Genomic DNA, 72,089 nt, shown 5'->3' on the forward strand with positions numbered 1-72,089 from the left:
GGATCGAACCCATGATATCATGATTACATATCAAGGTATAACGCAATAATCTACCAACTGAGCTTCACGAAACGCAAACCAGAGGGCAAATAAAAGAGTAAAAAACATTAATATGAAAACGACCTTTGCCGATAGGGGCGCAATTGTAGTATACGCTCTGATGGGTCGTATTTCAGGGATTTGGACAAACGACCTATACGAGCGTATTGGTTGGAGGACAGGTTGCAACTTTTATAAAGAATATGTCTTTGGATTTTAGTAAAAGATTGCATCAAATGACCCCTTAATTTGTTTGATTTTTAATTATTCTTAAAAATAATTAACTAAACAACTACCAAAAGACTCCAGAAGACACTTTCCGAACTTCAGAAGCAGTGAAATGTCTTTATAAGGAAAGCAGCGGCAGAAAGATTCCACAGGACAATGTCATTCAGGTTTGTTACAACGTGACGGTTTATTTGCTACTTGGTTGTACTAATAACAGCACACATTGCTTTCTCTCTGGCATTTGACTAACATAGTTATCATATTTAAGAGAATGGTATTGAAGCCAATCCCTTTTGTGTTTTCACATAACATCACAACGAATTCCCACGTGTTTACACGAACAATATCAGAAGTAGACTTATTTTGTATTTATTTAGCTTTCATCAGGATGTAACATGGACCATATTTTGGTGAAGTGAGGATAGTGATAAGAACAGACAGAAACGGATAGACAGAAAATTCCAGAGTTTCTCTGGAGCCGGCCCAAGTGGGTGGCATTGGGTGAACCAGAGCTGTGTACGGAGGAGCACCCCTGTATCTCGGGCCGCTCCTATCTCAGAAACCAAAACAATGTCACAATGCAGATTACTATTATTAAGTGGCATGACATTGTTGTGGAGGTAGAACTATGCGGGTGGATATGCCCTGCTTGGGTGGATCAGCAAGCTTCAACCGAAAGAGAGGGGCCACATCCAGAACATGTCTGATGTCAAAATCAGACTTCACCGGACAGGTTTGAGCTTTAGATAATAGCTGAAACTGGTTTGAATCGTTTGATCGGAGAAGAGGAGGAGGTTTGAAATAACAACTCATTTCCACCAGTCATGGGAACGATTGCTCAATATAAACATTCCTGCAGTAACATCAGTGTAAAGTAATGCAGTAAGGCAAGTAGATAATGTAAGAGCAAGTATATTATATTACATTACATTACAATATATTATATTATATTATATGCTAAGAAACACCTGTGTCTGTCTATTTATCTATCTATCTATTATAGAATTGTAATATATAATATATTTAATACACACACACACACACACACGTTTGTTTTGGTGGAAAGTGGGGACGTCCCATAGGTGTAATGGTTTTTATATGTACAAACTGTATATTCTATGGCCCTACACCAACACTACACCTAACCCTATCCCTCACAGGAAACTTTGTGCATTTTTACTTTCTCAAAAAAAAAAAAAAAAAAAACTAATTCTGTATGATTTATAAGCGTTTTTAAAAATGGGGACATGGGTTATGTCCTCATAAGTCACTCTCTCCTTGTAATACCTGTGTCATACCCATGTCATTATACAGAGTTGTGTCCTGATATGACACAAAAACAAGAGCACACACACACACACACACACACACACACAAATGTGTGTGTGTGTGTGTGTGTGTGTGTAGGGTTGTGTTTATGTTTACAATTAAATGACATCATGTTCAGGAGACAAATATTCAGGCACATTTTAGTTTGGGGACCAGTTGAAACTATTATCCATTACCTATGACCTTTGCCTAAGTAAACTTCTGTTTATTAACAGTTAATTAACAGTTAATAAGTATAGGTATATTGTAGGATTAAGGAATCTAAAATAGGGTCATTAAAATGTGCTTTATACGCAGTGATAAACAGCCAATAATATAATATGCATGCTAATAAGCAACTAGTGAGAATTGGTCCCTAAACTAGTGTTACCAAATATACATACCACATTTTAACAGGCCTGTAACAAACACTCGCTACTGCTATTCACGTAATCCATACACTTACTGAGACATTTCTATGTAGAAATAGCTAAAGAGGTCTGGTTATGCCTGAGAGCTTTCTTAAGACAGGTGATTGATGACCTACGTGGCAGTCGCTTCCTGAAGGAAAAGTATTGTAAACAAATTATTCACAGCAGGTTGAGGATTGTGTGTGTAAACCATAAAATGGTTCGGATGCTATTTATGTCAAAGTGAGTAGTTTTAAGCGATCCTGTTTTCATGACTCACTGATTAGACCGTCTCTTAAGGTTAAATCACGTCATCTTTCCTGGAGAAGCGTACCTGTATTCCTCAGACAACAGACCACCTCCGGTTCAGGCGGTTTGCTGAAGTCAACTGAAGTTGAATGGAAGAAGGATAGGGGCGCTTGAGATCACTATCTCCTGTTGCAATGTTAAACTTCTATGTTGAGCGGACCCGCATGTTTTACACAAGAATCCTTCTCTTGATTTATCAGCTGGCACGGCTTGTGAACACAGCAAGTGTTCAGGCTGGAGAATAACTGCAGTCCTTGTTAATTAAACAATGGACAGCTTTTAGGAAGTAGTTCTCAGAGGAGTGCTGTGATTTTGAGAGAATGATGATGAAAACTTTTACTGGAGTCCAATGGAAGACAAACTTTAGAGTCACAGCATAACACACATCTATGACTTTTTAAACACAAAAATTGGGAGTTAAGCTAATGATAGGTCATATTAGAAACATGTATGAGCTTCCAACACTCAAATTTGTAACTATTTTAAGTTTTGGTAAAAGAATGAGTAGAAGGCATGCCAATAAATGATAGCATAGGTTACACTATTTTTCTTGAATATTACATTTCACTCAGACCTATATTCGTTAAGCCAGTCATTTTTAAGTAAAAGTAAAGGTCAGTCTCTTAAAAAGTATGCTAGGTCTGTTTAACCAGATAAGGCAAATATGCATTTCACAAGTTCACCTTAAGATAAGTGAGATTAGTGTAAGATAAAGGTAAATTTGACATTTGGCTTTCTGTTCATGATGGAAGGCACAAGCTCATCCGTCCCTGCACTTCTTAATGTATGAAAAAAAATGGTTAAGATGAAGTGGGGATGATTACAATTTTTTTTTTTAATTAGAGTGGCCAGAATAGGCTCAGGCAACACAAACACATGCACCTTTGAAAAAAACAAATATTTTATTACACAGAATACAAAAACTGTACAATACTTAAAAATCACCATAATAATAATAAGAATATTATTCACAATAATCTGAGAAATTTCCCAAAGTCCAAGTGAGTGTCCCGGTCATCACAGTGCTGGTCTCCATACACTCAGTCCGTGTAAGTTGTACACATAAGGCCGGTATGGATAGGATTTGTAGACTGTCGCTAAAAGTGAAGCTCTAAAAATGTCCTCCTCTGTTGCAGCCATAGCGGTGGCGTCTGATTTCTGAAAGTAGTCCTTGCTGTGCTCTGTCGTTAACTGCCTCCGTTTGGTTTTATATCTCCTGTTCTGGAACCAGATTTTGACCTGAGTCTCCGTCAGGTGCAGCGCGCTGGCGAGGTGCGCGCGCTCGGGCGCGCTCAGGTACCGCTGACGGCTGAACTTCTTCTCGAGCTCCAGCACCTGCAGGTGCGTGAACGCGGCGCGCGAGCGCTTCTTTTTTCCTGCGGACGACAGTGCTTTATCCTCAGAGCTCCGATAGACCGAGATATCCTCTGCATCTGTGAAAGTAAGTACACGGTGAGATTAGGATTCTAAACACATTTTCTCCCAGGAAAACTGGTCTCAGAAACACGCCTTCAATGTCAGGTGTAGGCTACTTTTAACTAACTTCATTAGCTTTACATAAACTATCTACCTACATAGTTTGTCTTGCAAAGTATACAACTGCCTAATCTTAACCAACGAACTAACCTAGAAATGCACACCGAAGTAGTCTTCAAAGTGCAGTACCTGTTCGTCCGTCTGTGCCGTCGTCTCTGTCGCGCTCAGATTTGCAGGAGTCATCTTTTTGATCTTCTTTTAAGGATAAAATGTCCTCTATGAAAAACGACGTCAGCTGTTTGTTTGAAGCCGCCATTTACGTTGTTAAATTCCTGCTAAAGGTAAGGATAGAGCGTCTTGTTCCTCCAGGTAGTAGGTAATCGGCACTTTCACTCTCCAGCTCAGCTGCAGGACTTTAAATAGCGCGAGAGCTTTTGTCTCTTCTGCTATTGGAGGAGCGTCCTGCGCTGCGTCATCGGTCCAGACTCGCTGATGGCTAAAACAGACGCGTCTTCATGGACCATCAGTTCTTTATACATTTACTGCTGTGTGTAAAACTTTACTATTTTTAATGTTTTTGAAAGAAGTTTCTTCTGCTCATCAAGCCTGCATTTATTTGATCAAAAATACAGAAAAAAATGTAATATTGTGAAATATTATTACAACTTAAAATAATAGTTTTCTATTTGAATATACTTAAAAACAGAATTTATTCCTGTGATGCAAAGCTGAATTTTCAGCATCATTTCTCCAGCCTTCAGTGTCACATGCAACATCCAGTCGATCACATGATCATTTAGAAATCATTCTAATATTCTGATTTATTATGAGTGTTGGAAACAGTTCTGCTGTCTAATATATTTGATCAATAAAGGGTTAAAAAGAACTGCATTTATATAAAAAAAAAAATCTAATAATATATATTCTTTACTTTCACTTTTTATCAATTTAACACATCCTTGCTGAATAAAAGTATTGATTTTATTAAAAAAAGAAAAAAAAAATACTGACCCCAAATTACTGACCAGTAGTGTATATTGTTATTACAAAATATTTATATTTTAAAAACATAGCTTCTTCTTCTTTTTTTTTTTATATTCATCAAAGTATCCTAAAAAAGTATCACATGTTCTGAACAAATATTAAGCAGCAGAACTGTTTCCAACTTTGATAATGATTCATCATATTAGAATGATTTCTAAAGGATCATGTGATAATGATCCTAAAAAAAGAAAAGTAATAATTAGTTTGAAATTATATATACTACAAAACATTTACCAAAATCAATCTCTTACATTTTTGTTTTGTAATTCATTGCTATTTTCATTTTAAATATATTGAAAGATGTATATTTGAAGAAGAAAATATCAGTTTAAAATATACCTGTTGAAAGAGATACATGTGCAGTCGTTTACACAGAGCTTTTTATTACTGCTACACAGAGCCGCTCTGCCTCTTATTCTCAGTCAGTTGAGAATTTAGAGAGATTTATTGTGTAACAAGAGATCAGTATTAGTCTCCTATCATCCCTGGATGTCAAGCTGGGGTAGGCCCTGTGGTCCAGGGCACAGGGGTATGTGTTCATAACCAAGAGGAGGATCCTCAGTCGGCCGGGGTCAGAGTGGGTGGCCTCCTCCCCGTGGAGCTAATGACTTCAACAGATCTGGTCCCGGCTCCTTCTCCTGACCCACACGTTGTTGCATGGCTGTATGTTTGTTGTGCCCCTGTGCTTCTGTGTGACCCCACAGTCCTGGGCAGATGGGAGAGAAGGATAGACACACACACACACACACACACACACACAGACAGAGAGATGTAGTTAAGGAGGAGGTATGTTGAGGTATAGAGAATGGGACGGGGAAAGAGGACACACTGGCCCCAGGAGACCAGGGAGTTTGCTTGGAATAACACAAAAAAGTATTGTCCACCGGCATGACCTCCCACCAACATATCTATCTATCTATCTATCTATCTATCTATCTATCTATCTATCTATCTATCTATCTATCTATCTATCTATCTATCTATCTATCTATCTAGCGTATACTATTTATTATATCTGTTTGTGCTGTGATCGTAAAGTATACACTAAAACAGTGAAATATTAAAATATCAGAATGCTCCCTCTCAGATTTAGCAGTAAGCCTTGCCAAACAGGTCCCCTTTTTCCAAAAAGTTTTTTATTTATTTTTTAATATAGCTATGTTTCAAGAAAACATGTTACTAGGAGCTTTATATATGTAGCCTCCAATCTACAATAGCATTACAACCCACTTTTACGTTTTTGTTAATATTTGAATTTATATTTTATATATATATATATATATTGTGTGTGTGTGTTTATTCGTTTTCTGTTTATTTCAGTATTAAGGTTTACTTTTAGTTTAAGTTGTTTAGGTATATCATGTAAAACTAAATGAAAATGGAAAAAGTTGTTGGAAATAAAACAAATAAACAAATATTTATCATATAGAAATTCAGTTTATATATATATATATATATATATATATATATATATATATATATATATATATATATATATATATATATATATATATAACTTTTTTTAAAATATTGCGAAATATAACTTATTTCACTTAACATTCAGTTCATTTGAGTAAAAATGTTTTTATGGTTATAGTTTGAGTTAACTGCGATAAGCCCTATGAAGGTGCTCTTGAACGTTTTATTTCACAAAAGGAAAAGGGCTTAAGGATTTTTGAAGGCTTACCTAATTTGAGCTGTTGTCATGTAAACTTTGTATTTGAGATGTTTTTCATGATAGCGCTCTCCTTGAATAATCTGACTGTCTGTTTCCCCTCTCTCTCCTACACACACACACACACACACACACACACACAGTGAGTAGACTACCTGCATTGCTCATCCCTATTTTCTATACTTCTTTGATCAAGTCTTTTTCCTGTTTTGTATATCTTTCGATGTCTATCTTAATTGCACAAACACATATTCAGTTCCTTATTTACACTGCGAGACTCAGAGACTCTGTCATGCTTTGGCCGTACAAAACAAGCAGTAGTAATTGGATGAGCATTGCTTGTGGCTTGTGTAATGCAACTCCCGCTTTCTCTCCTGACCTCTTGTCCCTACACTAACACAATGTGGAAGACATGAGTTGCACCGTTTGCTTGTTTTGGGCCAGATGTGGGCTTGTTAGAATCTGACCCCGTCGACAGGAAGACATATGTCATTCTTTCTGTCATGAGAGCTGGACGGCTCACTGTCATTGGGTGCCATCAGAGTTTTGGATCATTTTACATTACAGTGAAAAGGTTATCTAATACCATGCTGTTCAAAAACTAGGGTTGGTTAGATTTTGAAGGAAGTGTCTTACACTCACCAATGCAGCATTTATTTAATTAAAAATATAGTAAAAGTGTTTAAAAAATGTATTAAAATCTGAAATCTGAAACAAATGTTATATATTTGTTTCTAGTGATTTACTCCAGTCTTCAGTGTCACATGATCCTTCAGAAATCACCTTTATTTATATAGCGCTTGAATGTCTTCACCTTTACTTGATCATTTTTAAAATGCCCTTATCATGCCATTTCATCAGCTCATTGCCTTTCATGCAGTGTGTAACGTAGCTGTATATGGATGTAAACGATCTGTAAAGTTGCACGATAAATAAAGTTATTAGGTGCGTCCCAGATCACGTACTTATGTACTATTCTAAGATGTTTTTTAGTATGAATTGTGTGAGCAATGCTGATTGTTAATTTGATTCCAGTTGTGTCTCCTTAGTTCCTCGTTATCCTGTGTTTAAAAGCCCCAGTCCATTCTCAGTGTTTGTCGGGTCTACTTGTTTTGGTCAGGTCTGCTTTGTTTGATTATGATTAATTCCTGTTATTCCTTGGATTAATGACTATTCATGTTTTTCTCTCATCCCTCGCTCCTCGCCGTCACAGATCGTGACAAAAGAATGATGAATAATAGTGTAGGTGTATATTATCCTTGTCATATTTCATTCATGTCATATTTCAGTAATCATATAAACAGTAATTATAGGATTTATTAAGCTTAATTTCGTAACCCTACACTGGGTTATTTGATCACTATCCAAAACATCTTTTCCCCCATTTGGACAATTTAACAATATAAACTATACCTGAAAATGAAGTCAGATAAAATAAAACAAATACAATATAATTAATAAATAAAATAAAATGAAATAATCTGGATTTAAATAAGCAAATCCTTCACATTTCATAATTCAATCATTATTGCAGTCATTAATACGTTTCTGGAATGTTTGGGACTCATTGTTTTTAACCCTAACTGATGCAGTGTGCAGATTTTTATTTCTCAAACAACCATGTCCATATTCCAGGATGGCAATATCAAGATTCATCAGGCTCAGTGTGCAATATTTTTTGCATTAATGCATACATTTTTCCTTTGAACACATTAAGTGTTCCAGTGGCTCAGTAGTAGAGCATTGTGTTAGCAGCGTTAAAAGGTCATGGATTCAATTTCTAGGGAACATACATACTGATATAGCCTGTATGGAAAGCCTTTGGATAAAAGCATCTGCTAAATGCATTATAATACAATAATAATAATTTGGCCAAGATCTTGTATTGACAATAGGAGAGACGAACCACTCTTTAAAGTCACCTATATCATCCTATAGACTTTCAATAGGGTTAAACTCAGGACTCTGTGGTGGCCAATTCATACATGAAAATTATTCCCCATGCTCACTGAACCACTATATCACAATCCTGGTCCAATGAATCTTGACATTGTCATCCTGGAATATGGACATGGGTACGTCTTTCAACACGGTTGCTCAAGAAATAAAAAGCAGCACATCAACTAAGGTTAAAAGAATTGTTGCAAAACAAACAACATGTCAGAAACATATTAACCACTGCAATAATCAGCCAATTAGACTCTTCAAATGGCCACTCTCAGTGTATATAGTTCAGTATATAGTGCAGTGGTGCCCTCTTGTGACTTGAAATCCTCTTTTCCTTATGCATTCCACATGTCATATTTCCACATGTTGCTTTAAACAGAGCCTCCTGTTTACAGTTATGTTAAAAGTTAGAATACTGTTTCCTAGAGTGCTGTTTTGTGTCTGTATACTGTAGTGGTTTGATCCAATGATGTGACAGATCATATATGACAATATCCACTCAGTGCCTGCTGTCTGTGTTTTGAAAGTGTATCATGGTAACTGTAGAAGTCAAGTTTAAAAATATGACCTCAGCTGCAGATGATCATCTGTAGCTGAGACGAGCATGTCTTCACTAATGCCTGCCTTCAGGTTAGATGTCAGTTTTGTCTGAGGTCGTTTGTTTTGGCTGGCACTCACAAATGAAGTGAGGTAAACCTGTCAGCCAGAGAAAAGAGCTTACACTTGCAGCTCTGTAGTTCTTTGTGTAGATCAGTCATCAAAGTCTTAAAGGTAACGTGTGGGATTCTTAAATGTTCAAAAATAAAGGATTCCATTGTAGTTTGTTATGTAGAGACTGTAACTGTAATGTGTACACCGTATGTAGAAAAACGGACTCCGTCAGGGTTACGGAAGCTTCCTAAATAGAGAGAACTGCCAGAAATAAATGAGAATTGTAAGATATAATATCAGAACTGTGAGATAAAAACGTCCAGTTGCTAGAAGAAAAGTCACAGTTTTGTGAGATGAAAAGTCACACTGTACTGTTTTAAAATGTATTTTATAAAAACGATGACAATGATCAGTTCGTTGCATCCATTCTTTGAGAGTTAGTGTAAGTGGATCTGTCAAACAGCAGGGGGAGCCACAGGACTGCACTTTAAATCATCATTTATCACACTTTCCTGGAGGGGCAATAGTTTGGAAGCAAGTTTTCACACAGTGCTATAGTTTATATTGTTTAAATTGAGTGATTACATCATGATCATTAATAATCACTTGTTTTAAGCAAACCCTTTCCTTGCATTTTTTCTTTTTTAATTAAAATGGGTCACACAGCTTGTCTTTTTATAGTCAGATCTTCTTTGTTGAGTGTATCGACCCATGAGTCATAGCAACCTGAGAGAATACTTGTCTTGTAATGTGGTTCAGTCTCAGACTGATGTTTTTGCATGTGACATGACTGGTTGGGGCAGAAAAGCTGGCAGTTGAGACACAGATAAAGCCCAGAGACAGACAGCAGGGTGAAAGCTTGAGTGACAGAACCTCCTCGTTCCTGCCGGGGTGATCCCTGAACAAACAGCCAGAGCTTCGCTTCAGGCAACTACCTGTTCTGTTTGCCACGTACAAACCAGTGTAGCTGGGATTTTAAACCAAACACGATAATTATGATGAATGTATTGAGCCTAGTGATTTTTTTTTTTAGCCTGATGGATGGATGGAAGAATTTAAGATATGTTACTCCTTCACAAATTCTTTTACCATAATGTTCTAACAAGAGCTAACAGGAATGCAATGCTATAGAATACAAAAGTATTCAGTTAGCTATTTAGTCAGACAGGATTGGAATTACAATTGTTTTTCAGTTGCATTGTGCTATATAGATAACAGTATTTGTATATTTGATCCTAAAATTCTGGTTATGAAGAGATCTAATGGCAGATATACTGTATGCACAACTTAATATTAATTTATTCATAGTAATGTCAAATTAAAAGTTTCACATTAAAGTACATTTTAAATCATTGTCTAATATCAATCAATCAAGCAATAAGCAATCAAGCTGCATGCAGAGCATTGTTCCTATACTATCCAGATCAGTTCAAATTCACTGGGGCTAATTTTAATGTGTTTGGCGGTGAGATGATGAAATGGCAAATGGCAATCAGTTGCACAACATTTGTCCTAAATAAGCAGAGCAGAGGAAATGCATTTTTGACATTGAGGCTGTTAAAATGCAGTTTTGCCGGTATTCCACTCAGTTGGAGTGTGTCCTGCCAGGGGATATGAGTGTGTTTATATGTGGAGGCAGTTGAGTGACGTCTGTTAAGTGTGGACAGATGTGTAGTGTAAGCATTGTTAGGGAGCATGGGAGTCTTTTCTATAGACGTCTAGTATTTATACAGACAAAATGTCCAAAACATCTCTTTGGATGTAGTAAAAGCAGAGTCAGTGTCCTTAAGGACGTCGTTTGCCTCAGGAAAATGCTGAAGGCTCGCATTTCAAGTCTCTTTAAATGCTGCCACTCTCCCTGTCTTGTTTTAAAGTTTTGGTGTGCTCCGACAAGTTCCAGCAGTATAGGTTGTTTTTCTCATTCCTATTGTTAGTGATTTAACATTTTGATTCAGTTCTGCTTTGGTTGAAGTTCATCGATGCCGTTTGTGAACTCCAGTGATGACCCCATCAGAGCAAAAATTAAGAAACCTGTTCTGCAGAGCTATCAAATGTCTTCGATCAATTTATATTTTTATTCCTAATTTTGTGTTTTGGCCCTGCAGGATTAGTGTAGGTTACAGAATTATAGAGATACATTACGGCTTTTTGACCAACTTAAACAGTTCCGTCCAGTGACTCCTCTTGCGGTTTCACCATTTCATAAATAATTAGCCGGAATGAAGTCGGCTTGACCTTTAACCCTTCGTCCAGTTCCACTTCCTTCAGAACTGTGGAGCAAGTTTCTGTGAGTGTCTTCCAGAGTGACAAGCCTGAAGTGGAGATCATGGCCTGCTGTGTCTTAACCCTGTCTGTTTTTGTCGCTTACTCGCTGAGTAAGTCTCTTCCTGCAATACTTCTGACACAACACATCATCTCTCATTCATTTGCATGCATCATACTTGTACACAGCCTCACACATTCCCATATTAATGGTCAGTACATTCGCACAGTATATCCACATAGAGACCCTGACAAGCACCCACCCACACACACACACACACACACACACACACACGGCTTATCTGATCTCTTGAAGTGGCCGTAGTCTCCACTCTGTCTGCATGCTGCTAAATACTGCTCTTAGCTACGTATATCAGTCTGCTAAATACTGCTCCGAGCCACATACTCTTCCCTTATCTGAACTCAGCGCTGACGAGCCTCTTGAGTGTGTTCCAGCTCTGTCTTGGTTATCCACAGTCTTAAACAGGAAATAAATTGCCCATTAAGATAGGACTGAAGTCACTCTCCCTCACCAGTTTCAGTGAAACATTTCTGATTGCTCATAATAGTCTGTTCATTAATGCCCTCTATTAATGTTTAATTGTTTTTCAGAAATGGCTGATAAGAGTGAAAGCCATTTTGAAAGTGTTTAAATAAATACCATACAGTACAATAAATACTATATATATATATATATATATATATATATATATATATATATATATATATATATATATATATATATATATATATATATCATTATTGTGTTTTATAGTTGTGCTGGTTGAGTTGTAGAAGCATCTACTAAAGTTAGCAGAATGAAATTCTGAACGAAATGACATGATGCGATTTTCCAATGTTGAAGCCGAGTAGTAAAGGTTCTCCTGGAGGGCTGGTTTCTCAGATCTAGTATCATAGCTCGCTCGCAGTAAGATTTGATCTGAATCGTTTTCTTGACAGATCGAGAGAGCAGACTGAACGAGTGCCGGTTTGTCTGCGGATCTGTTTACTCTCAGCGCTGCATCCTCGCTCTTATCACTCTCCTCAACTCCTTTATCTGTTTGGCTAATGTGAGTGTAATGACAAGCTCATTGGAAAGCGGTAAGATCGGGAGATAAAGGAATTGGTTCAGTTTACGATATTACAGTCTTTGTTTGATCGATTGGATTTATCTTAGATCTTAAAATAAATTCGCGTTGAAGCTCTTTATTCGTGATTTAAATTCGTGACACATCTTTATGCCACTGTCTCTCAAGGGACAAACATGTAAAACGGTATAAATCACTTATTTAGGAAGCTATTGTTTGTATCTGTATTTTATTTATTTATTTATTTATTATTATATAACCTAAAAACAAACGAAAAATTGAAATAGGAGATAATAATATTGTGTTATAATAAAATAATATTATTTTTTCCCCAAGCGGCCTAAAACGTTTCATATGGTAAAATCTAAATGAAATTTATTTTTCTTTCTTTCTTTCTTTCTTTCTTGTTATCAGCAGGGCCGTGCACAGACCTTTTGAGGGGCATGTGCTGAAACTGAAAAAGGGCACCCCCCTCCCTTTTTTTATATCAAGATTATTTAGTAAGCCTGCATAACAGGAAGAAATGGTCACATCTTCATGACAAATTCATTAACACAAAATAATAGTCTCAAAAGCTTTAGATTTATTCACGATTAATAACAACCATAATAATAATAGTAGATAATTAGATAATATAGATAAACAGGGTTTTAAGGGCTTCTTTAAACCTAATTACAACAGCTCTTGTGTACTCCCTCTTTTTTTAAATTGCATTTATAGCGAAAAAAAATACTTGACTCATACATAAACATGTTAAACAAATAATACAAATTAGCTTATAACACCAAACAGAAACCAAAATCTTTTTTTATTGAACTTTATGCACTTTTTTATGAACTTTGCAAAGAAAAAAAAAAAAAAAAAAAAAATATATATATATATATATATATATATATATATATATATTCTATTTTTTAGCTATTCTGTTTGGTTTTATAAGCTAATTTGTATTATTTGGTTTACATGATTATGAATGACATTGAGAAGAGGGGAAGGTGAGCAATGAGTCAAGTATTTTTGACAAACTTTTTTGAAATATAATTTAATTATGTCCAACTCAATTCCAGATTATAAGAAACTATAGCCATACCGTAACTATAACATATCCAACATGTATCCGCCTACCATGTTTTACTACATTTTATACATGTGAGGACAAACGGAGAGTATACCAAAACATGATTAGCCTAAATGTTAATAAATTAAGTGTATCAGCAATCATAAATCAAAGAAGAAATTTCTTAGAAATATATTTTATAAATGTTATCTAGGTGACGAGGATCACTCGTCGCTTTGTGTAAGTTCCAGTACGAAACAGCGCGGGGGCGCACCTGTTATGATTTTCCGATGGTAAAAACAAATTATATGTTGTTGTATTACTTATCAATATATAGTTTTTGACCAGCGAATGTGTGCAAATGTGAATTTTTTTTTGTCCGTTATTGAAACGGCGACGGTGCCTGCCGCTGCCGGCATCACATTACACTTTAATCTACAGGTTACAAACTAGTTTTTGTAGCTATATAGACGGAGCGCTCGGTTTTTCCTGTGGTAAAATGCATTTGGCCAAAATCGCATTTTATAAAAGATTAAATGCTACTGTATGCACAGGCCATTTAAGTGTTGGCTATGTATTGGCTATGACTAGATGGCAAATGCTAGCCCCCTCTCTCAGGCGACACCCCACATGTCTCAGTCAGTCAGTCAGACATCAAATAAATAAAATATGAGCCTTTATAGACATAGTGTTTAGTAGTACTTATTCAAACAACAAGATATTTATTTACCCTTCGCAAAACTTTGTTCAGCTCAGCTGTTGTCTACAGTGCGGCTGATGTGGAACTTCAGTTGATTCAATGAATATAGAGGGGGCGGAGTTATCAGCTTACTGACAGCTTGAGGATCGAATAAGATTTACACAAGCTCGTTTTAAGAACTTTCATTTGCTAAATATTTTTAAAACAGACAGACAGATGTAAAGGGTGACCAATAGCATTGATAAAAATTTTTTAAAAAACACCACCAAAAAAAGGGCACTTCGGAGTGTAAGGGCAAAAAGGGCATGTGCTCTGCACAGGTTGAGCCCTACCTGTGCACGTGCCTGGTTATCAATATTATAAAATATTTAATATGACCGAATCAACACTGGGTTATGCCAACGAAACTAAATTTAAAGATCGAATCAGAAGAAAACTAAACGCAATGAACATTTTTACTTTCTCCAATGAACCACGCGATTTAATATAAACTATAACTGCAAGAGTTAATATGTCTGCAACCTAAACGAGCTGACAGACCAATTCTTTTAAAATTGTCTTCTTTTAAAAATAACAATAAAATTATAGCTAATAATAATAATAATAATGATAATAATAATCATAAAATCATACTCCAAGTTAGTCCACATACATTGGGCTAAATAAATAAATAAATAAATACATAGCCTATACATACATATAAATACATATATACATTTGAAAACGTAGCTTTATTAATAATATACTTATTATTTTAATATTTTAATTTTAAATAGCCTACTGCCAAACAGTTTGTAGTATATATTATCGTTCAAAATGTTATGTTCACTGCACTTTTTACAACTCTTTGAGGAAGGAAAGTCATACACAAAAATGCAATAGTAAAAAAAAAAAAAAAAATGAGGCTGTTGTAAAATGGGATCTAAATATATATCAAATAGTGTGATATTTTAACTCTTAGACACCGGCATTCTAACTGATATGTAAAATATATGTTATGTGTCGGGGATCCGCAACACATCTCACAATAAAAGCCGTATTTTGCATAATTTAGCTTTCTTGAAAAAATCTCTAAATAGCAGCATGACAAAATCTCATTCAAGCTAAACGTTATTAAATACTTAGTCTTTATTTGGTGTTTGTTGGGTAAACCAGCGATATAAAAACAAAAATAGCTATATATAAAATCAGACAATTTATAGCATATGACAGCATGTTTTCCTCAACGTTTTTCACCAGTGCCATTCGATGAAATAGTCTTAATCCCAAATCTTCTCTTCCAGGACTCAAGGCAGGTCTCACCAAGTCCTGATCCCATCCACTCCTCCCGTCGCCAAATTCATATCCACAAAGTGGTTGGGTATTTGACTTGTGTTGGCAAACGGTGGTACAGAAGTGAAGTTACAGTGGTATGGGTTATTTCCATAGCTGTTGTAATAGTTATTGTAGGGATATGACACGGTGACGTTGTACGGAGCTGCGTGACAGGGCTTGCCGTCCCGCACCAGCACGGGCACCGCCACCCTCCGTGGACCGGCCAGCTCCAGACTTCTGTCCTGCCGCTGTCTCTTACACTTGTACCTCCGGTTCTGGAACCAGATTTTGACCTGTGTCGAGGTGAGCTTCAGCACGTGAGCCAGGTGGTCTCGCTCGGGTGCTGACAGGTACCTCTGCTGCTTGAAGCGTCTCTCCAGCTCAAACACCTGAGTCTGAGTGAAGAGCACGCGAGGTTTCCTGCGCAGCCTCTGCTTCGGCTTCTCCACGGCTCTTTCTTCTTTTCTATCAGTATAACCCGAATCGTCAAATTGACACATGCCTATTTGGGTGAAATAAATAAATAAACACAATAAGTATAAAATGCATACTTAAATGCGTTATAAAGCATTGATTAGTATTAGGGGATCAGTAGCCTATACAAAAACATTCCAAATTCTATTATTTTGGTTGTTAATAATACTATAGTAGCCTACTACTACAAATACAATGACATCTATTACTACTACTGGGCTGCTAACATCTAATTAAATGACTAATAACGCTTTTATTGTTTTAGAAACTTTAAAAGATCGAATATGTAATCAAATATATATATATATATATATATATATATATATATATATATATATATATATATATATATATATATATATATATATATATATATGCAAGTGTTTGTGGCGACTGTGTACAATACATATAGCCTATATTGTGTACACCGTCGCCATAAACACTTGCATGCTCATAATGACGTGATGACAGCAAAATTTGTGTCTGTTATATTACATAATATAGAACTGATTTGGGCTTAGAGCCAATGATAATATTACAGGCCTGTTGTATTATATTTATTGGCAGTGAACATCCCTCATATCAAGAACCACTGATGGTTATTGTTTATACTCTTTAGAGGAGTGAGAGAGTGAGAGATGTTTCTGAGATCAGTGTATTTATTTCTACAGAAAAAAGTTGGTTGTGGAACTTGAAAATATTCTTGAACGGTAGGCTATAAAAAACTGTTTTGGTTGTAACAAAAACACTTGGATTGTTTAATTTCCCTTCACCTTGCATTGATTGAAAAGCAGTATTAACTGTAAATGCCCTACTTGTTTCTTCGCTCGGGTCCATCTCCTCCTCCGTTGGAGATCCGCAGGAGCTTCTGACGATGTCGCAGTGGTCTGGATCCAGGGCCCCGGGGGTCACGCTGTGTGTGTCGGGGCTGTAGAGGAGCTCCAGGCTCCGGCTCAGTGTGCTGTGCATGCACTGAAGCTGAAGCGACTGCAGCGGGACAGTGTCCTGCTCAACACCCATCAATCCACTGGGGTGCAGAGCATGCTGCTGCTCCAGTTTGAGGATGTCCTTTACCGAAAACGGAGTGGAGGTCACAGGACTCGGAAGCATCGCGACAGATTTGCGTGCGTGCTTGAATGAAGGTGGAAGAAAGGTTCTTCGTTTCACCTGGGTCAAATTCAAAGCAACATCAGTTGACTTCGTGAAGTTCCCACAGACGTAAACTGTAGTGAATTCTCCCTTTGGGGTGTTTGGCTATATATGTGAATCTCCACGAGATGAAGAGTGTCCTCTATCTTCCTCTTTCTGCTGCTGGCTGAAGGTGCGGAGAGAAGCGCTCTTATCTAATGGAGAGCCTCCTTATCTCAGATGGACTCCTCCCATTTTGTGCCTCCCATCATCACCTGTCCCAGCTCACCACAGTGCTAGTCTGTTAATAAAAGTCTCCAAATCAGGATCGTTGTGACTGAAATACCATTCACGCAGATTCAAGTTGAGTGGTTTGATGATCAGTTTTGAATGTGTATAAGTGCACACTATTTTGTCACGTTGGCCTAAAGTACGCTACTTCAGGTTATAACACTAACAGCTTTTAATAAATAAATAATTAAATAAATAAATAAAAATAAAAATATGATTTCATATCACTACGTTAGGTTACAAAAACGAAATAAATTTATTAAGGGCTGTTTCAAGTGTAAATAAACGTTAATTGTGCAATCGTGCAAGTGTTTCAGTTCATCTGGGATATTAAAGCATTAAGATGGTTTGGCTTGTGTTAGCTTGACCATAAGATATGTAAAAACATTACTTTTGGATTTTATAGTTGTTATGTTAGCCATTGATGTTAGTGTTAAATCGATGTTAGTGGGCTACATCTCTAAATATAAATGTGCTTCATGTGTTAACATCTAAATGTATTAGTTATTTAACATTAAAGAATCAATCGTAGCCTAATATATGTAATTACACAGCAACCCTAAGGGTAACACCAGGTAGAAATAATTATTTAACGTAACAATTGCATTAACTAATAGGCCCAATATTTTTCTAACGCTAAGACCTTCTTTTAGAAATTTAGCATTAATAATGGACCTATTATGAAATTTTAATTTTCGTGACTGGAAGCATTTAACATATATTCATAACACTCACTTTATGCAACTAATCAGCTCTGAATAAATCTAAATATCACAAAAAAGAACCACTGGGAAATTCGCTTTTTTAAACCCTAAAAAATGATGATATTAATTAAATTAGCATATAGTAAGTGTTCATGCTAATTTTCATTAGCTTTCAAGAATAAATTGTAATAATGTGTTTATTAATCAATGAAAATAAGAATAATTACATCTTATTATATCTGCATTAATCTGTTGTGTGCAAGCTAATACAGCCTATCTGAATAAATATTTACTCAGTTATTTAATATTGCGCAAACAGTGCTTTTAATGTGACTTTCTCGAATCTTCGCTAATATTAGCTGGGATGTGCGCCAGTCTGCAGGAAACCCTCCGTTCATCCTCGTGAAATCAGGGTTGAATTGCTCTGGTTCTTCGGGGATGCAGAGTGGATGTCCGAGAAGGTGACATCCAACAGGCCTATTAGTGTACACAGGCCACAACAAACAGTAACCCTACACCTGATGTAGTCTCTGGCGCCAGGCTGCAATGCTTGAGTGAGGTTGAGACGCCGCGCGACCACCGGATGACACTTCACCTGCCTGCATGACAGAAACCACACCACTGACTCGCCTTTAGTCATCTAATTCAGCAATATACAAACTATAGCTATATATTTGTGTATAGTTGTGCATGTCGTGTTTTATTTTAATTATTTATTTTACTTATTTGTGGTTTTATTTTAAATTGATTTGAACAGTCGCCTTAGGTCATCAGAATCGATCAGAATTTTGTCCGTCACAAAATACTACTACTACTACTACTAATAATAAATAAATAAATAAATAAAATAATAAAAAAACATGTTATTTTCAAATGAAGTGAAATGTTCGTAATGTTACAAGTGACTGAAGAGAATCTAAAGTTATGAAAATCTCATCACGTCGTTGTAATAACTGGCTCCCCAGTGATAGTGTAGACAAATTATTTTTTGTTATGTTCAAAATTTTCGATGCAGCTGATGTTTACTCCATGCATATGTGACAAAGATGTAAACTTTAGCATAGGCTATAGTTTAAAAGAATAAACATGTACTGAGTATAATGTCTTCAGACAGTTGCAAGCTATTTGCAATTAAACATAAATTTATTATAGGTTTAATTTATATTAAATCCAGATACTTGAACGTAAGAGTGATTTTTTTTATCCACTTAAGAGAGACTTACATATACATATTTAATATTTAAATGAAGTATGGTTAAAGTGAATTACCACGGAATGAACTCATAAGCATAAACCAAACTACACTGTTTTAATGTAACTTCTATTGGAACTTATTTAATTTAATTATGTGTAATTACACATGGACTACTACAGTTCAAATTAATCAAGTACTTCAAATGTGCTTTAGTATGTTAGTCAACACATTTGAGTTAACAATGTCAACGTTGTTTAAAATGTACTTTCGACTACAACTTTTATTTCATTGTTACAATAGTATATGAAGATACAGACTTTTTATAAATATTTTTTTGGGAAAAACAACAAATGCACTTTCAATTTAATTAAGTGCACTTCTATTTTACCAGAAACTGCCTTTGTGTTAACAAACATGTCACACAAAATTAAAATATAAATTTAGAGGAGTGTGGGGCATGTTTGTCACACAACGAAGTTGTGACAAGGGCTAAATATCAGTATTAAATTAAACTCCTCTTCATATATATATATATATATATATATATATATATATATAGCCTATATATATATTTTTTTTATTTATTATTTTTTATCAAAAAACATAATTTCTTATTTTCACATTTTACGGCTGCTATTTAATTTCACTACTTATCTGTTTATTTTTCTGGAAATCATTTCACAATAGCAAAAAAAATAAAAAAATAAAATAAAAAAAAGTGACAACTTAAACCAGTTTCCCTATACTTATCGACTCTTTTTGGATTTGGGCCATATCTACGAATAATGATGTTTTCATGTTGTACATAGTTTATTATTATTATTATTATTATTATTATTATTATTATTATTATTATTATTATTATTATTATGTTGACCTGTTTCTGTTTGTGGTACACACGCGTGCTTTGGTCAGAGTGAACTTTTACTGAAGGCAAACGCAATCACTCTGTTTTTCTTGTCGGCTGCGAGAATTGTATCTAGTCTAAATATAGTTTAAAATTAATTTAATATTCTTATTGTTCATATTTTTGACAATTGTGGATTGTGTGCTTTTTATAGATTTTAATTGTAGCCTATGCTTTCGATTGTTTTCGATATTATATTTGAAATAACAATAGGCCCTATTTTAGAGCATGCAATTCAAGGCCTTTAGACAGAAGTGAGAAGAAAAAGGCATTGTTACGCTTTTACCTGGGACAGGCTGTATATTCTCTGTGTGTAACCAGTAGGAGCACGAGCTTTGATCCCGTCCCTCACTGATGAGGTAATCACTATATAATTGCGCATCTGTGGAAGGCAGAGTGTTCACGAGTTCTCCAGGCAGCATTCACAAAACTCAACGAATCCTTTGGCCTCTGAGCGAAGCTTATGGGCTCCATCTCGCTGCCAATGACGGCAGTGTAACGTAAGACGGTAGTTAAGTAATAACCGTAATTAATCATACTGTAAAAAAGAGCGCTGATGGCTGCTGAAAGGAAACACTCGCCTTCGAGCCTTTCCTTTAAACAGAACTCCATCAAAACGTTACTCGAGATCCAGTAACCATAACCTCATACAGTGACGGATTCTGATTGACAGAGAGTCCTGGATGAAGAGGTTTACACCGGACACGGAAACTCTAAGTGTTAAGCGGACTATATATATATATATATATATATATATATATATATATATATATATATATATATATATATATATATATATATATAATGTATATATATATATATATATATACACACACACATATATATATATATATATATATATATATATATATATATATATATATATATATATATATATATATATATATATATATATATATATATAATGTTTCAGTTGGATGTTTGTCTAACATCCTTTAAATTTTCAGTGAACAATTAAAAGTAACGTTACCATACTGGTAGAACAATTCTGATATTCTAATATTCCAATAGCATTCTGAGAACATTCAGAAAAACGTTTTCATAACTCTATAGCATTAGCTTAATGTTATTAGAACATATCGTGTTAGCTGTCAGCGTAGAATTTTGATATTTGTGTTCTAATAACATAATATATTGCCAGAATGCACTACCAGTATTGAATTTGGTTTCCTTGGATGAAAAGAAAATGTTATATAGTTCATATGGCAATTATTATTATTATTTTATTTTTATGGAAAACCTGAAGTAATCCATATTGCTGTCATGTCGTCATTCTTTCCACTAGATGTCCCTGTAAGTCTAATTATAAAAATTAGCACAGATCACTGATGCTTGAAAATGTCTTTAATTTAATCGCCCAGCCTTCAGTTCAAATACGTTTGACCGGATAAAAAAAAAAAAAAAAAAAAAAACATAAAACAAATAATTTAATAAATAAATATATAAAAGATAATTATTAAATGGGATCTACTATATTTGATAGCCCCAAAGCCATATAGGTTACTGTACCTGTGAAAAATATACATAACATTTAATTTTACAATATTTCTTAGGGATACTTATAGGTAAATGATACTGTAGAGGCTTTACTGCCCTAGAGATACAACTGACAGGTGTCACGTCTCTAGTCACGTGATTACACTCAGTGGAAAGACCTAGTGAACACTGCCGCCTGCTGGAGAGGAAAATCATATTTCATAATATTACTGTTTTACTGTATTTTTTTTTTCAGTTAGATGCATAAAAGACTCTTCCAAGCCAAGGAATCTTACCAACATCAAACCTTTGTGTATTTTTGAGTGAAACAGGATATTCAGTGAGAGAAAATGCATCAGGACTGTATTTTATTCATTTATTTGTGTCATTTTAACAGATATTTTAGGGGTTGAAACAAAATTAAAGTATGGAAGCATATGGGTAGCATTATTCAATTTGGGATGTAATATGCAAAATGACAATGCAATATGTAAAATGGCAATGCATTTCTGTATTTACATTTACATTTTCCAATACATATTACATCCCAAATTGAATAATGCTACCCATATGCTTCCATACCAAATTAGACACAACTTTAAACAAAACTATATGTTTTTCTTGTTTGTTTTTTTTTCACATTGTCACAGATTCTGTTGATTGACCCTAACTTGTACTGAGCGATTTTCTAGTTTAAAAACTATAAAAAGATTGGATCATCATACACTGCATATTTTGAGGGATTATTTTACAATTGGTTAGCACTTTATAATGTTTTATGTTTTCAGTAAATTCAAAGTTGTCTGTAAATAAAACCTCCTAACCTATACACGAGAACTGAACACATTTCCACTGTTCATGCAGGATATACTCAGCACTCAGTGCCATTCAGCTTGCTGGTGTTGTAGCGGTCTTAATTTAGTGCTGTAAGTGCCACAAGCACAGATTAAGTGCCGCACTGTCATGAGTTTAGGCCTAGATACTTGTCAGAGTTACAGAAAGTATAACGTGTCAAAAAAGGCAATTGAGAAGATAAGGAGAAGGCTTGAGAAATCCTCTCTCCAGTTTCAGGGAGATGCCAGTGATTTGACAGATAACCAAACATTATCTCTCATTACGGTTCTTGTCTGTCTCCCCTGTGGCTGACTCCTCAGTGCATCATTTCCATTACAATATATGTGCAGACCGACTGTTAATCATGCTGTTGCAACATTAATCTCATCAAAAAAAGAAAGTCAGGTTTGGAACAACATGATGGTGACTAAATGATGACTGAATTTGCAATTTTGGGTGAATTAAAGGTTCCCTTCATTCAGTATGAAAAGGTATGACACTTTTCATTACCTCAACTGTTTCTCCTAAACAGCAATAGGATTAAACGGGGAGAAAATCGCGAGTTTCGCTTACGTCTCCCAGTTCTCAGATTATTCTGATAAGAGACTGATCCCAGTAATCTCTTGTCTCCTCTATGGTTTCAGAAGAGATCTCAACAATGGCTCAGACTTGCCAAGTCTGTAATTAAAAATCATTTCAGTGTGAACTTAAACATTTCTTCTAAGAACAAATGATTTGACCTACAGTGTGCCATCCGCATTCATTTATTCATTTACATTTAAAAGGATACATTATAAATAAAAGCTCCTTATTGGCACTGATGGATTGTCAAAGAAGCTTTAACATCCAAAGAACCTTTCCATCCCACAAAAGGCTCTTTATAGAGAAGACATTTTCTTAAGATTATTAAAATGCTGGATCTTTTAGGAACTGATCACTGAAAGGTTCTTTGAGGAAACCAAAAATTGTTCTTCTATTGCATCGATGTGAAAACAACACATCTTTAATTTACCCCAAAATGAAAATTCTGTCATCACGCTCATCCCCATGTTAGTCTGAACCTATATCCCTTTCTTTCTTCGGTGACGAGTGACAGCATTTCCATTTTAATGTGAACTATACTAAGCCATTTAGAAAGATGTTCATATCAAGATCTTCTCAACTTACTAAAGTCAATTTTTTTTTAGCATTTTAGCATGGAAGCGTGCAAATACAAAAAGAGTACAGTTACAGAGCTGTGCTACAAATGTGTTACAACACAACCTAGCAAAAAAAAAAAAAAAAAAAATGCCACCATAAGGTTGCTCTGTTCTGCAGGAGCATTCTTGACTGAGGTTAGTAAGGGACAGCTTGTTGTCCAGTGTGACACCAAGGTTTTTGGCTTTCTGTGTGGGTGAGATGGTTGAGTTGTCTATTGAAATGACAAGGTGTTGGCAAGGGTTGTTATTGGCTGGAATAAACAAGTGCTTTTTATTTGTTTGTTTTTTTGTAAATTCAGGTTATGGCTGTTCATCCAGGCAGAGATTTGCCATGCATACAGTGATTTCTGATAGTTGTCAAAAGAAAAGAGAGGATTGAGCATAACCGCAATAAGAATGATAGAAAGAAACCATGATGATGCAGTCAGTGACACTGCTTTAACTGTTTCTGCAGCACGAGTGAAGACACTGACCTCACAATGTAAGCTGTCATAAGAACAGAAATAAGGTGCTTGCTATTGTTCTGGTGTTAAACAGAATTGTTTGTGAAGACACGGATCACAGCTTGTGTGTGTATGTTGTTTCGGGGTTGGGTCGGTCACTGGAGAGAGCTTCACATGGCCTCTCCAATATGTAAAACTACAGGAGCCGTCGCTTTAGATTTGGGAAGCTGAGGACCAAGAGCTTTTGTTTAGACAGTTTAGCCACAAATGGCGGGATGGCAATGATGGTCCAATTAGGAGCTGAGACTGCACCCTGGACTGGATCCCTGTGTTATTTTTTTACTGCTGCCCTCTCTGCCCTCTTCCTTTTTCCTCTTTATAAATCACTGCTTGTGCTTTTGCCAATCCTAGCCTTACATAGCAACCCACTTCCCCGAGCTACATGGGACATGAGATGATGTAGACATACAGTGCTGAAATAGATTCTGTTACATTAATATAAAGGTAAGAATGTGATCAACAAAGTTTCAGGAAGCTGGCTGTTATTTAATTATTATAAGTAATCTGCAAAGAAAGTACATTCTGATCAAACTCCGGTCTGACCTTTTTCATAATTAAGAACATATTTTGTGTTTACTGCAGAGGGACTGGTTTTATATGTATTTATCAAATGTATTTTAATGTACTTTCCTTTCCTCCAGTGCTGTAAACTATTAAATGCCAGATTTAGATAAATAGAAATTAGCACATTCATATGCATTTTATATATATATATATATATATATATATATATATATATATATATATATATATATATATATATATATATATAAACATCTGATTTATAAGCTTATGTGACACAAGTCCCCATGAGTTGGTATGTATTCACCAGCACAGAAAACTACACACACATATGCAGTATATATAATAAATGTCAGATTCAGAAATATAGAAATTGATTAACATTACAGTGTATTCCCTTATTGTCAGATTCAGATATAGTCTATAGGAATTGTCAGGTTCACATACAGTCAGTATATAGACAATGTCATTCATGTCTACAGAAAATGTCAGATTTAGATAGCAAATGCCAGATTTACATATATAAGAAACGTCAGATTCAGATATCTAGAAAATGTCGGATTCATATTCCGTATAAATGTGAGAATCACATAGAAAACTGCCTGGCAAGTAACTATACTGAATTACCAATCATATTTAAACATGGCAGATCATACTGTATATTAAAGTGCTCATTGATTTCAGGTCAATGCATGAGAATCCTTTATGAATGTTTTTTTTAATAATAAAAAAATCTACAGGCTCCTGTCTCAGTCATGTGATGTTAGCTTTGACCAACAGAGGGCGTCGCGTGCTATAGCAGCTTAAAATCAGTGAAAACGGACTACACTTTCAGAAAATAAGATACAAAACTGTTATAAAGCAGGATATAAAAGTTTGATAAATGTATGCATAGCAATCTAAAGATTATCAGCTTCTTAAAAAATGTCTTTCTTGCCCTTGAATTCTGTTTGAAAGTAAACAATTGCCAATATGTCCGATTCACATTTCTAGAAAGCATCTGATTCACATTTATATAAAATACAAGATTAACATATCTATAAAAAACAATAAAACTAAGGAGGGCTGCAGAATGTAGTTTGATTATATCCTAACTTTAGTGTTTTACTTCTGCTGATTGTATTTATGCTTCAAAATTCACAAATGTTGTGTAAGTATGTGATGTTGACTTCGGGGCTGACCTAAAATATAGATCATAACTGTGGTTATATACAGTTCTATAGACAGCCAGAATTAGCAGTCATCACATGTTAAGGTGCTCAAGGCTTTGACATCAATATGAATGTGACAATGGATGGATGAATGCCAAAGCAGAAATACGCCAGTTTTCATTCCGACAATGCAACCCAACAGTCAAGACTGCAATACTTATCTTGTCAGTGTGGTGTAATGAAAGCATGCGCTGGTGGGGTTAAAAATCAACCATATTCCAGCTGGAAGAACATCCAGGCTTTCATGATGCTTGAGCCTCTGCTAACAGTTGTCGCTCCTGGCATCATAATCTACTTAGGATGTTTGCAAGTGAGTGAGTTAAGTGAATGACTAAATAAGTGGAACATGACTGAATCGATGCTGAGCCCTGCCGCATCACCTACTCCTGTGAACTTGTGCAGAAAATGAAAAAACCCTTCAGGACTCGTCCAAATTACCATGAAATTATCTCCCTCCCCACTGCTAGAGATAGCTGCTGCCTCGCTTCGGCTCGTCTCGCTTCCTTTCCCCAGGCCTCTTTAGAGAACAGAACCAAACCACTTTGCAGTTTCAGCGCGTTTGTGAAGTGAGTTTAAGAAAGTTCATCTCTGAAGGCATGAGCACCCCTTGTTTCTCTTTGGGGACGGGGGTCCTGTTGCTGATCGGTTGTTGCATGTATTTTAAGCATCTTTATGAGTGTCACAGAAGCTCATTTCATAACACTGAAAAGTGTGGATCTGTCCATTCATTTACACTACTCTACACAGATACTATACTTTAATGTCCTTTCTAAACCAACCAAACCCATTAATGCTTCCCTTTAGAGCTTCCACTCATCCGAGAAAGCTCTTCACATCCTTTTCAGATCTGGGCTTTGTGCAATCAGTCACGTTCATCCACAGTTAATCATTTCTAAATGAACGTTGCTTGTGCACAGAGGTTTTGGTCTGCTGGAACAGAAAAAGGCCTTCTCCAAAATGTTGATGTGACAGTGACATGACACTCTTGCCTAAATGCATCATAAGCGTAATTAGATTGTAGAGACCATAGGGGCAATGCTTTCTACATTCTACTTAAGATGCTTTTGGGAAATGCAGGTGAGATCTATTAAAGCAACTGGTCTTTATGTAGTTTTTTTTTTTTTTTTTTTAAACCCCATACAGTTAAGTAGTGGAATTCACTGTTGTAATTACAGTGGATGGCTGTACACATGTATTTTTTTGCTGTAATAAAGCAATATGCATTTATTAAACCCACTCACCAAACTTACATATTCTCAGAATATAGGTTTGGGAAGAACGGAAACAATCCGAAGCTATTCACCTTATTACATGTCAGTTTACTATCAGAATGATCTTGACTCCCAATTCAGTGTAACAGTTACAGTTACAGCTATACTTTAATGGATATATAACAATTCAAACATGCAAAGAATGCACATCCTCAATATGCTGCCAATAAAAAAAAAATGAAATGAAAATCTTATTAATCACTTTGGGATCCTCTTTCATGTTTTAGACAAAAATCAGTAAATCATTCATGTTGCACAAAATGCATGTACTGTATTTAAAGTGCGAGGAAAATGTGGTATTACCTTTAACTTCAGTTTAGTATAGATTTTTTATAAAAGATTCCTCCTTTTCTTTATTTCGGACACTATTATTTTTCGTTAATCTTGTATAGTCTGTTTGAGCTGTATTAAGTGTCTTAAATTAAGTTTCTACTGCATAGACAGCCAACTTTTATTAAAACCCGATCAGGCAGCAGTAAATGACCCCTTTAAAATTGTTCTAGGATTATGCTATATCATTATTTGAGTGAATTCATTGTACCCAAGCCAAGTTTTTAATGCTGCACCATTTATAATATATGGGTTATTATAGGTGTCCTCGTGATGAATGGAACAAACAACACTACACCTCATGCATTCAGTACTTTAGCAAATATCCACTGAGATTGTTAAAAGAACACAACATTAGATGTGCCAGATCTGATCATGGTTTATTACACAATAAAAGACACATAGTTGATGTTTTTGTATGATTTTTTGACCTGTCAGCACAGAAAGAAACCCCAACACATATACACAAGTATATATGTATATGGGCTCAGTGTAAAGTGCAAATCAATCACAAATTTCAATCGTATATAACATTAGGGGAAAAACAAACAAACAAACAAACAAAAAATGCCTTGAATAGAATGCCTTGCAAAACAATCTTTTCCTATTTTGGTTTCATACTGAATTTTAAAAGAAAAAAAACATCACATTGAATCTTAATATCTAAACATAAACAGGAATATAAGTGATATAAGTGGTTTCAAGTTTTGAGAGGAGAGAGTACCATACAGTTTAATGGCTTATAGCCTATAGTCCTCAGGGTCCTGGATTTAAAGAGGAGAAATCACCAGTTTTCTGGTGAATCAGAAACAATGAAGGGTCTGTATGAACAGATCGCTTCAATTGTAGTGCATCCTGATCTTTCTGGTTATGACGTAAAGTGACGATATCAACTAAGCACTAACCTAGCCTGAAACATGTCTGATTGGCACAATTTGATCACACAGAACCTAATTTTCCAATTATTCCCACTCTACATTATATACTATTTTTGTAATGCAGGCAAATAATGTTCAATGTTTCCTTGAGGCAGTGGTTAAATAAACTTTAAATTTGGCAACAAGAAGAGTCAGTCTCCAATCTCCGCTAATCCACCATAAATCGTGATTGGGACACAATGCTATTCAAGTTCAATTGACCAGAGGGCTGCACTAAACTTTCAGTGCCGTATGCATCCCTTTTCACCAAATACAGACATCTGATAAAATATACATTCTCTGAAGTTTACAAAATCCCTTATGTTTTTGAAAAGTCTCTGAATCACAATATGAATGAGATGTTGAGCTACATGACAGAGGCTTTGAATGAGAAAAAAAAGCTGTATATCCACAGCAGTCTAACAAATGCATTGTAATAATTTAACAAAATATAATTACATTTAAATGTACAACACCTTTTGATTCAGTAACTGAAGATAAAATGCGATCAGGCCAAGAGTGACCAAACCTTTCCGAACAGCATTGCAACTTTAGTGCTACTTAAGAGTAGTTCACTAGCATCTTTTTAATAAACATCAAATGTCTTTGAGAAAATATGTCTGCACTCGCTGCTGTTTCTCTGGAGATGGTATGGACACCTTGTTGCTGAGATACCAGAAGTGCATGAAAATGGTAATGCATAATCGAGTCACTGGTCATTTAGTTTGAAAATCTTCGGCATGAAGCACACACAGCTAATGTCAGATAAACCAATGGGATTTCAATGGAAAAGTAGCTTTAATGTAACACAGTGGGGTTGGAAATCAGTTTAGCAGCTTTGTTAGGTTACAATTACTTTGTTGGTGTTTAATAGATTGCGGTATCATACCGTATTTCCCAAACAAAAACGAACAAAGACAAAATCCTCAGATTTCCACTGCATCCTTGCCTGTTCACATGAACACAGCAACTATTCTGGTGTTTCTGAGCAGAATCTGACTATGCACAATGCCCTTTTGATTGGTCCTATGAGACGGAAAGTGCATATATTATTATAAATACACATATACACACCCAAAAAAGAGAATTAACCAGTTTGGCCAGAAACAGGAACACAAAATAAAGAAATCATTTGAAAAAAAAAAACTAAAACAAAACAAAGGATTATTGGCAAGTGGGGATTTCATTTTATATGGGAGAAGAAAAACGCTACTGATGCTTAGTCTCAAAACTTAAACGGCCCCATTTCCGCTTAGGGCTTGATCGCATGGATTTTAGTTTGCAACCTTTCTAGCGATTATTGCATAGTTTGGTGAATTACTTTTAGATTTGCAGATCATTTGGTTTAAGAAAAAAACAGTCGTTCTGCCCTCTCTGGTTCTGCTCTCTCATTTCGCTCTGGGTCCAATTCAATCAAACTGCTGTATTATCACCACACTCCCAAGACGGCGCCAGTGTAAGTTCACCATAAAGCAAAGCATTTAATGGTTAGCCTGTGTTTTTCGAACAAGTCAGGTCATATTAAGCAATGCAGATTGGTCATTCGAATGGTTAAATCACTCAGTGGTGAAACGGCTTCTCTGCTATGGAATTTATTTTTGGACGGGAACAGTCAAAAAGTGGTTTCGCGGTAGTTTGATTGGATTTGGCCCTCGGTCCTCAGCCGTTCCCAAGCCAAACACTGCCCTCCAGTCTTTGCTAATCTGAACTTCCCCAAGCAGCACTTACGAAGAGCTCTTCCCCATTCACCCTGGGTAAACAATAGGCCTTTCGGAAACGTTGTGTATTGCATAGTGTCGAGAATGGCTCGGGAAAACACTTTGCAGTGACTGCCCCAAAATAACTCGCTCTAACCATTCGACGGCTGAAACGCATCGCCTTCCCTATCAACGACAGCGCTATGAAACACTGGATGTTAATTACTCTGTTAAAGCTTACAATATATACTCTATATAGCTCTGAAACCCTGAATGTATACACAGCACGTGGCAATGCTCAATAAACTTTTGACAAAGTTTGCATTATAGTGGTCCCATATATCATATGAACAGCGTGTTCCCCCATGACCAGCACAGAGTCATTACATGGGTCATATATAGTCAACTCAGGATGACTAAATAAGTGATAGATTAAATACATTTCGCACTATATCTGTAAACTGATGCTTGCTGAATGAACTAATATTGCCCACAGAAATGTAATAAAATAACCATTTAAATAACATAGTATGAAAATAAATATAATAATTCAATTAACATGTTTTTAAATAGACATTAAGGTTATTTTTTCCCTCTTTTTTTTCTCAGTAACGCTGAGAACAGCGTGCTTGAACTCACTTCTACATGTCATATTCTCCAGGGAGTAATTTGTTAATCTGTCCAATAGTTTGGCCAAAATATGTGTTTAGATGTAGCGCTAACAATGCACTCAGTGCTTAGAATTGAATTTCCTCTCGGAGTTTATTTGTACTGAACTATTTGAACAGATAATAAATAGAAAGGCGATCCAAGAGTTTGCGAACAGTGAAAAAAAGTTCCTGTAGGTCTACAGAAAGAAGCTGAAGGAATGCGAAGAGAAGTTATCCGTCCCTTCCTGTGCATCTCTAACTAATTTCATAAATATTGTTTGGTCGTCCAGTGTGGATCGATGACATCTACTGTTGCTATACTCAATTGTTATGATTTACGGCATTTAACTTGAGTTTTTTGGTATTTTAGTGAATTCCTGCACATCGATTTTTAAAGATATAGCTCTCGCCAAATAGGAGAGTTTCACACAAAGGCTAGAGGCAATTTGAGATTTACAGCTAAAGCAGTAGTAAAATATCTGTTAATAAATAAATAGTACACTCTTATTTCTATAACACATGCCAACTATTTCACACCAATGCTAGATTCAGTTTATATACACATACATTTTCTTTGCTGTATTATATATTTCATATATAAATGGCTATTTTTTTTTTTCGATAGTATTTTCCTTTCATTTCTAGAGATATTCTCATGGAAATAAGTCTAAGAGCTATCTACATAATGGCCTGGATGACTCCCGCTGGATTTCATGATGACTTTGACTTAACCTACACACGGATCGGTCTGTAAACCTGGCCCGATTTCCCCTTAAATGTCTAAAACTCGTCAAATATGAATCGATGAACATAGAATTGGACATTTGAGATGTTTCCGCACTGGTGCATACCGTTTTTCCAGTTGATAAGGAATGTATACCACTAAGGATAAGGAATGTATACCACTGTTTTGTCTTGCTTTAATTTATGTGTGTGTTTTCAACTTTGCGTTTGTATATGTGTGCACGATGGTTAAGTTTGGACTGGCAAATCGGTCTGAAGTTAAGAGCTGTCACCAATGTTGCGTTTCTTGCCAAAGAGATTCGAAGCATCTCTGTTGCGTAGATTTGGCTGGATCTTGTATCCATGGGGACTGACAGACCACCGCCACCCACCACGAGTCTCCATTCCAGTAGGTACGGCAGCAGACGGACACGGCTTGTTCTGCAGTAGTTGGAAGAGCATGGAGATCTCGGGGCCTAATCGGGTCAACAGATTTGCCCTCACCAGGTCCACCGTCTCTTCGTCACACTCCATCAAACTCTGCAGTAGTTTCCCATAAAACCTGCGGCGAGACAGAGAAAACTCACGCTGAGTCAGTGCCTCAACAAATTAGCGGGTTAAGCAGCATCAGAAAGCTACAGATTGTGCTGCGAATGCTCAGTGAATTTAAAGTGAAGGAATATGTTAAGACATTTCTTGAAAGCTTCTCAAAAGATAATTTTTTTAAATATTGGTATCTGCCACAAAATCAGTCAACAGTTTGGTTTCTAGCAAGCTCATGACATTTCGAATTTGAATACTTTAAATGGAAATGCACGTACACATGCACAAAATTAGCTAATATTTTAACCATAGACTGAAGTGGGTTTTCTGAACTCAAAATGTGCATTAAGTTAATGCAAAAACAATGTTGTGTTTTCGCCATTTAGCTAAATGCTGCTTAATGACACACAATATAATGCGTCTAACAGTTTTGCAAACACGTATCACATTAAATTTATATAAAATGCAATTCGATGAACTTCAGAGTGCTTTTTGACTCACTGTAAGCAGGACTTAAAGTACATCTTTTTATGCAATTTTCATAATTATTCTATTGTGTTTGTAATGTACTGCTCAGTGTACTGACAAGCGTTTATGGTCACTAAAATATACTTAAATGCAATATCTTTTGAAACTTGTATGTAATTTTGTGTCAGTTTAGGACTTTTAAAATATATTCACTTTAAATGTAATATCAAATGACACATTACAGTTAAAGGGGGGGTGAAATGCTATTTCATGCATACTGAGTTTTTTACACTGTTAAAGAGTTGGATTCCCATACTAAACATGGACAAAGTTTCAAAAATTAAGATGTACGTTTGGAGGAGTATTTCTGTTCCAAAAATACTCCTTCCGGTTTGTCACAAGTTTCGGAAAGTTTTTTTAGAGTATGGCTCTGTGTGACGTTAGATGGAGCGGGATTTCCTTATATGGGTCCTGAGGGCACGTCTGCTGCTAACGTTCAGTTTCAGCCTCTGGATCTGATTGTGGATCATAAATATACGCTGAATCTGACTGTTAGCCATGGTTTGTTTCGGATGTTTTTTTCCTCACGGTAATGTCACAGCTTCCAAACACTCTCAACGCAAAAGCCTACTGGCGCTCGTGATTCTTTAGCTCCGCCCACACGTCACGCCTCCAGCCACTCGTGTTTTTCCGGGAAAAATCGGTACAGACTATCTTTCTCTTATGAATATAATACAACTAAAGACTTTTTGGAGTTATGAAGGATACAGTACTACTCTATAGGTACTCAAGATTAACAGGATATTGAGTGAAAACGAGCATTTCACCCCCCCTTTAAAATGATAATCAAGTACTTTACATGTGCTTTAGTATGTTAGTTAATACCTCAAAATAAGTATACTTTTTAAAAGCATGACAACTGATTATTAATAATGATTTAAAAGCAAATTTAAAATAAAACCTTAAGCCGTTATTAAAAAGTGCACTTTTTAAAATGCACTTAAGTTAAGAAACCTAGTATTGGTAATGTACTCTCTTTATATACTTAAGTAGCCTTTTATTTCAGTAATACTATATTATTGTCACATGTATGATCTGTTTTGGTTTAGTTTTCTGTGTTTCTGTTATCCTGTCTAGTTAGTTTCCATGGTTTTTGATGAATTAGCTCCACACCTGTTTCTGTTATTCTTGATTACATTCACTGTTTATAAGTCCTTTTTCTCCCTGATTCCCTTGTCTGCTATCGTTTGGATTTGTGTTTGGTTGTGCCTATTTTCTCCTGTGGTATATTAAAAGTGCTCTTTTGTTATACACCAACTTGTGACAATTATCTGCAAGTGCAGTTTTATTTTTTTTTAAAACCTACTTTTAAGATTTGAAGTGCACTACAAGTTTAATCAAATTAAATCTATACGATTATGCACACTTCATTTTCACAAGGGAATCCACCTAACTGATGTTTTATTTTCCAAACCTAGCATGATAGTATGGTCAACTTTTTGTGTACACTATAAGATTAAATCGTTTCATCCTGTTGTACTGCGTATTACCTGTTGGGGAAGTGGCTGGGTAGCTGAGCCACCTCTGCAATGGCTTCTGGGTTTGATTTGGCCACTGTACAAATGTCCAGCTTGCTGTAACACTCCTCTTGAACCTCCAAGATCATCCTCTGGAAGGTGGAGCACCGTCTGACTGTTAGAAAGATCTTTGAAGTGATGCCATTGGCAATGCACTTCAAGCTTTCTTTCACAAAAGCCTTACCCTGCAAAATCAACAAGAAACCCCATGTTACGCACACGCCTGAACTGCAACTTCTGTCCACCTCATGGAACTGGAAAGGTTTTTATTATAATAAGCAGAACCTTTGGCAATACAAAGTAACGATTCTCAAACAAATTATTAATTTGAACCAGTTCTACAGTATGTAATGATTAGTTTTAACTTGGTAATAAGTTTGTTTGAGGTAAAATTGGCGGTAAACTCACTAAAGCAACAATTATTGTGATAAAGTGTTAGTCTATATAAGGCCACCAATTAAGAAAGCATTTATGAATCAGTCTGTAATAAGAAAATAATAGCTCCCATCGGGCCTTTCAGATCTCAGTGGACTTCAGCCGCATTCATTTGACAGGATTCATCCAATCCCGTTGCTTCTTAGCTTCTTCCTGTCTCCTGAAAAGGCGCCTTTGACTTCAATAGGATATTGTGTATCCGTCGATGAACTGATATATGTTTTTTGTTCTTTAGCTTGAATTGTATGCAAACGTACATACCTGAGTGTCGAATTTAGCAGCACTGTAGAGAAAGGACTTGCAGATTTCATGCATGCCATCTGTGTCACACGTTGAGTTTTCAAGACAGGCGAAGGCACCGCAGCCCACCTGGAGCGCACTGTTCAAGCAGCGCGCCACATCCGCTGCAAAAACAAAATTACCATTAGATTTGACAAGAACGTTAGCTGAATCTAAAGAGCAGTCTTGAGCACTTTTTTTTCTCTTTAATTGCATTATTTCAAGTAATATTTGTCCAGTCCAAACCAAATATATATCCACTTTTTCAGTGGAGCTGGTTACGGAAGAATTTTTCCCATAGAAATGTTCAAAAAGTCTTTGTTAATGCATTCCAAGCAACCAGCTACGAGGAGAATCACAACAGTAAAAACTTTTAATTTGAATCCAAAAAGTTAAGTAACTATTAACTATGACTTTTGCCTTAATAAACTCCTAATTTGCTGCTTATTAATAGTTAGTATGCTTGTTATATGCATGCTAGTAAGCAACTAGTTAATAGTGAGAATGTGTTAAAATAAAGTGCTAGCAAAAAACATACAACACCCACAAAGGTATAAGTATGTCATTTTCGCAAAATGCTTGAGCAAACTAATTCAGTTTAAACATTTCCGAGGACTGTTGTTCCATTTGTTTTCCCCATGCTTGACAAATCTTGACATAAAATATTTCATATTCTTCAATATTTCTCAGTCATCCATCCATCCATAAACTCAACCACCCACCCACCCATCCATCCATCCATCCATCTATGGGATTATCTGCTCAATCATTGAAACAAACTAACTTCCTTCTAATACATGGACACTTCAGCTTGTAGTTCTTCAAAGAAGAGAGACCTGGAGAAAAGCCACTGAGGGTTGTTGAGGGAACAGTCTTTGGAGACAGTCTGGACTCCCAGTGTGAGGAACAGGCAGTTAATGCTGGAACATATTCTTATGGAAAATGATTTAAGGAGAAACACATTGCGTGTAGTAGCAATGAATTTGTGAAACCATTTAGGCAAGATAATTAATTCCTCACCTTGCTTACAAGTGAACACGGGGGTCATTTAGTAGGGGACACATTCTCATTATCACCTCCAAAACCACGGGATGTTTAAATACCATTCGGTCTGGGGGAACTATAGAACAAATGCTCCACGAATACTACGATTTTATGTGTGGCTTTGAGTGAGTTTCCAATTTCCATTCAGTTTTGATAGCAAGCCAAATTTTGACTTAAAATGACAAATAACAACAAGCTTGACCAGCCACTTGACACCAAGAAATATATAGCAACTGAGCCAAGCAGTGGTGTCATTACTCCACTCCACTCTCAGCCATTCATTTTATGGATATTCCAGCCATTTTTCTGTTCTTGGAACTGTGACCCATTGGATAAAGAATATCCAGAGCAGGCCTTGTGGGGTTCTTGTTGTGTCTGGGCATTCCATGCCCTGTGTTTGCCCCTGTAGTCAGGGAGTGAGAAAGAGGGTTGTAGGGCATGTGTACCACGATGTATTGGGTTCTGCTGACTGTCTCTTTTGGCACAAGACCCATTGTTTCCATTACCCTTACATGTGACAAGACAATAATGTTCAGCGGGGTGAGAAAGAGGGCCAAAACCACCACCTCCAACAGTTCCACGCCAAAGACTATAAACGCTTTGCCGCACAAACTCATAGCCTGCAGGGACAGGATCCCAAGCCATGCCAAAAAAGAACCTCAAGGGTGTGTGTGTGTGGATGTGTGTGTGAGAGAGAGGCTGGTGTTGCTACACACTCACTTTACTGTATCTGAATGAAAATAGCTTGTGTGTTGCTGTGTCAATGCTCCTGGCAAAAGGCAGACTTCTGAAATAACCAGAAACCCCCCAAATGTCATGCAGTGAATATGTCTATTGTCCATAGGAGCAGGTTAGGGCAAGGTCTCAGATGTACATTTTGTTAAGGCCATTTGCTCATTGTGCACATTAATGGAAACTTCTGGGTTCAATAAAAGTTAAACCCTATTGACAGGCATTATTGGCATAATGACAGTTACCACAAAATATAATATCAACATGTCCATGATTACCTTAATAAAAAGCATAAATCAGGGTTACAGTAAGATTTTTTTTCAATGGAAGTGAACAGGGCCAATCTGTAGACTTTAGCTATGTTAGCCACAAGATGAAAACAGTATGTTAGTTAGCATGATTTTGTGAAAAATCACTTTTTGGTCCATTTTCCTGCTTAAATAAATCACATTTTAAGGGAAGAATCAATGTAAGTGTATTTTATTATTATATAAGACACACATTTCTGGTTTTAGATAATAAAAAAATGGGCCTATTTACTTCCATTGTGAGTGACTCCTCATAACCAAGATTTATATGTTTTGTCAATTTTGTAATATTTTGATTATATTTTAATTATTTCAATAATAAATAAAAATAATTATTTATTATAAAAACAACACTAATAAGAACAAATATTAATAAATATTATTTTTATAAAAACATAACACAACGTAATAATTGGCATGGATGAGTCAAAATGACTTTTGTGCTATTTTCTTTACATTATTTTTAAATAGCTGAGCTCTAGTGGTAAATTAAACCGACCAAAGGAATAAAACACACACACACACACACACACACACACACACACACACACACACACACACACACACACACACACACACACACACACAATGAGATATATTTATTATCTCAGCAATTTATAGACAGCTAGAAAGATGGTTTGATTAAAATGCTTTTCCAGCCAGGTTAAGCTGGGGTTTAGCTGGTTTAACTGGGTGTCCATTTGTTTTCTGAGACTAACCAGCCAGAAAAAAGCCCAAAACCATCTAAAAGCAGCCAACACACCAGTCTGGGAGACCAACTAAGGCCAGCAAACAAGCTTAGGCTGGTTTAAGATGGTTCTCAACAGTATCTCAAACTGAGCTCAGCATTGCCATGATAAAAAAAAATCTAAAGTCAGTGATCTCAATACAGACTCAGGTGTCTCAAATTCTTTCAAGAATAAATCAGTTGTGCTATCCAATAAAATCTGTAATAAAATGTCCTTTACATGGTTTCGGGGGGTGAATAAAGGCACCATGTAGCAAATCCATCCGTTTTTGTAAGATAAATAACCAGATTTCAAATGTATTAAACACTTTTTTCCTCACTTCTGCTGACTGTGGGGAACCGGAAGACGTGCAGGTTGATGTTGTAGTATGTCAGCACTGCATGGTTAGTAACAAGCATGGAGAAAGAACAAAACTAAATGCTGGACATGAATTAGAAGCACAAAAAAATTAAATAAGTCGAAATCGAAATAAGTCACATACGTCTTCCGCATCCCACAGTCAGGAGATGTTAGAAAAAAGGTGTTTATTACATTTGAAATCTGGATACTTTTCTTACAAAACTCATGGATTCACTACAGGTGACTTTATTCACCCCCTGGAGCCCTGTGAGGGACGTTTTATTGCAGATGCGCGCACTTTATTTCATGTCTTCTGAACTGTTGACAACAATCACAATCACAACAAACACAACAATCAATTTTGAATATAACTCCAAATGGATTATTCCGAAAGAAGAAAGTCCCATACACCTAGGATGCTTCGAGGGTGAGTAGAAGATGGACAAATTTTAATTCTTGGGTGAACTAACCCTTTAAAAATATGAACGATGCAACATTTCTATTTAACTGCAAATAAAATGCAATAAGTGTCATTACCCTAAATTTGCACTTAAGTATATTATTTAAAACTACATTATTTCTGTAACAAGTTATCTTTTTAAAATTATGCAAAAGTGTCTCCTCAATGAATGACGAAGCCTAATCACACTGTGGCTTCAAGGGAAACACTGGGACTCCAGCATTGCCACATCAAAAACAAATGAAATTACTCGGATCTTGCTGCTCTTATGGCGTTATAAGAGGGAAAGTTTGTCACAGAAACTTTTTTTGTTTCATTGGACACCTCCTAGAAGTTATCAGTAACCTTACAAGGGAAAAGAGAGTTACGGGTGATTTGGGCCACATAGTTCAGGGGTTGCCCCTTCACTTACACTGCACAGAAGAGACGTAAAATATGGGCTTGATATTGCATTTGATGCTTTCATAGACCACTTATTGTATTGCAGTGGGAAAACAGGCGCGATGATGTATTGTGACTAATGAAACATGAATACAGCTTTGCCGGCTGACTCTAATCATTTCGAGGGTACTGCGATGGGCTCCGACAGGTCAGGACTCATTTGAGATTTCAGAAAACACATCAATAGACAATGCACAGTCTTGTGTTTGCTTTCTCTCTTACTCTCTCGTGTATCATCAAGTGCTGTAAAACCTCAAATGGGTAAGTTATAAGAGATCCTGCATATGGTTCTCGACAGGTGATATTACACTTTTCTACAAAAACTAAAAGGATCATTTATTGGAATGAAATAGCTACCTTCAGATTTCAGCTTGCGGAGCGCGTGACCCCGACTTGAACCTGTGGCCTTCGAGTGTCAGTGTTTCAAACCAGACTGTTACGCATGACTCGGCTAAACCTCACAGATTCGGAGACAACACTACAATTGCCTTAATGTGTCAGGCAGAGTTCATTCATTTACTACTGTACTTTTTCATGAACTGACGATCCCCTCTGTCATCATTCACTCATCCTCAAGTTGTCACAAAAATGTATGAGTTTCTTTCTAGTGCTGAACATAAAATAAGACATTTTGAAGAATGTGTGTAACCAAACAGTTGCTGGCCCTCGTTTACTCTCATAGAATGGAAAAGAATGCTACGGAAGTCAACCAGAAACTTGGGATACCCACATTCTTATTTTATGTTCAAGAGAAGAAAGGAACTCATACATGTTCGTAAACACTTAAGGGCGAATAAATGATGACAGATTTGTAATTTTTGGGTGAATTATTCCTTGACCTAGGGTGTCCTCTTTTGTTTTGCACATGTCCTGGTCGGGATTTCTAAATGTCTGGGTTTTGGCTTTGCTTTCCTATTGACATGCATGTATCTTCACTTCTTTGACAGTTCTCTGTAGATCCCACTTTCTTGCAAACGACCGCTGATCAGTTATGTATAATTCCTGCACACTAGGTCAACTCTGACTACAAAACCAAAACCTTTTTTCAAATTTACAAATCCTGGCCAGGACATGTTCAGGACAAAAAAAGCGTTATGTTAACCCTATCATCAACTTACAACTGATGATGGCATTGACACCCAAAGCACCATCCAGTTGTAAAGGAATGAACTCTGTAAAATATTTAAAGGGGGGGTGAAAGGCTATTTCATGCATACTGAGTTGTTTACACTGTTAAAGAGTTGGATTCCCATGCTAAACATGGACAAAGTTTTAAAAATTAAGTTGTAAGTTTGAAGGACTATTTTTGTTCCAAAAATACTCCTTCCGGTTTGTCACAAGTTTTGGAAAGTTTTTTTCGATTATGGCTCTGTGTGACGTTAGATGGAGCGGAATTTCCTTATATGGGTCCTGAGGACACTTCTGCCGGAAAAGCGTGTGCTCCTGTATAGCACAGCACTGAGAGGCTGAGCACATTCACTGATCAGAGCGAGAGCGTCGCGAAACGTCACAAAAGAAGTGTGTTTTTGGTTGCCAGGGCAAGACAACCCTGCACAGATTACCAAAAAAAAAAAACATCATTAAGGGACCAGTGGATGGAGTTTATTTTTACAGAGCATCAACGGAGTTGTGCAAGTGTTTTTGTTTGTTTCCTGCATTTCGAAGATGCTTGTTTTACAAACAAGGCCCAGTTTGACGCTGGATTTGCACATCGTTTATTTCTTAAGGATAATGCAGTCCCAACGAAAAAGGGTCACGATCGTGTGTTGGAACCACAGGCGGTGAGTAAAACTGCTTCAAATATCTCTGTGTTGTTAACTCAGCTATCGGCGTGTAACGTTAGGCACATCAAGTAAACAACATGCGATGTTGTCATCAGACTGCACTTTCCACATGTACAGCTTAAAAAAAAAAAAAAAAAAAAAAACGACATAAAGCGGAACTTAGTCATTTTCCAAAACCGCTAAGCAAATATATACAGTTTCAGTAAATACCACATAGAGACGCCTTTGCTGATGCTGCTCTTGTTAAATTTCAGCCTCTGGATCTGATTCTGGATCATAAATATACGCTGAATCTGACTGTTAGCCATGGTTTGTTTTGGATGATGGGTTTTTCCTCAAGGTAATGTCACAGCTTCCACATGCTCTCAACGCAAAATCATACTCGCGCTCGTGATTCTTTAGCTCCGCCCACACGTCACGCCTCTAGGCGCTCGTGTTTTTCCGGGAAAAATCGGTACAGACTATCTTTCTCTTATGAATATAATAAAACTAAAGACTTTTTGGAGTTGAAGGATGCAATACTACTCTATAGGTACTCAAGATTAACAGGATATTGAGTGAAAACGAGCATTTCACCCCCCCTTTAATGATTCATTTTATGCAGCTTCTCATTTCGATTTCAGCATTAAGGACTGAAATGTAAAGAATGGACTTTTTAGGAGAAACATTTTTTTTCTTTTGTTTTGTAAAGTATATACTTTTCATTTAGCTCCTTTGGAATTATAAGTGCACCACTGCCTCTTTGTCTCAAAAGCACTGAGTCAGTCCATGTCTCCCTGACAACTAAATACAACAGGAAGTTATGCAAATACCAAGTGGAGTTTGAAAAAGGTTTCTCGACCAGAGACAGAACAGAACTGAGCGTCCCATACCACTCACAGATCCACTTTTTGACACTTGGACAAGCTTTTCTCTGCAGCATATTAATCACTGACTTCATTCAAGACAAAGCAATAACCTTTTGTGACGCTGACACCAGATCTTCAGTTTCAATATGAGCAGCAAGAACAATACATCATCTTTAATAGTTTTGGGTCCTTTCAGGTGCACACAATGCCATTTAAAGCACCCATTGTGCTGAGTCCATTAAAAGCTAGTGTAAGCGAGCTGCCCATCCTCCAGTTCTCTACCTGTAGAACCTGTCAGTTTCAAATGAACCTGAAGACCTCTGTTAGCTGACAAATCTGCCTGTCCAATATGATGCCAGAACTAAAAATACAGTAAGAAAAAAGTTTTTACAGTAACTTCGCAGCTGTGGTTGACAAAACATATCTATCTAGAGTGTAAAACATATAGTAATGATATATTATTAAATGTTATAATGTCAATATACCAACATATTTAAGTTAATGGAACCGGTTTGTTACTGTAAAATGTGGTAATGACATTACATGTTGACTTAAATCCATAAAAAATTGGCAGCTCTAGCTACTAATTACATTGTCACCCACACAAATATAAAACACCAGTTACTGAGTAACACACAAAATGATCCAATTCTCACACAGTAGTAGCTAATATCAGCATGATTTTGATTTCCTGTGACAAAGGCATACTGATAATCAGTACACAGGAGGAAGTTATTATTCATATTTCATAGAGAATTTGTCCAATTATGTTACAAAATAAGCCAAAGCATAAAGTTTTGCATGTTGCAATACACTCAACAAAACAGTCAAATAGCGCAGTACAAATAGTGAAGTGCCCCAGTGCTGTTATATGAAATATCGGAACGCTTAGTATCTTGTTCGTTCAATCCAATTAAAGGACTGGAAAATCAAAATAAATGTGATGATTTGCCCAGGGAATTTTGAGAATAACTCACAAAAAAATTAAGAGATGATTCATATTTTGTGCCATAAAATATACGCTTTCTAATTTAAATTATAAGATGGTTCATACTTTATACACATTATATTAAATATTAATATTTATATAGTTTCAAAGTTGTAAATACATTTTAGGGTTTCCAAAAATAAATATTTCTACTTCAAATTTTCATGTTTAATTTAATGCTATTTTCCATTCTTTGTAATTAAATATGAAATTTACTAGCCATTTCTGAGAGAGAATTGATTCTATGCCATTTCTTTCAGTGTACTGATGTGTAATATGTGTAATTGAGTTGTATTGACTGGCTGTTGATGTAAATAATAATATTATTCTGAACTGACTGTATTGACTGACCTTGTTAAACATACATCTTTTTCCATTAAATTCTAAGGTCATTTACTTATAATTTATTTTCATTTATTTATTTTACAATTTTACATTAAAAGCATTGTCTTTAAAAGATCCAGTACTATTTTTTGGGTATGTGGTAAGGTAACCAATGAATAGGCTTTTACTCTAGCATTTTCTCCCCAATAGAAAGTCCTGCTTTTGAGGCTGAAAGCCAAGGCGAAATCATCATTCACATTCATTAATGCCTCTAAAGAAGCTCATCATTTGAGCTGAGATGAGTCCCTTATATGCAGGTCAGAGGATGGACAAGATATTCACTGATGCATCTGTCAAAGAGCAGGTCAATGGATGCATTGCATGAGAGCTCATCATAGAGGAGATGACAGCTCTCATATGATCTACCCTCCACCAAGCGAAGCCGATGCATGCGTGTCAGCAGCACACAGCCGGCTCATTATTCCCGAACGCTTCCTACTTACAGGGGCTGTTGTGGGAGAAGCGTGCTCTCCTGTTCGAGTAGGATTCGTTCTGATCCAGTTCATACGCGGAGGCGATGAGCACGGCGAGCAGCAAAAGTCCGGTCCTTGGCGGCATCTCTCACTAAATGACACTGGGGCTATTGCGAATGCAATAAAAGAGGATTTCCTTTATGTCTCGCGCGCTGTGCGGCTCGTGTTCTCGGCGACTTCGTTGAGGAAATGCGTGTGATGTGGGCAGTATCATGAAGGCTCTTTCTGTCCGGCTGATCTCTTCAGCGATTTCTTCTCTCAGCCGCGTGCATGACAGGAGCGCAGGTCGCGCTTTATATGTGCCCGAGCATCACGAGCTCGCCGCTCAGCCCAATCACATCACAGCAGGCGCGCGAACACAGCCTCAGCACAAACTTTCATTCATTGATCCGTAGCATGTAAATTGGCTTCTCATATGGCGTAAAGTTTGCTGTTCCTTTTGACTAGTGAAAAACGCTCACATCCGCGCACTGTTGTCACATACAAATCTAGACATCCACTTCAAAGAGCGCGTCGCATGTTTGATCCTTCATAACGTCACAACAGAGCTCACGTGCGCTTCAGTTCAACTTTAACCTACTGAACGAAGAAAGAAAAAAGAGAGCTAAAAGTGCATGAGCCCATTTAAACCAGCAACCAGACAACATAAATACTAAATACTGCTCACTATTTATCAGAATAGCTAGCTACAGCAACCGTTTTCTATTAAGAATAATAATAATAACACAACATTTCATCGTTTTAAACCATGACTTGGATGGTTTGCTGGTCGTTTAAGATGGGCTTGTCCTGCTTGACAAGCTCAAGAATTACCAAACTCCTTAAAACCCTGCGTCTGGCACATCCTTATGTAGCTTATTACTCAAAAAGATCAGCTAAGACAGGGATTTATTTCTGTTTAAATGAATAAAACGGACCATTAAATAACATGGCACGCGCATGACCCCAGTCCTGTTGTTCTAATGAACTCAAGTCTGATTACGCAAGTCTAAATCTCGAATCTCATTACAGGCATTGGCAAATGACAGTTTGTTTTCTTTATCTTTTTGTTTCATTCAGTAATCCTGGTAGTGTTGTATTTCAACTGCTAAAGAGATACCACCGGATCGCGTTTTAGTCAAATGTATTGCGTTCTTTGTTTTCCTTAAATGTCTTTGAGAAATAACATTTGAAGTTATTCAAATGACTCGCATTTTTATCGCTTTGGCATTTTGGTGGCCCCTCTGCAATAATGCCGCTATTGTTGGGGAAGCAGGCGGAATCGTCTCTAGCTGACAGATAAACTACGCAGTTATTGACACAAATCAGGTAACGTATGGAAAGCGTGTGTTGACTTTGCGCGTCTCGCAACTCGCGCACTCGAGCTCGCGCAGGGCGCACGTGCAGAAGCGCACGCGTAATGTGACGCTGAACTCCGAATCAGCACAGTCCTGTTTAAGCGATACATCTGCTCACTTTCAGCCTTGAAGAAAGGAAAAGAGCAGGATTTTATTCTGAACACCCTTTAATTCCTAAAGGTACGGTGACATTTCACATTTCCTTTAACCCAAACACAACACAATAAAAATGTATAATTCATACTACACAGAACCTCACTTTTGCTGACTTTTCTTGTGATGAAGCCCTGAGGTTAAATCCTGCAAACAACTATTTTCTTTATACCATCACCAGTTATTTCATCAGCCCTCAAAAAAACATTCTTAATTTCCAGAGTAACATTAAAGTGCAACTTCTGAACTCTTTTCCCATCTGTGAGAGTGGTGTACATTCAGCAGGTGTTTCCAAGTGAAAACAACATCAATGGATTGTGAGTCATTAATGGATTTGTGCCTCCAACCCCCTACTTACAGGTCACCACATCCTCTGCAGCACCATCAGATGAATCAGAAGGTCTTATCTGCTATTTTGCCTTTGCGAAACGGTTCAACATTAGCCCAGTGGAAGCACCATAATGGGTCACAGCACATCATTGCAGTGTACCTGTTCAAAATGCACCAGTGGTTTTGATTTATTCCACATTTAGAAGAGCTCTTGACATCTAAAGAACATTTCTTCAGACATTTGCTATGACTAATGAAAACCTTTCTACAACACAAGTGAAACCCTGTTAGGGACGTCAAGACTGAATAACCCTTTTCTGTTTTCCACACGAATTTAGCAGTTTCAACATGTAATGGTGAAAAATACAATAGTGGTTGAAAAGTGGAGTGGAAATGTCAATCTTTTTTTTCATTGAAGGCATTCATATGTAGATGAAAGCAAGCTCTGAGACTCGAGGTTCACCAATTCACTAGTGCTAGGTTTGTAGTATCAGACTTTCACTCTTTACAGATTCCATTAAATTGGTAGGATTCCTCCCAAGCTGCTTTTCACTTGGAAAAAGCTTTTAAAATTATGTTTTTAAAACCTTAACCGTTCAGGGGTTTGATTTGTAGTCATTTTTATGGTAGCTCTTTAGCTTTATTTACTGCAGTAACTTTACGCTTAAACTGAAACTAATATATTGCTCTTCTCAACTTCTAGTGACCTGCTTTAATTCTTAATATTCTCTCAGCAACTTATACTTGTCTTTATAAGCTTTGGCCAATATACGCCAGTATGATGCCAAACTGTGACTGTGCCAGCCTGTTAGTAACTGAGCAACTATAGAACGTTAGAATTCATTACATAATTTTGTTCAATAGAATTTTATGTTATCTCCAAGGTGAAGAAAGCATTACGACAAACAGGATGGAGTATGATAACAGGGCTGCCAGTTCAGTCACACATCACTCCAGTCAATCAACGCCTGACTGCATGTGTGCACTAGACCTGCCAAAGCAAAGGAAATGACTTCTAGATTACATTAGTACTTGCCGTTCTCATATGAAGGACCTGTAGTTCTGAAAGACCCTGCTTTTGCAAACCTTCCATGTTATCCAGAGTTTGCATAAAGATGCAGATGCAGTAATAGAAAGCTATCAGTATGTAATTGCAAACATTTTAATACAAAGAATGCATTCAGAAACAAGTTCACAGAGTTCCAAGAGTTGCATTTCAGAGCGTTTCGAAATCTTTTGTCCCAGGGAGCCCTTATAATGGGGGATTTTTCATAAATGCGACCATATTTCTTGAGTGCATTCTGACTGTTACTAAGATTATCATTCTGTGCAAATGTAGAAAGACCAAATTCACCCCACCAAAAAAAAAAAAAAAAAAAAAAAAAAAAAAAGAAAAAAAGAAAGAAAATGGTATTATAAAATCCAATTTTCTGCAAGACTGACTCACGCAGTGTTTAGATTGTGGCGAGGATTTCATTCCAGCTGTTCTGGGAAAGTTATCAGAATTATTATTATCATTAAAATGGCTCCTTGGGGGCACATTCAACAATTTGAGAAAAAAGAAAAAAAAAAGAAAAAAAAAGTATATATATATATATATATATATATATATATATATATATATATATATATATATATATATATTTGATATATTTTTTACCTTTGAGAGCACTCTTTGGGTTTCTCATTGGCATCCACATATTCTGAGCATTATGTGTGATTCTCAAAGCTATTTCACAACGATAACTACAAGGGTTCTTGTCCAGATTAAATTTTTTAGACCATAGGCTTCCCATAGAAAGACAAGAATAAATGATGTGTAGCAATGTGTTTCCTATGCCCTATGTCTCAGCTTAGCTTTGGCATCTTCAACCACCGACTGACTTTTGTCATGGTTGTAATGCTTTAAACCATGTGGTTATTTAGAAGAAAGTAGAAAATCTAAGTTAGATTGTACCTTTTCATTCATATGAGGGCGTATCCAGAAAAGGGCTAAAGATTCAACAGCTGTGCTCACATATGGACTGAATTCCTCCTTGGCTAGTTACAGGGGTAAGTCAAATTCAGGTGGTCTTGTACCCCAAATGAATGTAACCCTTGGGGATAGTGATAAATCAGGCAAACGAAGTCTCCTCCTATGAGTGGTTAATCAGGGACGTGTTACTATGAGAAATAGAAACATCTGGATATTGGACATGAGGAATTGTAAACCTTCGTCATCGTGAAGTCACTACTGCGCTCAGCTCTTAGTTGTGTGTATGTGGGAAAGAGAAAGAGAAAGTGCGGGGGTAGGGGTTGGATGTGTGTATGCTGGGTAAGGGTTCAAAGACGGGGCACGATGGCAACCAAAAGTGGGCATTCTGCTTTGGCCTGATAACACACGTGGCATATTTGCATTGCTTTGCATGAAAGCAGTTTAACTGATTCTAAGATTACTCTCCATTTGCATCCTGTCCTTTCTGCCAAGAGGTCAGCTGCAACTCTGCACTTGCTCATACGACATCACGAGGCCTGTCTGATGTTCATGAATTACAAGCTCTGGTTTCTGCTTAATTTATGGAGGATAACAGTATCAGCAAATAGTAGAGACTATACTATACTATACTATACTACACATAAAAACTATTAAAACAAGGTTTGGAAAGATGGAGTGCACATCTGGCACAAAAGCAGATCTACTGTAAATGTGCAATTGTGAAACTGATCTGACCCTTAAAAATAATCATTTTCTTCAGGTTGTCAGTATGGCTCAGTAATAATCGTGTAAATAATGGCATTGAAGTGTAGAAATTATAATATGAATCATAACTTACAGTGAGTAAAAAAGTTTGCATTAATGTACACACACACACACACAAACACATAAGCATTAAAGAAGGCTCTGTTGAATTAGATCTGCAATTTTGAGGTAATTTTACACATTTTGCCTGTTTTATTTATTCATTCACTCATTTAAAAACACTGATTTAAAAACAATCCACATAAAAGTCATTTTTGGTATTTTTTCATTTATAAATATTTATAACTGAAGTCCATGATTCCAAGTAGGCATTCAGATCTATTGGTTTTTATCATTGCAACAAACCAACTGCACTATGTAAAGTAGTCCTCAAAGCTAATTTGGTAAAAGTGTGTTGGATCATCAGCTCAGATCTAAGAATGAGCCTTTTTGTGTCCTGCTGTTCGTTGACTGTCCACTAGAGGGTCTTTGTGGAATGTGCATAACCCACAGGTAAATGATGATGCTCCGTTAACTTGCAAAAAAGCTGGATGAGAGGCTGCATAGACTGTGAAGAACACTTTTTTTCTTACTTTAGGATCCTTTTGTTGCTCATCAGTTTAGTGACACTCCAATTTTGTAAGCTTTTTAAGGACAGTTTGCTTGCCACATGATCGCAGAAGAGCGGAAATATAGTGTATTTCCCCAAATCTTCTTTTAACTTCAGGCCTTTTGGTTTTCCAGCAGACGTCTATAGGAACACTGGCCCGAAGAAAGTCACAATCCAGTGGATGCCAAGGGCATTAAATCTTCAGTGTTGACTTTTAGGTCAATAAAGTAAGAAGCAGGTTGGGAATGTGAGGATTGAGGTTTAATAGTCTATATATTTCCATAAAACAAGCGCTGCATGAATCATTTAGTGTAAGTATATTACAGTGTGCTGAAGCATGTCATTGCATTCTTGGCCTGGCAAAGAGGTTGGCTCATTTATGACGGAGATATATTCATTTGTACATTCATTTTTCTTCCTTATTTCCATGAAAGCATTGCCATGTTCGATGTCATCATGACAGATTCATGAAAATTAAGTCTCAAGTGAGAATGCAATTGTACATGAATGATACATCAGAAAATTACACCTAAACTATAATTTGAATTTATTATAATAATTAAATTCAAATATTGATATAGCAAGTTATCCTTTGAAGAAACATTTAACAACAAACTTATTCAAAACAACCACATCAGCAAATGGCAGAACAAATGATGTTGTTCTTCTTCTTCTTCTTTGAATCATTTTTGGCATTTCATAACCTCTTAAGTATTTTAAAAGAACACATTATTCTGTTTCGAGTATATCACAGAGTACATCATGGAGCTGCAATGCCAGTGCAGGCATATTTCACAAAACCATGTCCTTTGTGATTATAACTAGGTACTACTTTGTACACTCTGTTCCTTATGACAAATGCATTACTTCCCAGTCATTTTTGTGGTACAAATTGTACATTTTCCTCCTTCGGCAAACCAACAGTGTTTTGGGTGGCCTTTTGGTCACTGTGTGCTTAAATACATTACCATTCAAAATCTGAACAAAATCAAGACTTTTATTCAGCAAGGATATCTTCAAATGACAGTAAATACATTTTTGTGTAACAAAAGAACTTAAAGATTGCCTTTCTGTGTCTAGTATTGGTTTACTTTGACTAACAAGCAAATCACTGAACATAATTGGAATATAATTCTTAATAAATGTAATGGGTATCATGCAGTTCAAGGTTGAACTCTGACAGCACTGTATTCACAACATTTAAACTTTACAATTTCATCAAGAGCACTCAGGCATTTTTTATCCACTGTAATTAAGTAAGGAAATAAATGATCTAACACTGTCTTGAAGATCTCTAATTCTAAATGAAATTGTACTTATCTTAAAATTACTGTGGCAACCCTCATTGGAAATATGTGTGACATTTTTGCAGAATAATAGTCTGTTAATACTGTTGTACAGTGTGTCTTATGCCTTTAACTTTGAAAGGTCCAGTGTGTGACATTAAAACGCATTTCATTTTCACCGAAACAGATGAAGATGATTGTGCCAATGTCTTGAAAATAATGTATATATTCGAGGCAGTTGATAAATTAAAAGTCCAGTATGTTTGAAAATAACAACACCTACACTAAACTTCGTAGACAACATAAAAATATAGAAACAGGACATAAAAACACATTTTCTTAAGCAACCATGGTAGTTTAGCTTGTTTCTACAAGTCTGTGTAGAGTTTCATCATATTTCACGGGACATTTCGTAACGCAACTAAATCTGGAAATCTGACCTAATATGTACAGTAAAGTCACAGAAATTCCCCTAATCTACAGTGGAGAGTCGAGGTAGACATTTGGACATGTGAGTTCACATCTGAACCCCAGATGAACATCTTCCCCACATTGTGGTAAATCATGAGCCATATACAGTAGGAGATTGTCTTGTCCTCCTAGCAGAAATGTCAGTGTTGTTTAGATCTGCGTACTGAGAAGGAATCAAATCCCCTTGACACATTTCGTTTGAGGCCCTTGTGTTTCTATTACAGAGAGAGACATTTGTACTAAAAAGGCTAAATCTTTATTTTAAGGATTGGATGCTGTGATGCATCTCATATCTAGACCTCTCTGTTATAAATGGTCCTCTTATTTTTTTTTTGTAGGCAAAACAGTAATTTCAACAAAAATGGGTTAAAAACTTTTTACAATAGTCCTATTATCAAAACATTTAATGCTTACTATTTGCAAAAAATAAAATAAAAAATAAAAATTAATAAATAAAAACAAAATTACTTTCCAAAAGAAATGTATTAATACGTTGGTTAATTAATTAATTTCAATTCATTTTATATTAGTTTTATAAAACCAGTTCTGAAAGCCAGATAATCCCTGCAACCTGTAAATGGGAATCACTGATTAAGATAATCAGCTACATATATCAACTACCTCTTCTCACTCCTAGAATATGATCAAGGTCATGTGTGTCTCTGTTCCTCCTAAATGTTTAGCTTGTACCCATCTCCCCATGGAAAGGCTTATCTTCCTCTGAGATTGTAAGCATCAGGCTAGCTGATGTTTTGAATACATGTACATAATGGGACGTTTGCTTTCCATCTGTGTTAATTGCTCTCATGTTAGTCTGAGAGACAGAGAGAGAGAGAGAGAGAGAGAGAGAGAGAGAGAGAGAGAGAGAGAGAGAGAGAGAGAATACATTACCAAATCAGCTGTTACAAAAATAAAAGTGCAGTTGCTTAGTTACTAAGCAAAGTTGGGACAACTCTTTACTTCTGCAAGTATATCTCTACATCTTTTAGTTCATATTGTGGTGTTAATATCTTTGAAATTACCTGTAAGTCTGGTGACTGGCTATTAACTTTCATTAATAACATTATTATTGCACTTTGTATTGTAATACACTGCTATAATATAATATAGTATAATATAATATAATATAATATAATATAATATAATATAATATAATATAATATAATATAATATAATATAATATAATATAATATAATATAATATAATATAATATAATATAATATAATATAATATAATGCTTAGTTATAGTCCTTAAAAGTGATTGGTTGAGCCGCATCCAACAGAAGCATTGGGTCTTTGTTGGAGTGTTTTCACATTCCATACAGATTGATTTTGTGCATTAGTGATTAGCATTTTATGATTTTACATTGTGATGTGACGTGAGTAAGTGGTTACAAGGCTTTATGATTGAGTCAATGAAATATCATTCAACTTATTCATTAAAAAACACTAAAGAGACACTGAATCATTCACTCAACCTATATTAGCAAGCGACTGAATTATTCACTCAACTGTTATTAGTGAGTCACAAAATAATTTACTCAACCAATATTAGAAAGTCACCAAATCATTCACTCAAATGATATTAGTAAGTCACTGAATCAATTCACTCATCTGATTCAACAACTTAGATTTACATACATATTTGAATATACACAAAGGACTGCATGGATCTAGAAAATAATTTTCTTTAGAAATGCAGTCTGGAGTTTATTCAAATTAGAGTTTAGGCTCTTTAATGAAAATGAGTCCCCTCCAGATAGGGTCTTACAATACAACATGTTAAATGTCTGAGCTTGGTATGTCGAAGTAGGTTTATCCTTTTTTCCCATTGAGAACTTGTCACTAAAGTTTTACACTCCACTGGTTGGTCCGATGTTATATAAGCATTCTGGGGTGCATTTTCTAAAAGCAACCAATAGACTTTATCATTACCAGTAGAATTCAATGGAACTTTCAACCATAATGGCCTAATGTTGTTTTGCCTAATGTATTTATGGATGGAATGTAAATTCTGTGTGAATATGATGGGATGTCATTTGTTTTCTTAGTGTCATTTCTTGGTGAAATATCTTTCGGGTATCTATCTCCAATATGTTCACATGGATAAGTTTCTTTAAAGGACAAGATTCCAATAGAGCTGTGAATCTCTGAGAGCAAAGCAAGTGTATGAACAACTTTTACCTGGCCTGTTCCTAACACTAAAACATCTCTCTTCTTCCATGGCCATCTGGTTTCAGTTTTAGGCTCATCTGCTTCTGTCTCCAGTGAAAGAATTTCAGGAATAAGTCCTGGATCCATGCCCACATCCGTTCACACAGACCAGTGTTTTCAATTACACTCCTTTTAAATGGCTCTGAGGAGCTTTGCTGTGTCTAAGTGTGTGTGTGAGTGTGTCATCTGTTCACACAGAAGAGTGTTTTCAATTAGCCTCCTTTAAATGGCTATAAGGAACCTGTGGGCCAGTGAGAAGTGGGTTTCAGTGGCTCGGTTGGGCTTTGCTACCAGATTATAATATGGTGAGAAAGACCCAGGCTACATATGTATGTGTGTAATGCAAAGATCTTGTCGTATCCAGGATATATTAACTATTGCCTTGTGTGCTTTCCCTAATAAGACAATTATAGAAAAATGGCAAATTATCATACAGTTTGTTCAATACAATTGACATTTATTTTTGTTTCTAACAGTTTTTACAACAGTTAATTCCAAGAGCTTCTAAAAGACTGATATTTCAATGCACTGGGATATTAACTGTTTGTATCATACTCATCTGTTCCAGACGAGAGTATGTGAGCGACATGCAACATTTTTAGCCTTCAGGTTTTTGGAAATCATTCGAAATGGGTTTCTTTCACAGTGGAAGTTGTAAAACCCAGAGAGAAGCTTGAAGCAGATGGCTACTTTGAGTTCGATTCAAATAATATTCCACATTGGCTTTCAGTCTGTCTATTTCTTAGCGGCATGTGCAAAACTTTTAGCCTCTTTTTGGAACTATTTTTATTGGCAGAGGACAAAAATGCAAAATAACAGGCTAGTTACTGATAATATCACTGTTGTTATGATTTCTTGATGAACATTTACTGTCAGAAGCAACTCCAGAAGTAATCCTGCACCACATAAAAAAACATTTCACAATTCATGGTGCATCCAAGTCATGTCAGAAATGTTGTATTTACGAGCTGAATGCACGAGCACCACCACAGCAAAAAATTTTCTTTAAGGCTACACTTTCTGAATTGGGGAACTGTCAGTGAGAGCACTTGGTTGACACAATGGAATTAACGTCTTTATTTATTGATGGTAAAAAAATTTAAATGCTATATATATATATATATATATATATATACAGTACAGACCAAAAGTTTTTGAAAGAAGTTTCTTCTGCTCATCAAGCCTGCATTTATTTGATCAAAAATACTGAAAAAATATTTAATATTTAATATTGTGATATATTATTACATTTTAAAATAATTGTTTTTACATTTATTATACTTTAAATGATCATTTATTTCTGTGATGCAAAGCTGAATTTTTAGGATCATTATCACATGACCCTTCAGAAATCATTCTAATATGATGATTCATTATCAAAGTTGGAAACAGTTCTGCTGCTTAATATTTTTTCAGAACATGTGATACTTTACTTTATAAAAAAAAAAAAAAAAAAAAAAAAAAAAAAGGAAGCTATGTTTTTAAAATATAAATATTTTGTAATAACAATATACACTACTGGTCAGTAATTTGGGGTCAGTTATTTTTTTTCTTTCTTCTTTTTAAATAAAACCAATACTTTTATTCAGCAAGGATGTGTTACATTGATAAAAAGTGATAGTAAATAAAATATATTATTAGAATATATATTATCAGAATTTTTTTTTTGTTGAATAAATGCAGTTCCCTTTCAGTCGGTCACGTTCAACGTTATGAATGGGATCTCGCCCGAGAGCCCAATCACCTTCGAGTGGTACAAAACGAGCCAATGGTACACAAAGTACCTTGGTCTGCGGAATTTGCATCGCGAGGTATATAAGGAGCAACGTGAGCAACTCGCATTCAAGCTTTCGCTTCGGAGCCGAGCACATCGCTTGCTGCAATCACCGGAGTGTTTACAAGCAAGAGCTGGTGATGGTGTGACGCGCGATTCAGCGGTTCGTCAGGGTTTCCTGCGACAGCTCCCGCGTTCCCCTGAGCGCTTCAACAACCCTAAAAGAGCAATTTCTCTCACAAAAGAGATACGGGCCGATTTGCGTCTTTTTAAAGATGTCATTTCGCCCGTGTGATTCTGGGTGCAGTCGATATATCGCTCCTCGTGACGGTCACGATCGCTGATCGACTGCGTTCTTGGATGGCTCATGTGCTCATTGCGGGGACATGACCATCTCGGTGTTGAGATCGAGACTCGATTACCTTAAAAGGTATAGAGTCCCCTCTGCCACACCCCGTACTAGCTTTTCTTCTCGTAAGAGGGCTACTTCGGCTGGTGGCCAGGGTGATCTAAGGGTTACTGTGTGGGCTTCCCCGACGAGCGAACCTCCTCGGGCCACACCCCCCTCACATATGCCGCAGCCGGTTGAGTTCCCGGATGAGTTTGCTGGACCCTCTCAGGCTCCTGACATCTCATTCGGGGCTCGCGAAGAGGACCGTATGTCGATCGCCGCATCACAAGGTGGACTTGAGTCCTCGGGAGATGAGGGTTCGGCTGCGTTGCCTCCCTCGGGAGTGCCAGCGTTGTCCGAGTCCGATCCCGAGCTGACGGCCGTCCTTTCCCGGGCAGCGGAGAGCATTGGGCTTGACTGGAATCCTCCACCCTGTCCCGAGCGCTCGAGGCTGGATGATTGGTTCCTGGGGGCTGCTCATGTGGATCGCCAGCACCCCCCTCTGGTTCCTTTTTTCCCGGAAGTGCACCAGGAAGTAACTAATTCATGGAAGGCACCTTTAACTGCCCGAAACCATTCTGGTTCTTCCTCCGCCTTCACTGCCCTCGATGGTGGGGCGGCCAAGGGGTATGCTGGGATTCCCCCGGTGGAGCGTTCTGTTGCGATGCAACTGTGTCCTCAGAGCACCTCCGCTTGGCATGGCCGCAGCGAGGAGATGGCCGCAGAAGGGCGGCGCAACCCGTCTCTGCCCCTAAACCTGCCAAACGCCAGGCCAAGCAGTGTTCCTGAGATGGGCGACCCGGAGTTGGAGACGTCAGCTCAACAGGAGGTGGTGGCAGGACCACTCCTTTCCCTGGAGGAGGGCCGGGGGAGAATCCTTTGTTCTCATTTTCTTTTTGTTCCGCCACTGGCCCTGCAGCCGGTGGTACCCAAACCTTCACTAAAAGAGCTGTTTCCTCTACCTCCGGGTCCCAAGAGGCCACGAACGACAGCTGGCGACGTGCTTCCTTGCCGCTCTCGTTCTTCTCTCCCCTTGCCAGTTTCCATGCAAAGATGGCTCAAGAACGCTTCGCCTTTTCATGCCCTCTTTGCCACTTGGAGTCAGACGAGTGCCCGCACTCCGCCCCCGCTAAGGGACGCTATGCCTCCCATGCCGGGGCTGTCTGCTCCACCACACTGCCCCACTGTGGGTATGCCTGTAGTCCCCTTGACCTCACTGGTTTTGTTCTTGGGAGCCTGGCTAGAGCTCCCCAGGCCTTCCCGCTGGCTCATCCGGACGCTCAGGCTCGGCTACGCGATTCAGTTTGCCCGGCGTCCCCCCAGGTTTCGGGGTGTCCATGCGACGATGGTGGGCAAAGATGCCCCTGTCATGCGCGCGGAGGTCGCGACCCTGCTGGCAAAGGGCGCGATAGAGTCGGTCCCTCCAGCCGACATGAAGTCCAGCTTTTTCATAGTACCCAAGAAGACAGGTGGGTTACGACCAATCCTGGACCTGCGTGCCTTGAACCGAGCTCTGCACAGACTCCCGTTCAAGATGCTAATGGCCAAGCGCATTTTCGAATGCATTCGTCCGATGGATTGGTTTGCAGCGATCGACCTGAAGGACGCGTACTTTCATGTCTCCATTCTTCCTCGACACCGACCGTTTCTTCGGTTTGCTTTCGAGGGGCAGGCATAACAGTACAAGGTTCTCCCATTCGGATTGGCCCTGTCTCCCCGCGTCTTTACAAAGGTCGCGGAGGGAGCCCTGGCTCCTCTCAGGGAACAAGGTGTCCGTATCCTCAACTACTCGACGACTCGCTAATCCTAGCTCACTCTCGAGAGCGGTAGTGCGAGCACAGGGATCTGGTGCTCAGACACCTCGCCCGACCGGGTCTTCAGGTCAACTGGGAAAAGAGCAAACTCTCCCCGGTGGAGAGGATCTCTTTTCTCGGTATGGAAATAGACTCGGACACCATGTTCGCGCAGCTCAAGAACGAGCGCGCGCAGTCACTGCTGAATTGCCTGAGACAATTCGAGGGCAAGAGAGCGGTTCCACTGAAACTGTTTCAGAGGCTCCTGGGGCATATGGCGTCCGTGGCAGCAGTCATACCGCTCGGGCTACTCCATATGAGACCGCTTCAGCACTGGCTTCACGACCAAGTCCCGTGATGGGCATGGCAACAGGGCATGCTCCGAGTGACCATCACTCCGGCCTGCCGCCGATACTTCACTCTGTGGTGGACCCCTCGTTTCTACGGGCCGGCGTGCCCCTAGAACCGGTGTCCAGACATGTTGTTGTATCAACAGATGCCTCTGCCATGGGCTGGGGTGCCATATGCAACGGGCATGCTGCGTCAGGCTCCTGGACAGGACCCCGACTTCAGTGGCATGTCAATTGCCTCGAGTTGCTAGCAGTACGTCTTGCTCTGCACCGCTTCAGGGCCCTGCTGAAGGACAAGCACGTTCTGGTCTGTACGGACAACACTGCGACCGTAGTGTACATCAACCGTCAGGGTGGTCTACGCTCCCGCCGCATGTCGCAACTCGCTCACAATCTCCTCCTGTGGAGTCACAAGCATCTGAGGTCGCTTCGTGCCATTCACATTCCAGGCAGGCTCAATCGTGCAGCCGACGAGCTCTCACGGCAGCAGTCTCGCCCTGGGGAATGGAGACTCCACCCCCAGTTGGTTCAGCTGATTTGGGAACACTTCGGAGACGCTCAGGTAGACCTGTTTGCCTCTCCAGAAAATTCCCACTGCCAGTTGTTTTACTCCCTGACCGAGGGCACCCTCGGCACGGACGCCCTGGCACACAGCTGGCCGCTGGGCCTGCGCAAGGATGAGGAGCAGGTCTTCATGGTTGCGCCTTTTTGGCCCGGCCGGACCTGGTTCCCCGAACTTGTACTCCTCACGACAGCCCCTCCCTGGCCAATTCCAGGACCTTCTTTCTCAGAGACGGGGCAACCTCTGGCACCCACGTCCCGATCTGTGGAACCTACATGTGTGGGTTCTATATGGGAAGTTAGTTTTGTTGTCGACAGGTTGTAGGAGGACAGGAAGCAGGCAGTGCCGTTCCAGAGGTTTCTTCCTCACTGCTTCTACTGTCTTTGGAGCTGTTGGTCGGAAACAGCCTCAGCCATCAACCAGATCCTCATACCGTGAGGCTCAAACGCGGAGTGTCACTTCTCGTGCTCCCCCACAAATACAACTGGAGACAGAACGTGGTTCCTGGTTGAAGTCTTCAAGGCAGAAGATATATAGAAGGTATATGAAGCCCATCAAGAAGGCTTCGTTCTGATGCTTGTGGCGCTGGACTTCTGAGGACAGCCCCACTCTGGATAAGAGCATTGTACACCTCATCATACAATACCTGCCTCTCCTCAGTGCCCTCAGGAGATCGGTCTGTAAACCCTGCCTCCTTCGCTACTTCAGGGCATAGCTGCCGCCAGCGAGCAATGCTTTTCATGTCCACCCGGAATCGCAGTGGCTCTGGGAGGCTTGCAACCTCCAAGGAGTTTATTAGAGCAGCCAGCTCAGTCATTCCCTGCCACTTATCCACTTCAGGGTACTGAGTTGACTGCTCAAAGTACACCAGAAGTCAGTCTTAAGAGACTGATTCCCTTAATCGACCATCTGGCAGCATGGCAACCACCAGGGGGTCTGTATTTGCGCTCCCTATACAGGATCCATCTGTGGGGCCCAGGGAAAACTCCTTTTCTGGAGATCAGTCTACATCCGTGTGTACCTCAATCAAGGAGCAGACATCCTGTTGAGGCAGGGGCTGAAGCTCAGGGAATGGAGGCAAGGTGGTGGAGCAGATCTGGAGGGTGTTCGTCCAGCCTCAAGTGGACTCTTTGCGTCTCAAGAGACCTCAAATTGTCCACTTTGTTTCTCCCTCACACATCCAGCTTCTCAGGGACAGGATGCTATGGTACAGGCATGGCAGAGGCAGCATCTGTAAAAGTTTCCCCTGACTGCTCTACTCCCGGGAGCTCTAGAGAGAGTGCACCTAGAAAGGGTTTGTCTGCTGCTAGTAGTTCCATTCTGGACAGGCTGAGTAGGGTTCAGAGAGCTGGTGGCCCTTCTCGAAAACTCTCCTTGGGAAAGTCTAACAGGAGGGACCCATTAGGATTAGCTCCCTCCACCCTGAAGGTGTACATGGCAGCCATACTGTAGCTACTTACCATGCCCCCCTGTGTGGTCAGTCATTGGGGAGAAACACAGTGGTTACACGTTTCCTTGGTGGTGCCTTTGAGGCTGAAGCCTGCTTCACGCTCTAGAGTCCCATCCTGGGTTCTCGCTGTGGTCTTAGAAGCTCTCTGTAAAGTTGTTCACACATATATGTGCCACATGTAGGCCAACTCGAGGTATCGCACACCAGCATTCTAGATTGCCATTCATCAATTGTTTGTATTATTATAAGCGGTTACAATATTTCTAATGCTGTAGCTACTAATACTGATTTGTTTGCTCAATTAAAACAAAGAAGCTAAAAAATGTATATAGGTATGCTTATTTCTTAACGTTTCTAAGGACTGTTACTGAACATTTTTACCTCAGATCGGAAATTAGACATTCTTACCTGAAAAACTGATGACAAACGTGATCTTCCTCCACGTTTTGACTTCCTCATGTTGTCTTTGAGTAATCTTTGGTTGGATGCATATAATTCTGGATATTTCCTTTCATCGTTGATTAGATTTTCATCTTTCGCGGTTTGCTACTCTGCTATTTAAATAACCTGAAGTGTGTTGTGACGGTTGTGACCTGGTAAATCCACTAGGTGGCTGTCGACGACATTGAATGTAATCACGACAGGCAAATACTGTAATATTTTGCATATGTAAAAATGTCTCAAGAGAAAAATAAAAGATTAAAAGGACTATGTTTATTATACATTTAATTATATACGTTTACATTTTATTCAAGCTGTACAGATAATGTAGGTAGTATTTTGCAGCAGTGGTATCTTGGTATAATGCTTGAACAATGGTTCGAAACAAATATGTTGTTATTTAATATAAAACTATGCAGATGGCGCTCTGTGGCGCGGCAGGAATTTGAACAGTGTCCTAAATCGTAGCTGGGCGCCCCAGAAAGATGCTGAATGGCGCCGCCGGTGTGTATACACTCATAGAGAATAATGAGTTTGAATTTTAAAGATGTGGCGCGATGCGACGTGGTGCGATGTTACGCGGCGCTGCGCTTCTTGTCCGGTGTGTGACCACCGGAGGAGGTTCCAGAGAGCTTCCTCAGAGTTAAGACTGTTTTCTTACTGGCCTTCTCTTCCCTCAAGATAGTTGGTGACCTTTAGGCCCTCTCTGTGGCCCCTTCCTTTCTGGAGTTTGCACCTGGTATGGCTAAGGCATTATTATAACCTAGGCTAGGGTATGTGCCTAAAGTTCCTACCTTAGTTTCACGGCAACTTGTGGTGAAGGCTTTCTGTCCTCCTCACTTTAGGGACCCTGTAGTTTTCCACACTGGGCATGGATTTGTAAGCATGGTGGAGTGAGTATTCTAATTCTCAAAGCTTCCAGATGCATTTCAAGTTCCTGAAGGGAACTCGGTTATGGATGTAACCATGGTTCCCAGAGGGAACGAGACACTGTTTCTCAGTTCCATACATCCTGCATCCCTGTGAGCACTTCTTTCACTAATCAGAATCTGATGCTGTTTTCATCGCACATGCATTTAAACTTCCTGGTCACTATGTCATCCCACCCATGATGTCTCACCACTGCACTGGACTGATTCCACATGTGCTTCAGAGCGCGGTCACACTGAGTATTTCCCAATGAAATTTCTTGAACTTGCCTGTGATTTTCTAATGATTCCAAAGACAATGATTAGCCTGCTCAGGTGTGTTTGATTAGGGTGAGAGCTAAACTCTGCAGGAAAGTGGATCTCGGGGTCCAGATTTGAGGATCCCTTTTGTAAAGTGTCAGGTTGCTGACTTACCTTGTATATTTGCAAATAGTTTAATAGTTAAATAATTTAATAAAGTTTACATAAAATAAATATAACTTTAACAGATATACAATTTTAACAAATGCATTTCTGAATTTCTTGGTCATACTTATAGTATAATATAACTCATGGCTTCTTGCCTCAGAATAAATTACCTTTAGAAAGTCACTTTCATACTGTTGAGGCGGTTTTTGATAAGCATTTTGCTAATATATTCCTCCAAGCGCATCAGAAATCTCATGTGACTTTGGGCTATGGGACAGTAAATCCTGACTAACCAGTGGACTGATCTTGTTCCACAGCACCTGAAATGTTGTTACTGTATATGGTCATTCGGAAATGCCAGAGCAAGTCTGTCATCAAAGTATTTCTGTATAATTGCCTCCCAGAACTGTTAAACAACTGCATCCCAAACAGTAGCATCCACCTCCGAAATACTCATAGTCAGGCAATGGTGCATGCTTGTATCACCAGTTTATCAATTCTTCAGTCTGACCTCAAGCTGTTTCAGTTCAGTGACTCTCATATATTGGCTCATTTTGAGTCAGAGAGATGGCTCATTTGGGTAATACTGAAAGTGATTTTGAGTGAGTAACTCTTACATCTGTGCTGCTTGAGCCATGAACTGTTTCATCAGTTTTGTTGAAGTAGGTGAACTGTTCGTTTCACTTCCCAAGACCTCAATACATCATCAGTAGCCAGGGCTATTAATTTTGTGTTTCTTGATATGCTTTTTTTGGACACTCAAAGTGTTGGTAGCCACTGAAATGTATTTTGTAAATCACCAAGCACCACTGTTTCAGCTAAAAATCTTCTTTACTCTTCAACTGAAGAAAAAGTCACCAACATCTTGAATGGCCTGAGGATGAGTAGATTAACAGCAGTTTTTGGGTTAACTATCCCTTAAGGTGTGTACAGAATGGAGTGTGTTGGTATTAAATTACTCATACCACCTCTAATACAGCAGCACACAATCTATGATTTTAAAGCTTTCCAACAGGAAGTGCTTTTGAGCCACTGGTTCACATTTGCCTGGCACTCGCTCTATCTCTCCTTCTGTGTTCTCTTTCTCTCAGAGCTCTGATAAGGAGTATTACACTGTCAAATACAGTGGGGGATAGCTAATCTGAGAGAGAAACATTGCTCCGGTTTCCAATTTGCATGCTAATTGAGTTCCCATGCTCATCTGATCATCTGATAAGGCCTGATTATAGCTATAACCAGAGGCATCAACCATTTTTTTTTTTTTTTGAGGGGGCACCAGCGGCTCTTCTGATTTTTATTGTCATATAAATGTAAGATTTGTTAAGGCTGGTTCACAAAATGCAACATGTCATAATAAAATTATCAACAGTACAAACCTGAAATCAAAATTCACTGGGCTGAAAGTCAAAAAGGGCACCTACTGTACGATTTGTATGGACATGACACTGCAGGTTAAAGCATATTATACATATAAATATAGTAAAGAAGGCCCCTGGCAGTGTAAAAATAGCTTGTGCTCTACATAAAGACATTACATTTAATTGAACTTAATCCACTTTAAAACCCAGACACAGACACACACCCACACACAATAACCTTTAATTCAGACCAGACTTGAAAGTCTATATTTATACTCATACGCACACATACCGACAGATATAAAGGAAGTCTTGAAATTGATGTTCATATACCACAGTCAGGTTGAATTATTTTGCAACACATGTCAGGTTGAATTATTTTGCAACACATGTAACTTTAAAACCTTGCATGTGTAAAGTGTCCCATGAATTCAGATCAAAAGAGGAACTGTGAACACTTTTTGGAGTAAGGTATTTCAGCATGAAAGAGAGCTTTGTTTTGGAAAGTGTGTGTGTGTGTGTGTGTGTGTGTCCATGTCTGTGTGCGTTCCGCTGAACACAGCAGCATCCTTCCGGCCGGAAGCTGGAGCCCAAGTGCATCAGCAAGTCAATTACACAGTGTGTGTGTGTGTGTGTGTGTGTGTGTGTATATGTGTGTAAATGAATGCCAGTGTAAATGTCTGACTCATGCTCAACACTGTACTGATCCCAAAATACTATTCTTTATACACGAGCTGAAAAATAACAGATATTAACTTTTGTTTATATGAAATATAATCAATCCTGTTAGGGAACTATTTAAATTAATATTGATATTACTTAATTGTTACTTAAAATGTATTCCATGATATTAAAGTTACAGTATTTGAAGAAATGATGTTTGTGTAACATTTATGTGGATTTCTGATTTATGTGGAACTGATGTATATGTATAAATTATTTAAATTCAACACACTTTTTGCCATGTGTAGTGTACAAGTTATATAGACTATTTTTATGGTCATTTTAAGGCATTTTTTTGGAACTTGGCGGACCCTTGTTAGTAAATGATGACAGAATATTCATTTTTGGGAACTACTGTGAGCTATTCCTTTAAATAGTCCAAGAAAAATGTGTGTATAATGATTCAGAATGATTCAGAATCATGTTGTTTAAACAGTTTTAAGGGTATTTTCCCTTGTTTTTATAGTAAATGTGTAGTAAACATGTTTTGGTGTTCTGCATATTGAATATCATTGTTTAGTATAGCAAAACGTATGTAACCATGTTTCCCTGAGAAGGGGAATGAGACGCTGTGTCCCCTAGAGGGAACTATGGGGAATAAATCTGACATGACCGATGTCTAAAGCATGAGTTTAAACACGTCAGTGAACTTGACACTGGCAGGGGTAGCCTATGATGTCACAACTGGTGCTGCCGAGAGTATAAAAGGGCACTTGAAATATGTCATCCACTTCTTGTCCGAATGAGGCATAATGCAATTCCTGAAGCAAGGGAAAGGGAGAGGAAACCTAACTATGCCCCACATTCAGGACATCTTTCAATGAGGCTCCCAGATAGCATACAACATGCAATAGCTATTCAAGCAGAGCTCAGGGGAGCAGAGGCCTCAATAAAGATGACTCTCTTTAGTGAGAGGAGGCCTAATAACACTGGCCATAGGCTCATCTACATTTTATACCAAATGTAGAAAACTAAGGAAACTACAGAGAGCCCAATACTTAGTAAACTATCCATCGTAGGTCCAGACAAAAGTGTTCATCGAGGTGATTACAAGGGGGCTCGCGCTTCCACTGCAGATACAATCTTCTATACTAGACATAATGTCCAACAACTCATCATATGTGGGGCAGGTGGGCTTTGAGTGCTCAGAGACGTAATCAGTATCTTCCTGCTCAACTTGGCTTGAGGCAAGGACCTAGGATTTGACTATGTGACAGACAGCTGAATGAGAAATATTCATACATTTTTTTAACTTGCTAGCAAGCTCCACCTGCAAACTCCATTACTGCAGTCTCCTACTCACTTTAGCTGCAGTGTGCCGTGAACCACAAAATACAGATGGCTGTACCAATTCTATCAAAACAAAAACAACAATTTGTCTAGCTCTTTACATGCTCTTTAAAACATTTCCTTCCTCCTTTGTCCTCCTCCTCCTCCTCCTGCATCTACTCTAACAGCTGTTGACTTTGCCACATTCTTCATTAATAAAATTAAACCATCAGTGTACAATTTTACATACCACAATCTGTCAAGCACATCTTACCAGCAAACATTTACTCGTTCATATCCTTCTATTCACTCTATGAAGCAGAAAATTCCAAACTAATTCTCTCTAATCATCCTACTACTTGTCAACTTGATCCTATTCCATCTCATCTCCTCCAAGCCATTTCTCCTGCAGTTGTAGCTGCACTCACTCACTCACTCACTCACTCACTCACTCACTCACTCACTCACTCACATCAACACATCCCTTTACACTGGTGTTTTTGCCTCAGCATTTAGACAGGCTATTATATACCCCACTACTTAAAAACCCCACAATTAGCCCATTTCTTTCAGAGATCTACAGACCAGTTTCCCTTCTTCTTTCATTGAAAAAACACTTGAAGGCGCTGTTTATCCAAGTCTCTGCCTTTCTCACATTCAACCAATACCGCCTTGCTCGCTGTTGTTGAAGCCCTAAGACTGACAAGAGTGGATTATGAATCTTCAAGACTTATCTTGCTGGATCTGTGCACTGTGTGCATTGGTTAACCACCAGATCCTCCTGTCAACCCTATTGGCAAAGGGCATCTCAGGAACCATAATCCAGTTGTTTGAGTCTTTTCTCTCATAAAGGTCCTTCAATATATCTTGGAGAGATGAGGTATTCAGCTCACAACATCTAACTACTGGGGAGCCTCAGGGCTCAGTTCTTGGACCACTTATCTTCTCTGTCTACATGGCATCGCTAGTTTCTGTCATTCGGAAACATGGCTTTTTATATCACTGCTATGCTTTTGACACTCAACTCTACCTCTCATTCTATCTTGATGATCTGACAATAGCTGCTCACAACTCAGCTTTTCTAACAGACATTTCTTGCTGGATGAAGGACCATTACCTTCTTGTGGTTCCATAGAACCCATTGTTCATAATTTCAACATCCAGTTAGGCACATCAACCATAAAACAGCCAGAGTTGGAGTTATGTTTGATGATCAGCTGATTTTTTTCAGACCACATCTAAAACTGCCCAGTCTTGCAGATTTGCTTTATTCAACATCAAGAAGATCAGGCCCTTTCTTTTAGAACATGCTTCACAACTTGACAGCAAGATTCATTTTTAACGAGCCGAAAAGAATGGACATTACACCTTTGTTTATATGCACACCGTTAATTAAATTCATTACTTTAGACTTATGTGCCCTCTAGAAGCTTGCATTCTGCAAGTGGTCACTTCATTATGCCATCCCAAAGAGGCACTTAATCACTTTCACATACTTTTAAATTAAATGTTCCCTCCTGATGTAATGACATTCCCAACTCAGTCTGAGCAGAATCTTCATCTTCAAGAAATGACTAAAAGCACATCTCTTCCATCTTTATTTGACCCTCTAACTAGCAGGGTTCTAATTTGATTCTTTATAATAAATCGATAAATAAAAAATAGTTGTCCCTTTTAGAATGGCACTCTATTTACTATCTGCTTATTTCAGAAAACTGACACTAGCCTCTTTAATCTTTTTGTATTCTATTTGTTTTCTTTTTATTTATTATACAATTAACAAAAGCAAAAAAGGCCTCTAACACTAGCTCGCTCTATTATTATCTGTTATTATCTGTTTTCGTTTTATTTATCATATGATATAAAAACAAAAACAACAACCTTGTTACGTGTACTGCATTAAGTAACTGAGACTTGCTATAGCACTTGCATATCATTCATTTTTTGTTGATTTTAAACGCTTCCATTGTCCTCATTTGTATGTAGCTTCGGATAAAAGCATCTTCTAAATGTCTAAATGTAGATGTAAAGTAATGTAAAGGCAAAAGCATTTACAATGGACACAAACAGTCCCCTCAAGGACTGTGCTTGCATGCTCCTCACCTAGGCACATAGCACACATAACGTATCATCAGATGTCAAGAAACGCTGACATGGATGAACACAGTTTCTAAATTTTGCAGTGCCTGTGCTTGCCATAGTTTGCCTATTTAGACACACACTGAAACAGACAATCTCCTGAAGTCAAGAAAGAGAATTACGTATTTCACAGGTGCCCTGTTATACTATACTTTTGGCCTTAACAGTTGTGACAACCCATAGGTTGAAGGTAACAGCAAACTGTAAAATCACATCTCCATATTTTCAATTGTTTTGCTCGGTCAATGCATGCTTCAGTTCCCTTGGCTTTGTTTGCTACATCATGCTCTAGATTTCTCTGAACACATTCATATTTTCTTTAGCATCTCTTAGAAAATACAGGCATGGCAATAGAAGTTTTGGCATTCCTTGGGAATAAAGACAAACAAAAGCCAGATGTGAGTATGCTTACTTTAGCCCATAGTTTCTGTCGAAGATGCCGACACAACTCCCTCCCTCCTCACACTCACATTATTCCATACTCATCCGACTCTTTCAGTCCTTTCTGTGTTAACAGGTTTACAAACATTTGGACAGCTCACACGGCAGAGACAGCGGGGTCACTGGCAGGGTCGACTGTGACACTATTGAAAGCGACATCAGTTTGAGACAAGTGCGAGGAAAGACACCTTAGTTAGAAGTTTTAAGTGTTTACACCTGTATTCTGTGAGATCACAGGCATTTAGTTCTGATTTATGACTAGAACGTCCATAAAACTTTACTACAGTATAAAGGATTCGCACCTTAAAATACGGGTTTACAATCTTATTAAAAATGCAGGTGAGAATGGTCTAAATAAATAGAACATTCATAGTCATAATCTCTCAAATGAACAGCAGCCAAGGTCATGAGGAATTAGATTTACATGAATAATATATACTTAGTGCATTTATATGAATGAAACTTTGTTGAAAATGTAAACAAGCCTCAGGCCATTCAAGTTGTAGTTAAATTTGTTTCTTCATGGAAACAAATTTTGAGACATTTTGCATTTTTTATATTTGCTGAGCAATGGATCCACTACAGTGAATGGGTGCCGTCAGAATGAGAGTAATCGACACGCCTCCACTCCATCAGTTAACATATTATGAAATAAAAAGCTGTGTGTTTGTAAGAATAAAATTAGCCGAAATTTTGGTTTGAAACTTTTTTTGAATGTGCAATTTGTGTGCATATTTTCACTCCTGAGTCAGACAAGATTGCTTTATCACTGAAAAAAAGTCAAAAGTCACCTTCATTTATATAGTGCTTTTCAGATTCAGATTATTTTATTTCCTGCCATGTCAGCACTCAAAGCTATTTTCATGGCAAAAATACAATTACAAAAATACAAATATCATATAAATACAATAAAAAACAAAACAAAACAAATAAACACAGCAAGTCATATTGTATAATATTTTTTTTTAATTAACACATGATAAAAAATCCAAAACCTTTTCAGGCATAATCTCATTAAATATGTCTTTAAGTGAAGTAACGCTAGCATTCGGCTTGAAATAAGTCCAGGACAATCCAATAAAATATGTTTAACAGATAAGTGTATTTTACAAAACATGCATTGAGTTGGATCTTCACTCTTAAGCAAAAACGCATGGGTCAAACTTGTGTGACCCATACGACATCTAGAATAGACAACTTGATCAAGTCCAGTTTTAAAATTGATTAAAAGTCTGTTTGTAATTTCCGGATTAGTTCCATACAATTTATTATTCTTGTACATATTCCTCTCTTCTTGCCACTTATTTAAAATATATCAATTAATAATTGGTCTCATATCTGAAGGAGGAATTTGACATTCATTAACTTCCTGATTAAGAGCATCCTTAGCAGCTGCATCAGCTTGTTCATTTCCTGAAAGTACAACATGTCCTGAAACCCAGCAAAAGATAATACTGAAGAATTAATTTAGTAGATAATCCACTTTTGTTAAGATACAGTCCAATAAAGGATGATCAGATTTTAAAGTGTCCAATGCTTGAAGACAAGATTTCGAGTCTGTAAAAAATATATAATTTTTTTGCTGTGCATTTTCAGTATGCTCCAAAGCTAAAAGTAAAGCACGTGCTTCAGCAGAATACGGATTCCATAGCGTTAATGTCCAGTCACCATTTCTGCTGTTACACTATTTTCCACCTTCGAACCATCTGTGAATATAGGTACGTGAAAAGGGAATTGGTTTCTTATGTCCAAATATTGCTGTCTATATACATTTGGATGGGTCACTCCTTTCCTTTGATGAGCCAAATCCAAATTGATATTAGGCTTCTTTAATTTCCAGGGAGATATAGAATTGAATTGTATATAGTGCTTTTAACAATAAAGATTATGACAAAGCAGGCGAATACCATTAAATGTTGTTTTATAACAAAGTTCGGCAGGAGCAGTCGCAGTTAATTAACCTGATTAACACAAGTGGAGACCAATCAGTAATCAACTCATGACAAGGTATAAATAACAGCAGAACCTACCTCTGTTCATTGACAGTTTTCAGCATCCCGGTTTGCTCTGTCTGTCATCTTATCAAAGACCCAATTTTCCTTCCAGCAAGGAGATCCATACTGGGAATTTTTTCAGATCTGCTACTTTTGCTGACACCCATGATCATTAAACACGGCAGTTGAGCACCATCAAACGTCATCGCGACAGCTGCTCTTCTCGCCAAGCCACACGTCATGGCCAATAGACCGTTTAAAGCCCGAGCTCGCCTCGCTTGACACCACGATTGATCCGATCAAGACCGGGCTCTCTTCGAGCGCTGGAATCGCAGCAGGCATTCAACCAGCCCACACCTCAGTTCTTACTGCAGCAAGCCTCTCTCACTTCCCGCCGCGGCTCAGCCTTTCACTGTGGCTTTTCCGGCTGAGGCGCAGATTGACGCTGCCACTTCTAGCGGCGCAGACCGTGCATCATAAATAAATAAATTTTCAGGTGAAGACGCTAAATACAGGTTTGTGGTTTGTGGTTTGAAAGTAGTGCGGGAGCCGTGTGGAGTTCCGATCACATACGTATGTGGAAATTTCAGATCTGATTAGAGCCCCGGATGCGTTCAAATATTTGAACTTCTGCGACTAGACCGTGTGCGAACGCCGGAACGGATGTGATGTATCCTAATCAGATCTATCGGTGCGAGGTCAGAAATCCCTATATTTTTTTAACTTTGACATTATTCTTCAACACAATTTATGTAAAATGGTGGTTTATAATAATTATGGGAGAAATAATTATTAAACCATTAATAACCTACTGTTTTTATTTTGGGGGTCATCTGATTTGTGACGATGTATTCATACATTATATACATTATATTCATTAAAATTAGTAATTTTACCATGGTGAACATGTCAGTTGCTGCAAGACCAGTTTGAAAGTTCTGCACGCCTGCCGCTAGAGGGAGAAATGCGACAATCGTGTCCAAATGTCATGTGCCGTGGAAAGGAGGCTTAAAGTTTGCTAAATGAGGCTATGACGTAGTTTCTGTTGGATGGCGATGCAATTTTTATTTTTACCATGAAGCAATCATGAAGAGTCATCATACACACTGAAATGTCCAAAGATATAATCTGCCTTACCATGCATGTTTAAACCTCACTGAGGTTTTACAGACATAAGTTTTATGCAATTATTCTGGCAGGACCAATTTATTTAGGGCCATATTTCACCAACTACTAGCGTGTCACATAGAATTGATCTAATACACCACTACCCTCGTTTTGCCGCAGTTTCTTTAGGACTGCTTGGAAGTGAATAGCACATAACTGCAATTAATGTTATTGCCATAATCATGTCTATTGGTATGTTTTACAGACTAAATGATATTCATAGTTTTCATAAGCCTCTGTTTCCACAGTCTATACTACAACGTGAAACCAGTGTTCCAAATGTATACATTTTTGGAGGCTGTTTAAAAAAGGCCTGAAGGCCAAAACAAGAGTGATGCTTTTCCAAACAGGAATCTACTAAAGCGAACAAGGCTTAAGGAATTGTCAAATTAGGCAACCAATTGTTAAGCTGGCAACACAGTAGGCTATGTATTCATTTTTTAGGTTGCCCCATCAAATGTTACTAACCTGTCTACTCTTCCCACAGTGTCTGCTCCCGCAGGAGCCTTTTCTGTATCTCCCCACTGCCGCAGCAGTGTCTGCTCCCACAGGAGCCTTTTCTGTTCCTCCCCCCATATAAAAAATAAATAAATACAAATTCCTTGATTATGCATATCAAAGGTTGCAATTTTTCTGATTTTCATTACGCTAAGCCATTTCACTGAAATAAGCTGTTCAGTTTTCCCAAATAGGCGAAGTGAATTTCAACAAGGGTTCATGATCAGCTTCGATGCCCCACATTCTTAGTTGCATTAGCCATTGTAGCGGCTACTTGGATAATTCCAGGGTCAGAACTCCTAATCGATCTTTCAGTTCTGCATAACCCGCCGTTTTCAAACATAATCGCCTGAAAAAAAAAAAATATATATATTATATATATGTTTCTCAGCGGACACAGTAAAATACTTCTTTGTCTCCTCTGTCGGTCCAGCAAGCACTAGTCTATCAGTGGACGCAGTAAATATCTTTTCATTTCCTCTGTCTGTCCAGCGAGCCTCAGTCTCCCAGAGGACACAGAGAGAAAAAAAAAATATATATATATATATAAAATAAATGACAAATTATATATATCTTTTTGTTTCCCCTGTCCGTCCAGTCAGCACTAGTCTCTCAGCGGACCCAGTAAAATACTTCTTTGTCTCCTCTGTCTGTCCAGCGAGCACTAGTCTCACAGCAGACTAAGTAAACATCTATTTTGTTCCTCTGTCTGTCCAGCGAGCCTTAGTCTCCCAGCGGACACAGAAAATGTCTATCGGTTTTCCACTGCCTGTCCAGCGAGCACTAGTCTCCCAGCGGACACAGAAATATCTATTGGTTTCCCCTGTCTGCCCAGCGAGCCTCAGCCTCCCAGCGGACGCAGTAATATCTATTTGTTTCTCTGTCTGTCCAGCGAGCACTAGTCTCTCAGCGGATGCAGTAAATATCTATTTTTTCCTCTACCTGTCCAGCGAGCCTCAGTCTCCCAGCGGACACTGTAAATACATATTTGTTTCCTCTGTCTGTCCAGCGAGCACTAGTCTCTCAGCGGATGCAGTAAATACCTATTAATTTCCTATACCCATCCAGCAGGCCTCAATCTCCCAGCGGACGCAGTATGCATCCATCTCTTTCTGATCTTCGTCCAGCGAGCCAGTCTTCCAGCGGACGCAGGAATATAATTTGTTTCCTCTATTTGTCCAGCTAGCCTCAGCCTCACAGCAGACACATTACGCATCTAATCAAAACATCATTACACCTCGCAGGCAGATGGTGGAGCCTGTCTTCCTGACATCGTAACCGCTTCTTCCTCATCTATTAACCAACAGGACCTGCCTGCTCCTCTGCTTCTGCCAGAGGCAACGCGAGATCTCCTGGTCAAACGTCCATGCTTCTAAAAATGTCAGCCCGCAAAATCTCTGCGTTTTGGGGGGTTCGTAGTCCGGCGGCTGTCCTTTTGCTCTCTTGTTTTGGGGGGAGTACTCTGGGTTCAGGCCACATCCCGATCTCGGAGCCCTCCACCCAGACAACACACCAAATACGCATAAACTTACTGTTTTTATATACGTAGATGTGAACTCGTGGAATGTTGTTTTATAACAAAGTCCAGGAGGAGCAGTTGCAGTTCATTAACCTGATTAACACAAGTGGAGACTAATCAGTAATCAACTCATGACAAGGTATAAATAACAGCAGAACTTACCTCTGTTCATTGACAATTTTCAGCATCCCTCTTCCACCCCATTTCTCCTTCCTTAAAGATCCATCTACTTTTACCACAACTGGGGGGAGTACTCTAGGTTCGGGCCACATCCCAAGCTCGGAGCCCTCCACCTGGACAGCACTCCAAATACGCATAACCTTACTGTATTAATATACGTAGATGTGAAC

At 38.0% G+C, this 72,089-nt stretch overlaps 3 protein-coding genes across 3 annotated transcripts; all 3 read right to left on the bottom strand.

The window, feature by feature from the left end:
* Window positions 1-3,177: 3,177 nt before the first annotated feature.
* Window positions 3,178-4,343, bottom strand: LOC128019204 (homeobox protein Nkx-3.1-like). The gene is made up of 2 exons (XM_052605303.1): window positions 3,960-4,343; window positions 3,178-3,727 (listed from the first exon to the last, which is right to left on the bottom strand). Exons 1-2 carry the CDS (start codon window positions 4,084-4,086, stop codon window positions 3,312-3,314), a joined length of 543 nt encoding a protein of 180 aa, XP_052461263.1. The 5' UTR covers window positions 4,087-4,343; the 3' UTR covers window positions 3,178-3,311.
* Window positions 4,344-15,304: 10,961 nt separating this feature from the next.
* Window positions 15,305-17,463, bottom strand: LOC128018246 (homeobox protein Nkx-2.5). Its single transcript, XM_052603638.1, has 2 exons — window positions 16,798-17,463; window positions 15,305-16,010 (listed from the first exon to the last, which is right to left on the bottom strand). Exons 1-2 carry the CDS (start codon window positions 17,090-17,092, stop codon window positions 15,493-15,495), a joined length of 813 nt encoding a protein of 270 aa, XP_052459598.1. The 5' UTR covers window positions 17,093-17,463; the 3' UTR covers window positions 15,305-15,492.
* A 10,472-nt stretch (window positions 17,464-27,935) lies between these two features.
* Window positions 27,936-43,826, bottom strand: LOC128018247 (stanniocalcin-like). The gene is made up of 4 exons (XM_052603640.1): window positions 43,384-43,826; window positions 34,846-34,988; window positions 34,123-34,334; window positions 27,936-32,123 (listed from the first exon to the last, which is right to left on the bottom strand). Exons 1-4 carry the CDS (start codon window positions 43,496-43,498, stop codon window positions 31,841-31,843), a joined length of 753 nt encoding a protein of 250 aa, XP_052459600.1. The 5' UTR covers window positions 43,499-43,826; the 3' UTR covers window positions 27,936-31,840.
* Between the last annotated feature and the right edge of the window lie 28,263 nt (window positions 43,827-72,089).

The sequence above is a fragment of the Carassius gibelio genome, chromosome A8 (genome assembly GCF_023724105.1).
Source record: "Carassius gibelio isolate Cgi1373 ecotype wild population from Czech Republic chromosome A8, carGib1.2-hapl.c, whole genome shotgun sequence".
Taxonomy (NCBI): Eukaryota; Metazoa; Chordata; class Actinopteri; order Cypriniformes; family Cyprinidae; genus Carassius; species Carassius gibelio.

Excerpts from the sequence above, each read along its gene's own strand:
- LOC128019204 (XM_052605303.1), bottom strand. The coding sequence starts at position 4,086 with ATGGCGGCTTCAAACAAACAGCTGACGTCGTTTTTCATAGAGGACATT. Across the intron at positions 3,728-3,959 it reads CGGCACAGACGGACGAACAG|ATGCAGAGGATATCTCGGTC; the intron begins GTACTGCACTTT and ends TTACTTTCACAG.
- LOC128018246 (XM_052603638.1), bottom strand. The coding sequence starts at position 17,092 with ATGCTTCCGAGTCCTGTGACCTCCACTCCGTTTTCGGTAAAGGACATC. Across the intron at positions 16,011-16,797 it reads GGACCCGAGCGAAGAAACAA|GCATGTGTCAATTTGACGAT; the intron begins GTAGGGCATTTA and ends TCACCCAAATAG.
- LOC128018247 (XM_052603640.1), bottom strand. The coding sequence starts at position 43,498 with ATGCCGCCAAGGACCGGACTTTTGCTGCTCGCCGTGCTCATCGCCTCC. Across the intron at positions 34,335-34,845 it reads CTGCTAAATTCGACACTCAG|GGTAAGGCTTTTGTGAAAGA; the intron begins GTATGTACGTTT and ends TTGATTTTGCAG. Across the intron at positions 32,124-34,122 it reads CCCAGCCACTTCCCCAACAG|GTTTTATGGGAAACTACTGC; the intron begins GTAATACGCAGT and ends GTCTCGCCGCAG.